The sequence below is a fragment of the Benincasa hispida genome, chromosome 9, assembly GCF_027475165.1.
Source record: "Benincasa hispida cultivar pf3 chromosome 9, pf3_genome.v1.1, whole genome shotgun sequence".
NCBI classification, from domain to species: domain Eukaryota; kingdom Viridiplantae; phylum Streptophyta; class Magnoliopsida; order Cucurbitales; family Cucurbitaceae; genus Benincasa; species Benincasa hispida.
The window spans coordinates 740,382-794,827 of NC_143486.1; the positions used below are offsets into that span (position 1 = coordinate 740,382).

Sequence of the window (54,446 nt, forward strand, 5' to 3'; positions counted from 1 at the left end):
TTTTCTATTATCAATAAAGATGTTATTGATGTTTATTCAATAAAACTATTGTTGAATATGTAAATTGCACTTGTAAAGACTAAATCCAATAAACTAAGATCCATGACTATTATATGAATACTTGAACTTTATGTGATGACATAAAGATGGATCAAGTTTGAGTAAATAGCAAAAATAGTGTATAGTATATGAATAAGATTGGGTGTCTTATTCTGGTAACACTATCGGATGCTGTCCATTCTATAGTTGTTATAATTTGTTGTAAAGTGCTACAAATGAAGTGACCCCGATTCGTTCATGTAGTGACATGAGAAGCAGTGGCGTCCTATGCAATGAGTTTGAATAAGACCGGACCAAGAAATAAGTCACTTTTACTTTATAACGTTGTTTACTATTTAAGACTGACTATTTCAAATTGATGACCTAGATAACTCAACCTTAATCCTGACCTAACTATGAGCTCCGGTTTATTCGGGATTATCCTTAGATTTGCATAGGTGGGGGCTGGCTCAACAACGCCGGCAGCCTCTCATTTCAAGGGTAAGACCGAGTAGATAACTGGGGACATTGAGTGCAAGACAGAATTCACACCTACCCGATGTAGGGATAATAGAAAGGTTGTTCTCTTAAGTACTGAATCCATGTCTTGAACAAGGGGCACCACCATCTCATTGCCCTAAAAGGGATTCGGTTTAGTGATTGGATCCCAAACCAATTGTTCGTTAAAGGATCAGTAGGAATTAAGGAGAAAGATGTAATTTTAGGGGTAAAACAGCATTTGACCCATTCGTTAATACGAACAACCTATGAAGGGTCGACTTACTAATTATAGTTAAATCAAGTGGACAGAAATATATCTACAGTAAGAAGAGTGCAACTACTGAGCTATAGTGGTGTATCTCGGTAATTAACTTATATTGATTAATTTGGTCTAAAGAGTTTAGCCAATTAATCTCAAATCGTTGGAGCTCGTGATCTGTAAGTCTATAAGGTTCCTCTACTAGCTCGTAAATCTTGGATTAGTAAATTGAGTGATTTTGAAATGTTTAAAATCAAAATTAGGGTTTCAATTTGAAGTATTCAAATTTCCATTTAGGGTTTTGAAATTTGAAATGTTCAAATTCAATTTAGGATTTGAAATGTTGTTGAATACTAAGGTCAAGGGGTAGACTCTAAAATTAATTTTTTTAAAAAAAGAATGGTATATAATATATTATTTGAGACAAAATCATCTTTCTTGTTTCCTTGCACATTTTTTTGATAGTTGAAGTTGGATGATTATAAGATATTTGAGCTTACAAAGTTTGGATATTCAAAGTTTAAATTTGAGTTTGATCATGCCAAGAGCAAATAGAATGAGTATAAGTCGTAAGGTGCAATCTAAAAAGTAAGGATAAGAATAAGTTCATGTCATGGTATTTATTTATCTTACGAATTTTTTTGACAACAAATTGAAATGATTTGTTCTATAAAAATAATCAAATGTGCGTAAGTTTGATCTAAACATGAAAAAATATTAAAAATTAAAAAAATATAAGTCAATATTCTAATAATGTGTAGGTTTTATGTTTATAAAATAAAACGGGATTTTTCATAATTTGATGAGACAAATAAGGTTTTTGTCCTTACAAAATATAATGGTTGAAAATAGAGAGTGGAATAGGCGGCATTTCAGTCAGAGTGGAAAGGTTGGGTCAATTTAAATGGACAAGCTCAACTACTACAAGCGCGGATGCATCTTTCCTTTTGAAATCGGGTCAATAACTGTCACGTTTCCTTCTGATTCCGTCGCATTTGCTTTGTAATGGGTGCTATTTATGTTTTTCTATTTAAGACTCATATATTCCTTAGCCCACCTTTGATTTTTCTCTTGCCACTCCATATTTCAATTGTAGAATAATCTTTATTATTATTTTTTTTAATAAGAATTAGATTCTCCTTTTCTAAATTAAAAAAAAAAAAAAAAAAAATTAAGGTATCCAAGATTCAGGAAATTTTGACCTTTTAATATATATTTTAATTCAACATACGATTGAATGTAAATATTCAACTTAAATGGAATGAAGTTTGGATAACTACTTGATTTTTTATTTTAAGCTTTTAAAAATTAAGTTTAAAATCAATCCTTCCACTTATTGATTTCTTTTTTTAGTTATCTATTTGAGTGTTCTAAAAAATCAAGAAGTTTTGAAAATTAAAAAAAAAATAGTTTTAAAAATTTGGGTTTTGTTTTTGTTTTTGTTTTTTTTAAAAAAAAAATTGACTAAAAATCCAAGTTTTGAATAAAAAAAATATGAACTATGATGAAGAAGTTGCAAAAAATGAATTTTTAAAAACCAAATGATTATCAAACGAATCTTAACTAATAAATTACACTTTCATTAAATTTTAAAATTTATTTTAGGTCATATTTATTTATTTCTTTTCTTGAAATTAACATTTTTTTTTAAAATTTTAGTTTTAAACCTTAAGAACAGGTATTTTGATCAACATAACATTCACTGATGACTCGATCTATATTTTCAAAAATCTTTGTGGTTGTAATGTGTTAGCAGTTAGCACCAATACATTAATAAAATCTTTCCAAATCACGGTATTTATTTTGAAGTGGTAAAGGTAAACAATGACACAAGCTGAGCAAACAAATATATATATATATATATATTTGATAGTCCATTAGTCAAAATGAAATGATTATGAAAGTTCATATGTCGGATGTATGTTTGAATAGAAAATGAGATATCTCTTCTTAAGCCACAAAAAATAAGATGTGTGTACGGAGGAAAGATTGGCAAATAAGTTCAATTTAATTTGACCATTTGTCCCTAAGGTTAGATGTCTTCAAACAAAAAATATCCAGGATGGAGTGTTGGAGAATTTCAACATTTTTTAAAATATTACAAATAAATCATCGAAAATATGAAAGAAACTTCTCAGAATAAAGAGAAGAAAAGAAACGACGGTCACGTCATTGACGAGCGTACACACCCTAGCTTCCTGGAAATTACACCACTAGATCTTTTTTTTTTTAATTAATTGAAAACTAAAATTTTGAAAAAAAAAAGTTTAATTATTTATAATTATTCCCTTTCTTGTTAGAAAAGATAAAAAAAAAAAAAACAAAAACAAAAACAAAAAGAAAAGGTGGGGTTTGGTTTCAGAATTCAGACGGTATCATACGGCAAAAGGAAGTCGTCGAAGTAGCTCTACAACTGGAAGCATGCGTCTGACATGTGGCAACCAGATTGAAACTCCGGAGTTCATTGTCTTGCTTTTCACGTGTCCGTACCAATCAGTTCACTCCTGTAAGGTAATATTCTTTTTTTTTTTTTCCCACCCTATCCTTATCCTATGTACGTGTTTCTTTTTATAAAAGAATATAAGGTTAAAAATGGGCCTTTAATATTAATATTGTTGTTTTCAAAATTTATTAGAGAAATATTGTTGTTTTGAAATTTATTAGAGAAATATTGTTGTTTTGGGAGTTCGAGGCTAAAAGTCGAGGGTTGAGGATTCGACTAATGTAAAATTAAGGTTGTCGATGGTTGAAGTTTCGACAAACAAAGAAATACTTTAAGTTGTCGAGGGTTGAAGTTTCGACATACATGGAAATCTCGCTAATTTTTTTATGAGGATCTCGCTCTAGAAGGGAATCCCGCTAATTTTGTATAGTCTTGACATACATAAGTCGAAACTTCAACCCTCGACAAAGAAGATAAGTGGGTGAAGCAGATTGTAAGAGAGAGCAAGATTGAGAGAAAACGAGATTGAAAGCGAGATTGTAGGAGAGAGCGAGATTGTAAGAGAGAACGACTATGACTAATGCTCTTTACACAATCAGGATAAGCTTAGTCTAATTAATCCTATGCAATCATCCCATATCCTCAACATTTCTCATACATGCATTGTTAAAAGGTTTTAAATAATTTAACCATAAGAACTATCATTAATGGATGCTATGTTATCATTAATTAGTACAGTTTGAATTAACTCAAGATATTACATATCTGTAAGGTAAAATGTTCAAACTTCCATCTTTTATATAATTAAATTAAAAACAAAAGTTTAGTTATGCAAGTTACTATGCTCAAGAATGGACTTTCATCTAACATGATTTACATACAAACAAAATAACCAAAATTATGAGAAAACAATGATAAATTTTCTCAGTAGACAACAGCTGAGATAAATTCAATGATCGAATAAAATGATGAAAGATTGATTCTCAAAGATGGGTTTGTATATTACTTCCATTGGAGCTTCCATTCTCAAAGATTGTAGGAGAGAGCAAGATTGAGAGAACAAAATTGTAAGAGAGAGCGAGATTGAAAGAGAGAGCGAGATTGAGAGTATCTTGCTGAACATCTTGCTCTCTCAATCTCGCTCTCTCCTACAATCTCGCTGAACATCTCGCTCTCTCCTATTGTATATTCAAATTTTTTATGTTGTAAAGTTGTACATTATTATTTTAATTAAATTGTACATTATTATTTTAATTAAGCTGTACATTATTCTTTTAATTAACTTGTATATTATTCTTTTAATTAACTTGTACATAACTTTTAATTAACTTGTCTTGTACATTATTCTTCTAATTAAGTTGTACATTATTCTTTTAATTAAGTTGTACATTATTCTTCTAATTAAGTTGTACATTCTTCTTCTTATTAAGTTGTACATTATTCTTTTAATTAAGTTGCACATTATGCTTTTAATTAAGTTGTATATTATTCTTCTAATTGAGAAACAAATATTTTTTTAATTGAGAAATAAATATTTTTTTTTCAGATCATGGCTTTAAACCCAGGACCTGTTGATCCCGATGTTTTGTACGACCAGTCTATTCATCGATCATCTATGTTATGGCGAGATCGTACTACTGGAGAAATATCTTGCAGGCGTCGAGAGGCAGTTCTCCAGTGCACTATCCCGCTTCACCCTCGAATACTACCGCTACTGCGCATATTTGGATTCTATGGGGTTGCTAGATTAGTATTTATTCAGTTGGACTGGCATCTGATCACAACCTTGGTCGAGAGATGGAGGCATGAGACGTATACATTCCATATGTCTGTTGGAGAGTGCACTATCACTATACAAGACATAGAAGTGTTGTTGGGGTTACCTGTAGATGGTGAGCCGATCACCGGAGTGATGTACGATGACTGGTTAGAAGTTTGTCAACTGTACCTCAGTGCAACCCCACCTGCCGACAAGATTAAAGGATCGAGGTTAAGTTTAATATGGTTAGGAACACAATTTTGTCAGCTCACAGATGATGCAGACGAGGAAACCGTCATAAGATATGCGCGAGCATATATACTACAAATGATGGGTGGAAGTTTGTTTTCAGATAAATCAAGCCATTTTGTTCACTTGATGTTCCTATTACTATTAGCTAACCTCCATGATGCAGGGCGGTATTCGTGGGGTGGAGCAACAACTATGCAAAGCATCAAGACTTGAGGTTCGAGAGATAGTTGGACCTCTCATACTTTTGCAACTATGGGCTTGGGAGCGATTTCCAACAATGGCTCCACAATTACATGTTAATGACACTCAGTTAGTTGGACGAGCCTACGGTTCTCGGTATGTTGTTTTAATTCAATTTAATTTTTATATCACTAATCTAGTTAATTTAAATTCTAAATTATTGATTTAAAAATTTAGGTGGAGAGATAGATTTTGTGTGACTAGAACAGCCACACATGTGTCAGCCAGTATAGATACATGTTTGATCTGCTTCAACCTGAACAGGTACATTACACTGAACCTAATTGATTATTTTATACACATTTTTATTGTATTTGTCTTTAATATTCTCTAATATAATATTTTTTGTTTTAAGTTATTTGGGAGCCGTACAAAATTATTATGCATACTTTGCCTAATTTTTGTACGAATGGTCAAAACATATGGTGGACGATGAGTCCTCTCATATGTTTTCACATTGGTGAGTGGCATCTTCCTGACAGGGTGATGAGACAATTCGGTTTTTAGCAGGATGTCCCATCGCCTTGTAATATTGAACCCGTACTGCATGATATTAACCTAAGGACTAGAGATTAATCCAAAAAAGTTGCACATTTGGTAGTGCGATGGCACTATCGTGTAAGGTTTATTGCAGTGGGGGTTTCTCTTGAACAGTTTGACACAAATGTCACTCCAGAATATATTCATTGGTATAATAATATCATAAGGCGCTACATCACTCGTCCGGGAGCAACTGTGGGTCATCTAGTAAATGAATATTATCTAATTATTTTTAATTTAAATTTATTTTAAATATCTAATTGTTTTATAATTCATAGAGATCGAACAACTGTAGACTCCGTGAGGCTGCGAATGATCCGAATCAGGTTCTTGCTATATGTAGTGACAACCAAAGCTATATAGAGGAAATTCATTATATGTACGATATACCTATTGTTCCTCCACCAGCTCCTAGACGTAGAGGACCTGTTTGAGAAGAGGATGAGTTTGATGAGGTTGCACATAATGTAGAAGAGATGCCCCCTATGATGTAGACGCAGAGTCAAACTGATTATGTTAGTCCGATGATGATGATGCCAGCATTTGGTTCAGGGTATTATGACTCAGAGGCTGGCCCTTCGTCTTCATACGTACATGGACATGGCCGGGGTGAGTATAATGAATATTATATTATGAAGTGCCTGCAGAGGTACCAGAGCAACATCAAGAAGAACCCGAGCAACCTCAAGTTCGAAGTCGACAACGACAACCAGCTCGAAATCGACGACCGCCTTGTGGGACACATTGATTTTTGCAATTATTTTTATATAAATGAGATATTTAATTTACATTTTTTTATTTTTATGAGATATTATTTTTTTAATTATTATTTTTATATATTATGAATAGTAATTATTTTGATATAGAATCTTTTAAATGTCACTGACATAAATAATAACATCAGATAGTCTAAATCTAAAAAGTTAGGTAAAAAAAAACTTCAATATTCAAATTTACATATTTTAGATACTAATTTGGGGACATAATAAATCAAATCAACACTCAAAACCTTCACATGCAAGTCTATAAATGAGACTAATTGATATAAAGAACAGAAATTTTAATCACAATAGTGAGATCAATAGTTTAAAAGATTTTACAATAATGATCTTGGATTCCTTTTGTACATTTGGTACCAAGATTTTGATGGAGTTTTTTTTTTTCTTTTTCTTTTTTTTTTAAATTATAAATAATAATAATAATATATTTTTAGAAATTATTTTTATAAAATGGAAAATTTAAAAGAAAAAAAGAAGAAGAAAGAAAGAATAAGGTGGAATGGGGAATTAAATAAAGAAAAAAAGGAAAATTTGTATGGATATCTCACTCTCGCTAACATCTCGCTCTCGTTCTCAGGATCTCGCTCTCGTTCTCAAGATCTTGCTCTCGTTATCAGGATCTTGCTCTCTCTCAAAATCTCGCTCTCTCTCATAATCTCGCTCTCTCTTACTCTTCCCTCTTTCGTTCTCTCCCAATACAAAATTATTTATAACACATTAAATAATTATGAGTGTTATGAGGAAGGTATTTCGTTCTCTCCACATCAAATCACTTGAGATGAAAAAACTACCCTTCATAAAGTTTCCAAAAAAAAATCAGACCAAAAAAGAAAAAACTGGAAACTCCCAAGTTAAGAAGCTTCGTGCCAGATATACACCAATGAATGGGTTAGAAAGAATAACATATTAAGTTGGAAACTCCCAAGTTAAAAAGAAAAAACCTGGAAACTCTCGCTCTCTCTCAATATCTCGCTCTCTCTCTTACTCTTCCTTCTTTCGTTCTCTCCCAATACAAAATTATTTTTAACACATAAAATAATTATGAATGTTATGAGGAAGGTCTCCGGGATGAGTAAGGTCTTTCATTCTCTCCACATCAAATAATTATGAGGAAGGTCTTCAGAATGATAATTAAACAGACTCAATAATAATGTTAGGGTAAGGTCTATGTACAAAAAATACAAAAGAGGAAGGTCGATGGTTCAAAATTCGACCTATGTAGGTCGAATTTTCAACCATCGACTTATTTAAAAAAAATGAAAAACAACAATATTTTTACAAATAGTTTGAAAACAACAATATTTTCCTAAATAGTTTCTAAAAGGACAATATCCTTTTAATTTTCCCAGTAAAATTACTTTTAGGAACTAAATTTTTATAAAAAAAAAAAAACAACAATTTAGTCTCCCAACTTTGTTTTGTAACGATTTAATCTTTATACTTTTAATTTTGAAACAATTTAATCCTTGGACTTTTAATTTTGTAACAATTTAGTCCTTGAACTTTTAATTTTGTAACAATTTAGTTTCTAAACTTTTAATTTTGTAACAATTTAGTCTCTAAACCTTAAAGTGTAGCAATTTAGTTTTTGTATTTTAATATTTGTAACAATGTAGTCCCTATTGTAAAAATTAGATTTAAGATTTAATAAGATTTCTTACATAAATAAACTAATAAACTAATTAGAGACTCAATATTTTTATAAAATACAAAGTCTACATTTAAAATAATAAAAATTGACATCTAATTTTGATAAATTTGTTTACTTCAGGGACTAAATTATTATGAATTTAAAAGTACAAGAACTAATTGTTACACACTAAACTTTAGGGATTAAATTGTTAAAAAATTGAAAGTACAAGGACTAAATCGTTAGAAACTGTTGGATCAATACGACAATCCTAGAGTAGGGTTTAATTAAACTTTTTTTCTAAATTAACCCAATTAAACTAATTAATACACTTTTTATAAATAATAAGAAAAATTCAATTTATGCAACAAATAAGATGACAAAAATGTGATAATTTAGTTCTATCAAATTTTAGCAAATAAATAAGAACAAATTAAAACATACAATAAATTGCTTAAATTAATTGCAAAAATAACAAGGAAAGAGTTAGAGAAGAGGACACCGTAATTTTTATAGTGGTTCGGTCAAACTCGACCTACTCCATTCCCCAAGCGCCTCTTGGGAATTTGAATAAAATATTTCCGACTCTTTCCACGGATTAGAGCCCAACCATTACACCACTACTCTTTTTACGGGTTCAAGAGAAAATCCGATCCTTTCCACGGTTTAGGATCAAACCGTTACAAATGTTGGAATTTTTGAAGAACACAATACAACTCTCACTATAGTGGATTTACAAGTTTAAACACTCAATAAGTTTATCCTCACAATACAATAACATTCTCTTAAGAATAAGATGAAAAGAAAAAAAAAAGGGAACTTAGAGAGAGCAACAATTGAACTTTTTGAGTTTTTGAGGATTATGAAATGTAAAATTTGTTGGTTTAAAATTTGGAGAGGAAAATGATTTATATAGAGATGGAAAAATTTTTAGAAACCACAATTAAATTAATTTAAACCATTGGATTTTGGAAAAGAAAAATCAATGGTGGAGATTTTAAACTAAACTAGTCGTTAGATACAAACAAAATATAATATTAAATTTCTTTTCTTTTGAAATTCATTTTCTTTTTAAAATTAATCTAAAAAATAAAAAACATACCATGTGTCAAAAACTAGCCGTTAGACACAAACATAAAATAATATTAAATTCATTTCCTTTTAATTCATTTTCTTTTTAAATTCATTCTTTTTAAAGTCAATCCAAAAATAAAAAATATATCATGTGTAAAAAACTAACCGTTAGACACAAACATAAAATAATATTAAATTTATTTTCTTTTTAAATTTCTTTTTAATTTCAATTTTTCTTTTTATTTTAAATCAATCAAAAAATCAAAAGTCAATCATATGTTAATCTCTTAATGATCCACCATTCAACCAATATGTTGCCACATGTCTACATACAAATGGTTTGATTATGCCACGTCATCCACCACGGTATTTTCTCGACTTGTTTCGGTCATATCGTCTTCGTTTTAGCTCCGATTTGAGTGATTCAAGAGGTATTGGAATCGTTGTTCCGAGCTCTACGCTATGAACATATTAAAACACTAAGATTTTCAGTATAAAAATTAAGTTTGTTATCATCAAAATATCGATTAATTAATTAATTAAAATTAATTAATTTGAGATTAAGGGTCAAAAAGTCAACCATCTCCCCATTTTTTATGATGAAAAACTATTCAAGAAAAATGGCTTGAAATACATGTAAATCATATGTAGCACGTAATAAAATTCAACATATCACCATAAAGATCATTCTTGAAATTCACTCAAAAAAATAAATTCTCCCCCTAATTAATACAATCAAAATCATAACAAATTTATATCATATTTTTCTTAACTTCTCCCCCTTTGGAATCATAAAAAAGAATAATTAAGAAAAATTTAGAATTACGTAAATATTTCCCTTAAAAACATGAACATAAATTTAGCACAACTCCCCCAAAGAATATTAATACACATGCTTTCCATATCTCTCCCTATCAAAATGCCTTCTAAAAGATTTAACAAGTAAAATTATAAAATCAAGAGGTATCACAACGAATAATATCGAGCTCAAGCCTATTTTTGCAAAAGTTTTCTTAAGCCTATTTTTGCAAAAGTTTTCTTCATTCAAAGGCTTGGTAAAAATATCCGCTAATTGATTATTAGAGCCTACAAATTCAAGAGTAATATTATCATTTTTCACATGCTCTCTAATAAAGTGATGCCTAATATCAATATGCTTAGTCCTAGAATGATGTAGAGAGTTTTTAGTCAAATTAATAGCACTAGTATTATCACAAAATATAGGCACATTATCAAACTTTAATCTAAAATCACAAAGAGTTTGTTTCATCCAAAGAATTTGAGCACAACAACTAGCAACTGTAATATATTTCGCTTCGGTAGTGGATAAAGCAACCAAAATTTTCTTTTTACTAAACCAGGAAACTAAGGAACTATCAAGAAATTGACAAGTCCCACTAGTACTCTTACAGTCAAGTAAACTACCTGCAAAACCCGCATCGAAATATCCTACCAAATTAAATTCAACATTTCTAGGATACCATAAGCCTAAATCAATAGTACCAAGTAAATATTTAAAAATTCTTTTAACGGCATGTAAATGTGATTCCTTAGGACAAAATTGAAATCTAGCACAAAGATATACACTAAACATAATATCGGGTCTACTAGTGGTTAAATAAAGTAAAGATCCAATCATACCTCTATAAGTTTTTATATCCACACACTTACCTTTTTCATCCTTGTCAAGCTTAGGGGATATGCTCATAGGAGTTTTTGCAATTTTACCTTCATTGAATTTAAACCTTTTAAGCAAATCCCTCGTGTATTTTTCTTGACTTATGAAAATAACATCATTGAGTTGTTTGATTTGGAGTCCAAGGAAGAAGCTAAGTTCTCCCATCATACTCATCTCAAATTCACTATGCATACACTTAGAAAATTCTTCACACAAAGATAGATTAATAGAACCAAAAATAATATCATCCACATATATTTGTACTAAAAGCATATCATTTTCCTTAGTCTTAATAAAAAGAGTAGTATCAATTTTACCCATTTTAAATCCATTCTCAAGCAAGAAATTACTAAGTCTATCATACCAAACTCTTGGAGCTTGTTTAAGCCATAAAGAGCCTTTTTTAACTTATAGACATGATTAGGAAAATCAAAACTTTCAGACCCCGGAGGTTGTTCTACATAAACTTCCTCCATGATATAACCATTTAAAAATGCACTTTTCATATCCATTTGATACAAAATGAAATTCTTATAAGAAGCAAAAGCAAGCAACATTCTAATAGCTTATAATCTAGCAACGGGAGCAAAAGTTTCTTCAAAGATGCAATATCTGGAAGTTGACCTTCTGTCTATTTTTTAGCTTGCCCAATTGACATCTGTGAAAATTTTGATGTTTCTTCTCGTAGATTTCTTAAAGTATAATCCCTCTCATGGAGTTCCTTTCAAGTACTTGAGTATTTTGTATACAACTTGCATATTGTCTTCTGTTGGACTGTTCATAAATTGACTTACAAAGCTAACTGCAAAACAGATATCAGGTCTTGTGTGAGTTATGTAAATCAATTTTTCAACTAACCTTTGATACTGATCTTTGTTAACCATTTTGTGATTGTTTTATTTGATTATGTGATTGTTTGTGTCAATTGGAGTATTAGCAGGCTTGCATCCAAGCATTCCAGTTTCTTTAGTAGGTCAAGGACATATTTTCTTTGACAAATGCTCAAGCCTGTTTTTGAGCAGGCCACTTCCATTCCTAGGAAGTATTTAAGGTTGCCTAAGTCTTTTACTTTGAATTCCTTGGCTAAGAGAAGTTTTAGATTTCTTATTTCTTCTTCATGGTCTCCTGTAAGGATAATGTCACCTACATAAACAATGATAATTGCTATTTTACTCGTGCAAGAATTTTTGACGAAGAGAGTATGGTCAGATTGACATTGTGAGTACCCGTTTTCCTTTACCACTCTTGAGAATTTATCAAACCACGTCCTAGGGAATTGTTTTAGGCCATATAGGTATTTTTTGAGTTTACATACCTTATTTATGATTTGAGTAGATTCTACACCAACCGGTATATCCATATACACTTCTTCTTCTAAGTCTCCATTAAGGAAGGCATTCTTTATGTCTAATTGGTGAATAATCCAATCATTATTCACAGCTAAGGGAAAACATGACATGAATATTATTTAATTTTGCCACTAGTGCAAATGTTTCTTGATAGTCAATGCCATAGGACTGGGTGGATCCTTTGGCGACGAGTCTAGCTTTAAACCTATCTATTTCTCCATAGCCTTGTACTTGATGGTGAAGATCCATTTGCATTCTACTGTTTTCTTTCCTGGAGGTAGGTTTGTTATTTCCCATGTGTTGTTCTTTTCCAAGGCCTTTATTTCGTCTAATACAGCTTGCTTCCAATTAATGTCCTTGAGGATTTCATAAACATTGTTCGGAATGTAAACTTGGGATAGTGTAGTTATGAATACTTTAAACTTGGGAGAGAGGTTTTTGTAGGACAGGTAGTTTTGGATGGGATGCATCGTACAGGTTCTTACCCCTTTCCGTTTTGCAATAGGAAAATCAATGTCTTTAGTAAGTGTTTTAGCTGTAGAGTTAGAGACATGATTTTCCTATATTTCAGTTAGGTTTTGATTGAGTACTGGTGCATGTTCAAGGGTGTTCTTCCTTCTAGTATGAACTATAGGATCTTTCCTACTTTTTGGTGGGCCTTGATTGGGAATATCTGTTTCATGTATATAAGGAACATATGAAGCACTCTCTTTAATGAGATATAGTTTTTTGTTTCCTTCATTTTCCAAAAGTTTTTCGTTTTCTATAAGGATGGAAGGTTCAGTGGTGTCTTGCTTTTTGAAGTATGGTTGGGTTTCAAAGAAGGTTATATCCATGGATATATAGAACTTTTTTGTAGTTGGTGAGTAGCATTTGTGTCCCTTTTGGCTTGGAACATAACCGAGAAAGATGCATTTTATTGCCTTAGGATCTAACTTACTCCTATTGGGTCTATGTTCTTGGACAAAAACTGTGCAACCAAATATTTTTAAAGGGACTTGAGAAAATAATATATCATGTGGAAATACTTCCTTAAGTTTTTGTAAGGGAGTTTTGAAGCCTAATATTCGAGAGGGCATTCTATTAATAAGGTAGGTGGCTGTTAGAACCGCTTCTCCCCAAAAAAAGTGGGGGGTGTTAGTTTTTTCTCTCCGCAATTCCATTTTGCTAGGGAGTATTAGGACATGTACTCAAGTGGGCAATACCTTTTTCGTTTAGAAGATTTTTCAAGGAAGTGTTAAAATAATCCTTAGCATTGTGAGTGGGAAGGATTTGGATTTTGGTGTTAAAGAGATTGAGAATCATGGCAAACAGATTCAAGAATATGGAAGTATCTTCAGATTTTTCTTTCATTAAAAACACCCAAGTAAGTCTAGTGTGATCATCGATAAATGAAACAAACCATTTAGCTCCTATTACATTATGAACTCTACTAGGTCCCCAGGGATAAGAGGGTTTGGTTTATATGTGCTTACCGGATATGAGAATCGAGCCAACTTTGCTATTTCACAAGACTCACATTGAAACACCTGAGAGCTTTTTTTGAAAATATCTGGAAACATTCGTTTCAAATATAGAAAATTGGGATGTTCTAAACGATTGTGCCAACATTATTATACTATCATAATTGTCTTTAGAAGCAACAAAAGTAGATGTACTAACATAATTATCTTTAGAGACAACAAAATTAGATGTACTAGATGTACTATCATAATAGTCTTTAGAAATAAAATGAGATTTGCTAAGACCTAACTCCTTGACTTATGGCTTAAGAGCATTTAGTATGTAGAGACCCGAGGTTTCCTTAGCATTGCCAATCATCTTCCCCGAATTAAAATCCTGAAATATGCAGTTATGTGAGTAGAAAATTACACTGCAGTTTTTCATAGATGATAATTTGCTTATGGAAAGAAGATTGCATTTAAGATTTGGGACATGCAAGATATTCTCTAATACTAGATCTTTAGATACAAACACATTGTCAATTCCCATTACTTTAGAATAGGTACCATCGGCAGTCTTTACAGTAATTTGACTGTTACAGTGTGTGTAATTAGTTAAAAGTGAGATGTCACCTGTCATGTGATCTGATGCAGCAGAGTCAATAATCCAAGTACTACAATTTTCTTTGGTTGCATTAAGGGCCCAAAGAAAGTTACCTGATTATGCCATTGTTGCTACGCTGGTTTTTTATGTTTTTTTAGTAGGTTTCGTTTGGCCGAAGAGTTTTTGGAGAAGGTCTAACTGCTCCTTAGTAAACACATTATATTCAGGGTTGACATTATCTTCTGATGATGTACTTGCTTGATAAGCCTTTCCACGTCTGTCTCTTGCACCTTTGTTGGGCTTCCAATCTGGAGGTTTTCCATGAATATCCCAACACACTTCTTTAGTGTGTCTTGGTTTTTTACAGTGTTCACACCATGGTCTTGTTTTCGTTGCCGATTTTCAGTTCCTGTGTAGTTCTGGTTTCGATTGTAACGGTTATCATGAGTATTTGTATGTACCTCATTACCAAGGTTTCGAGCAAGTAAGGCTGATTCTTCAGATTCAGAACTTGCAGTCACTCATATCATTAGTTTTTTCCTACTTCTTCTCTTCTTACTTTTGCAAACACTTCTCTGATGTTAGGTAATGGTTTAATAGCTAAGATTCTACCACATACCTCATTGAGTTCTTTATTAAGGCCAAGTAGGAATTTGAACACTCGTTTCTTTTCAACTATCTTTTTGAATGTAGTTTCATCTGCAGTGCACTCCCACTTATGGCTTTCAAATACATCCAGTTGCTGCCAAAGGCGAGATAGTTGAGTGAAATAGTGAGTGTCTTGCATATCCTCTTGCCATAGCTCATGAATTTTTCCTTCAATTTCAAATGACTTTGCAGTATTTTCTTGGTCAAAATAAATTTCACGGGTTGCTTCCCAAATTTCACTTGCAGTTGAGAAGAGAAAAAATCCTTCACCAATCTCTGTCGTCATGGAGTTGATTAGCCATGATATAACCATATTATTTTCCGTTTTCCATGTCTTGTATCTTTGATCAGTTTGGTTTGGGATAGGATTTTTGCTTGACAGGTAGTTTTCCTTTCCTTTTCCACATATGAACATCATGACTGATTGTGACCAATGTAGATAATTCCTTCCATTTAATTTGTGATTAGTGATTGGAAGAATGATCCCTTCAGTATTGTTAGAATTTTATGGATGCCATAGAAAAATTGTTGATTGGCAAAACAAGAAATTAAGGAAGAAATAGGGGGGGGGGGGGGGGGGAAGAAAAACTTATATATATATATATAAAAAAACACTCCAGACCCGATTTCTGTCAAAAAATCTGTTCCAGACCCGATCCGATTGGGTTAAAAAATACTCCATACCCGACCCGACTAGGTTAAAAAAAACTTACCCACCTAATTAGGTTCAAAAAACGCTTGATCCTCCTTAACACGATTCGACCCACGATATTTATTGACCCGGTTCAGCAATCGATCGCCACTCTGCATCCACGATCAACGGCCACCCACGATCGAAGATGACGCTTACGAGAATTGGCACCCACGATTGACGACTTTTGGTTGATAAACGAGCTTCGTGGTTATCGATCGAAGAATGTGTTTCGGCCGGGAATGCTTCGATTAGTTCGTGATTAATTGTTTAGACGCGATTTGATGCATTTCGGCCGACTGTTCGTGAGAGTCGGAGTACGAATTTTCTTCGGACGTGAAGTTCCAAGGAATCTGATGCACTACTTCAAGGAAATTGGTATGTTTGAGATTTCAATGTTATGTTTTTCTTTTTTAGGGTTTCGGACGTGAAACCTATAGAAAAGACTCAAAGAGATGGCTCTGATACCATGTTGTAATACAGAACTCTTTCTTTTATTTCTTGTGATGATTTTTCAAGAGGGAGCATCCCTTATATATACAACTATGATAGCTAATTATGGAAAAACTTATAATAATAAAAAAATGTACATATGGTAAGAATAAAAATAAACCCAAATTACAAGGAATAAAATCATATGTACAAGGTAGGAGGAGATTTTCCATATTCAACAATAGAACTAATCTCATTCACAAAAAACTGCATTAGATACCCTAACTCAACTCAACTCTGCACTCAAACACAGACTTTCAAACTCAACTCAACTTAACTCTGCACAACAAACACAGACAATAATTACCAACTCAACTCAGCACAACAAACACAAACAATTTAACTCCCCAGATAATTTAACCCTTAAGATAATAATTACCAACTCAACTCTCTACTTTTATCATGCACTAAACACCCCTTAACGAAAGTAAATTATACACGAGTTTGGTACTGGTTCAATATACTCTCTGTGCTTTAAAGCATGTTAAGCTACCCTAACACAAATGAGTGTCTCTTGTGGCACAAGGATTCTTAGCTTCTAGCTAGGTTAGGCGAGAACATCTTGATCGAAAGCTCCCCCCTATCTCGAATAGAATGAATAGTGACATCACAAGTGTATATCATCAGATTGTCCGGTCTCTCTCTGATCAAAGAGCAAATTTTGGAGAGATTCAACCTAGCATCCACACCAAGCTTGAGTACCACTTAGCCTAGCCTCATATTTTGATATTAGTCTAAGGTGTCCCTTTCTTTTGAGTTTAATTGGCAAACTCATCCTACATCATAGTATTTCGTAGCAAATTCAAGTATATTATATCTATTGCAATTTGGACGAATTACTCGAAATATATATATATAAATTATTAAAATTGTCTTCACATAAGTCTAACTGAAATTAAAATCTTAAATAAAGATATATGTTTATAGTAATAGTTATATATTCGAGAACAAGACACGTAAAAAAAGAAACATTAGTCATAGATTCATACCAAATGTCAAAGTCATAAAATAATTTTTTTTTTCCAAATAAAAAAACTGTTATAGATGAATAAGGGCCTTGTTTGGTATAGGATCTGAAAACAAAAATTTGAAAATAAGGGATTAAATAAAAATAAAGTTGTATTTTATGTTTTCATATATGTGCTTAGTAGCAAAATAAAAAAATTGAATTCTAATTTAACAATTGCAAACTAATTATAATTATCCACTAAATATTATATTTAATAAATCTAAAAATATAATTGGGTTGTTTGCCAAAAATAGAATATATTTTTAAAAAATAGAATTGCTGCCAAAAATGTATTTATTAAATTCAGTAAATCTAAAAATATAAAATAGAATCTGGATTGAGAACCAAAAACTCTAATCCAACGATATGGATTATACAACAACGGAAGAAAGAAAGTATGTAGGGAATGATATTTAATGCTTACGTAATAACGTACTATATAGGATACAAATTATGTAGTGTCACCTATAACATTTAAATTTATGTGAATTTATTGAAAGATACATTAAATGTTCTATATAGTCCATGTTTCTTTAATGCTTAAAATGATAATTAATTCTTAAAACTTTCTCTCTTTTTTTTCCCTTTTAATTCTAAATTTAATTCCTAAAACTGCAACATTGCATAGACATTTAAATGAATAAATTAATTTAAAAAAATACATAACAACTTGACTTATCTCATTTTATGTGAAGAGTCAAATAAATTGAGTTTAGTAACCAACAAAGAAACAAATGAAATTTATATCTAGTTGGATGTAATAAGCTATAATATTAATGGCACATTTGATATTAAGTTTGATTTTGAATTATAACAGTAATGAGTATTAGATATTAAATTTGATTTTCAAAAATTAAAACGAGTCTAGTTGAACTAATATATATAGAACGATTAATGATTAAGAAGTTTTTTATTTGAATCTTCTACTTCTATTATATTATATCAAAAAGGTAACTTTTGAATACCAACCAAGAAGAATGATAAGATCAATGGTAAAACATGTCTTTTGAGAGCTCGAGGCATCATCTTTTCAATTTAATGCCTTCAAAATACCAAGAAAATCATCAACACATCCAATAATTGTTGGGGAAAGAGGGGTGACTAAAGTAGCAAAATTAATAATGTTAATCACAATATAATAGTTGGGATAAATAATGGTTTAATTTAAATAATTATCCATTTTGTTGGGTTGAATATTCTTTGTTACATTTTGTGTGTTGACAATATTTGTTTAAGTCTAGTTGATGTCATTAAAATATCTTAACATTTGTCTTACTGGTTTAAGGTTGTCATATAGAAATGTTGTCTCTAAAAATACTTTTCTTATGTGGAATATTCTGTCTATAGTATTTTTATAGATATTTTCCTTCTCCGTGCGCAAGGTTTTTTTGGAAGTGAGGCTGTTAGATATATTTAAATAATAATAAGTTTAATTAAAGTATGGGCTATATATGTGGATTAATAATTTATCACATTGGGTTATTTTATTAGATTGAACCCTATTATGTGATCTAATTAATTAAGACCCTAGATTCCTAATTGAGTATGAACTTAATAGGTAGAAGCCTATTCTTAGTTAATTATGGTTTAATGGGAACCCTAATTGAACTAGTATATAAAGAGATCTTAGGGCTATGGTCCCCAATATACCAAAACAATAAGCATCTTTCTTGAATCCCATGTAGAGAGAGATCCCACTAGGGGCATTCAGAGTTTTGGTTGAAGAAGACCAAAGTCATCCATCATCATCTTGAAGCTATCATCAATTTTGCTAATGGAATCCAGTATGTTATTCTTGACAATTTGACTTGAATGATCCTAGGGTTTATCTATTCAATATAGATATTTATGCTAACAAGTGGTATCAGAGCATGAATTTCTATGTTGAATTATTGGTTTCGTTTTGTTTTCCATTGGGCATGAGATTAAATCCCTCAATTCGATAAAGTTTTTTTTTAAAGAATTTTTAAAAAAAAAAAAGAAAAAGAAACACACTTCACGCCAGTAACCGGCAAAAGCAATCGGCAGCGAGATTTTGTTCGTTTTCTTGCCATAAGTTTTAAATATAGGTCTTGCCGGCGTGAGGGAGTTGGGTCGCTGGTGTAAAGGAGTTGGTATTTGTCCATTTGAAGTTTTGTCAACGATCTCTTTTTGGTTTCGTGGGATTCTATCAATAAAATGGAAAGTTGGTGTTGGCGATCTTCATCAGCAAGATCAATCTTAGCCACTTAAAGTTTATCTTAAATTGTAATCTCCTTTGCCAGAAAATCAATTTGGTAGAATTAAATGTGATTGATAATTTAAGTGTTTTTTTTTTTTTTTTTAAATCTGAGTTTTGAAATGAATAAGTCTATGAATTTAGGTTTAAATTTGATTAATCTGGTTTAAATTTGTTCAACCATGTTGTGGTATTGAATTTAAATTTGATTGATAATGTGGTAAATTTAAATTTAAATTTGATTGATATTTTGGTGAATTTAAATTTAAATGATGATATTTAGCAATTGTATTATGTGTATGAAATTATTAAGTGAATATTGGTAAAGACTATTTGGTGTTCTTCCTCTTTTATTTTTGTACTATAATATTATTATATTATTGTGTCTTATATTTTAGATTAAGTTGGTCAAAATAATACGTTACCAAAGTAGCCTCTGTTATCTAGATTAATTTAATTCTAAAATATAAGATGTACATATTCATGAATTTATACGGATAATTATCGGCCCAAAGGAAGATAATTATTTGGCCAAATTGTGGATATGCATGTGGTAATGAGTATGTGGCAATTATAAGGATTGCTCATGTGGAAAGACTATTTTTTGACAGAGTTAATTGTTTTGATTACTACGTTGAGTGTACTATTTACAGTTGGCGTTTTTGCCCAAAGGCTGGACATCAACGTTGTGTTAGGTATCTTGTTAAAGGGGCCCACCACATGTGCAAAATTATTTTGTTCTGTTTTAATTGTAAGCATATGTTTTGTTGTTTATTGTTTCAGTTGGTCTTAATCAAATATCTGGAAATCTAAGTTCAATCCCTAAGTTTAATGGATCGAACTTTAAGATTTGGAAAGAAAGCCTAAAGATACTTCTTGGGTGTATGGATTTGGACCTTGCATTAAGGACCGATAAACCTACTTCTACTGAGGAACAACTAAATACGGCTAATATAGAGAAGTGAAAACTGTCAAATCGCATGTGTCTGATGATCATTAGGCACTCCATTCCGGAGTCTTTTCGGGGCTCTATTACGGAAAGTGAAAATGCCAATAAGTTTCTTGCTCAAATTGAGAAATATTTTACTAAAAATGAGAAAGGGAAAGCAAATAGTCTTTTGACTTCTTTAGGGCAATGAAAACATAAGGGAGTACATTATGGAAATGTCCAGTCTTGCAGGTAAATTAAAGACACTTGATATCGAGATAAATGAAAATTTACTCGTGCATCTGGTACTTATCTCTCTTCCTACACAATTCACTCAGTTTAAGATAAGCTATAATACTTAGAAGGAATTCCTTGCATCCGTTGGTATATAAAAGCACTTAGTCTTTATTTTGAGGGTTGGTCGTTCTAACGAATGATTTAGAGTACCATTTGTCTTGTGAAACTTTGATCACAAGTGTATTCTTTGTCAATCTTCTTGAGCCGTGAAGATTGTGATGATGTGATGTTTGAGATCGACTCTAAGCTGTTTATGAGCTTCATCAATAGTCTTTACTTGATGGAGAAAGATGGAGAAAGATAAGCTGCAAGTGAGAGGGAGTCTCAGAACTTAAGGGGAACTTAAGTCTTGTTGAGAGGGAGTCTTTGTCTTAGGGGAAGCCTAAGAAGTTCGTCACTGATATCATTACTTAAGGAGAGCCTAAGTATCCGAGAGAGGGAGTCTCTCATCTAAGGGGAGCCTAGGTGTACGATTGAGTGTTGAGCTCTACAAAGGTCATTGTAGTGAAGCTGTCAATATAGATAAGTACTATTTTGACTTTGCTTAACATTTATACTAGTGAAGTTATCTTTCATGGACATACTGCCCCCTCTCAAAATGTAGGTGTTAATCACCGAACTGGATTAATAATTTTTTGTGTTATTTTTTTCTTATTATTTCTATTTGTTAATTGTTCTGTGAATTGTCGTGACATAGTTCGTAACATCCTTTAACCTGCTGCAGATACTTTCATATTATTTTCACTCTCCTTATCAAATTTTACTCCCACTAAACATGCTTAATATAATTTATTGACGAGATGATAATATGCAACATAAAAACATATTTTATTTAATTCATCTAGAAGTATCAAATATTTGAATACAATGTCTAGACAACACATCTACTCTCGCAAGATTATACTCCTTTTTTTAAAAAAAGAAAAGAAAAGAAAAGAAAAGAACTCTCATAAGATTATTAATATTTATGGATATATATTAAAAGAAGAATAGATAACGCATAGATAATATACTTAATTTATACAATCTGACCCATAATTAACAATTATTTTATTTGAAGCATTGACAAATGCAAAATAAACTTATCCTCAATCATATTATGATAACAAACTCATAACTTTATTTAGAAAAAGAGTATATTTCTAAACAGACAAATACATATTACATATATATAATATTTCTTAATACTCAATTATAATAATAGTTAATTAGAAACTCGATTGAGAAAAGCTCCATACACAGGGATAATACTAAAATTAAAATTAGGTTAGTTTGGGAATATTTTCTATAATTTATTAATTTTTAAAATATTGTTCATTAGATAGTGAAATTACAAATTTATATAATAAACCTAACAAATATATATAAATTATATTGTATTTTCTTTAGAACGATTCATATATTTTGGTTTTTGGTTTTTTTTTATAAAATACGACATGAATAGAGAGATTCAAACTCCAAATTTTTTAATTGAAGATATACACTTTCTAATAATTGAGCTAAACTCGCTCAAAAAAAGTAAAATTTTGTTGGTAGGTATATATTGATTTTTCTATTACATAAAATATTTTATTTGAGAATTAAAAGGAATACGTATGATTAATGAGATAGTGACTAAAGTGAACATAACTCTTCGATTTTCCAACTTCACATATTATCAAAAGAAAAAATGATCTCAACACAAAATTAGTCATTAATTAAATAACTTTTCAAAACTTATAAAATTTGAATAAAAAGTTGCTCTATTGTCATTTTTGTCGTATCAATTGCACACCAAATATATGTTTTATAAACATGTAAACAAACATGAAAAATAGTATTTTCATCGATTCTTCAAACAAAATTTAGATAAGATATAAATGGCAACATTTTAGGTAAAAACTATAACACTTATCCGACTTTAAACTCATCTTAGGTGTAGATAAAAAAAAAAATTTGTTAGAAATTACTTTTTCATAAACGATTTTAAAAGTTAAATAAAGAAGGTCAAATTGACTACCCACACTTTTGGAAAGCATGAAATGAAGAATCAAGAAGAAAATCATAAATTGATATGTTTCTTCATTCGTTCAAACTTAGCATGTGAAGTTGAATTATATATATATATATCAATTCAAGTAATTGTTGGGTGTTAGACTGTATCAATTTTTTTTTGTAGCTCACTTCAACTACACAGTAAAAAATATTGAAATTATTAAAGATAATAAATATAAAAAGATATTACATGTGATTAAGTGATGTGTAAAAAGATGAATGTAATTAGATGCACAATTTTTTTTTCTTTCATTATGATTTTATAGTCCCAAATTTTTACTTGAGTTGCTTAATTTTTTTTTATAGTAAGTTGTGCTCAAAATGGTGATGTGACTAAATATTTAAAAAAATTTATATTATGAATTTCATTATAAACTAAACAATATTAAAAAACTTACAATAAGTAAAGATGAAGACTAAAACAACTTTAAAAAATATATGTAATAAGTAAGATTAATCATATAACATCGTGTAATCTATTTAAATGAATTTAACTGAACTAACATAAATTTGGGATCATTTATGGTTCGAATCTCTAATTTTTGTTATTCTATAAAATGATTGGGAAGACAAATCATATAGAATGTGAAATGTGGCTTTGATAATTTTTAATTTTTAATTTTTTTTTTTATCAGATGTGGAGGTGGAATGATAAAATGTAAGATGGAGATGGATAGTACAATAAACCCTTCCAAAGAAATTCATTAATGAAAATGTGTTTTTGTGAAATTTTGTTCTATTTCGGTGGCCGTTACCCATTAATCGAATTTCACCAACTTTTGGTGAATTAATAAAATATATTTTAAGCTACAAGTAACGCAATAACTTTAATTTATTTCCCTATTTTACCCTCCAATCTCGACCTTTTACTTCCTCCCAAAGCATCATTGCAACTTTGCTGAACGAATAAAACAAAGTGGATAAAAAAGGTGATTAAAAAGGATAATTAGGTTAGTGAAAGAATATTTCTGAATTTTTAATTTTTTTTTGTGGGTGAAGATACCAAATGGATAAGCTATAAATTTCATCTATGTATAAACTTTTAAATTATCCCAAGTAATGGCACTATGATAATTTATCTCATAATAATTATTCTCAAGACTGTAAACTTAAAAAATATATAAATTCAAATTATATATATTTACTATTCTTAATAAATTATTTAATATTTTAGATTAATAAATTAAAATCAGATTAAAACATGAACACTTTATAAAGATAAGTCACGTCAAATATATGCATATCCGTTACTATTATAAAATAAAATGATATCTGATAAATCTTTATTTAGTTTTGTACTTTTCTTAACCTGAATATCTAAGTAATGAACTACATAAATCGAAATTGACTTCTATACATTTATTGGGCTACAACATACTTTCAACTTAATTATGATTTTACTTAATATAACCTATCCAATAAATAATGATCCTTCAATTGAGTTATGACTTATCTAATAGTTTTTTTTTGTTTCACCCAATCAAGATACATCCTTCCCAACTTCCTAAAATACAAAGTCTTCAACTATGGGACAATTGAAGTAGATAAAAATGATATGCAATTTAACAATCTTGCCATCTAAGTAATAGAAAACAGTATAACATTTTTAAAATGTAAAGAGATAATTGAAATATTTAGTAAAGTTTTTTTTTTTTAAACAACATAAAATTTATAACATCGGTGTAAAGCCACCAATTTAGATTATCAAAGAGATTCATAATCTAAGTCGGAAATACATGAACCCATAAAACATATTATCTTAGGATGTACACATTTTTAGCTAGTTGACGAGTAACAACATTTTATTATATTTATAATTAAGAGAAATATAAAAGAAACTTATGTTTGATTTGTCAAAATATGAGTTTGGTGGATGATGTCATTAATTTCATTGATGATATTTATATTGACTTAAATGTTATACAATAAAAATAGTTAATATAGATATAATTTTCCATGTTTTATTTTCTTTTTTGGAAAAATTGGGGAGGGGAATAGAATAAAGTAACACTAGAAATAAATGGATGAGCATGAGATTGAGATTGAGATTAAGCAATAATAGTAAGGAAAATTAAATAATAATAATAATAATAATAAGGATAGGGAGGGTGGGGAGAGAGACCAGAAAAATACGTTATCCTGAAGAAAGGATAAAATGGTCATTACAGACAAAGTCTTACCAACGAACACCCGCGTTTCGCTAATCTCTCCCGATTGAACAGAGAGCTTTGATTTTTCCCTAAATATTACTTCCTCAAAATCCTCTCTTTCATCATAAAAACCTCTCTTTCTCTCTTAATTCTTCTTCATTTCTCACCATCTCTCATTTGTGCTCTCTTCACTAACTCGGTGGCCTGACTCGCCGGGTCACGGATCGCAATGACTCGGCGTTGCTCTCACTGCAGCAACAATGGCCATAACTCCCGAACCTGCCCCTCCCGCGGCGGCAGAACTGGCAGTGGTACCCTCGCCGGCGGGGGCGGCGGAGGTGTGAAGCTCTTTGGGGTTAGGCTCACCGACGGCTCTTTCATCAAGAAAAGCGCCAGCATGGGTAACCTCTCTGTACATTACCATAGTTCTTCTTCCGCCGCCGCCTCGCCCAATCCTGACTCCCCTAATTCCGACCCCGTTCATGATACTGATGGCTTTTTGTCCGATGATCCTGCCCATGCATCCTGCTCCGCTAATCGCCGTGGTGAAAGGAAGAAAGGTAACCGATGAACAGTTTCAGAATCGTATCATTATCTTTTGGTCTTTAAATGTTTGTTCCTGAGAGAAATTCGTGTTTGATTTTCCTTGTGATTCGGATAACACTATTTAATTTCGTGATGTCTGTGTTCTGGAGTTTAGTTGATTTGTTCCACAATCGTTTGTTGTCATATATTTGTGATGAATTTCATGGCTGTCTTCTGATAAATGCTTCCCGCTTGGGTGATTTTCTTGTTTCATCAGTTTTTATGCTTTCTTTCGGATTTTTCCTTGACTATTTCTTTCTTTTTTCTTTTGATCGGTTCCGTCATTCTTTCTATTTTTTGTTCGAATTCCGATACCTGAATTTTGTGTCTTATAATCATTGAGATTCTCAATTCCACGACTTGTACTGCTTTCTCTAACGTTCGCGGTTGAACTATTAAGAGTGAGGTCTATGGCCACAAGTTTCGTCGTGGATAATGTGCATGGAGCAGATATGTTTTCGATTGTGTTTCCCTTAATCAATCGTGTCTGAAAGATTATGAACCAGTGCTTTCAAAGTATTCATTGAGAAGTAATGACCTGCTGGCTTTTCCATAAGGGACTTGTTTCTCCTCTAAATGGTTGTGGTTGGACTTAACTACATTTTATTTTGATGGTCACTGTATTGAAAGCTATGGAAGAGGATTAATGCCTTCATTAGATTGGCATTTGATAATAATTGCATTTTAAGTTGACAGGTTGCAGGGGATGGAAACTCTTTTAGGTTTCATTATGTGGTAAATATTGCATTGCATGACATATTTACCAGTTTCACTTCTACTTGAGCAGGATATGTCGAATTACAAACTTGTAGACTTCTGTAGGAAAGAAGTGGGCCATGCAATTACTCTGTAGTATGCGACATGGCTGGGTTGTTGAAGAGTATGTACTTAGTTAGCATTTTTTTTTTTTTTTTTTTTTTGTGGCCAGTGTTTGATTAGCTTAGCTGTGATGTAAGTGTTTGATTAGCTTAGCTGTGATGTAAGAGCCTAAACTTGCCATTATATGGTAAATTATTAATTGTTTTGGAAATAATTGTTCTACTCGTTTGATTGTTGTAGCCTATTATAATTTGGTAGGTACAAGTCTCTGTTTTAGCTTTTATCGTGGAACGTTTGACCCCCTTGATTGTTAACTTTCTTTTCCATGAATCAACATTTGTTGAACTCCCTGAAGGCCAAAGTCAGATGTGTCTTGTTGTTTAGCTACAAGCATTGGAGTTCTAATAATTGGACCAGGTATGATATTGCTGTTGTTTGATAGCTTAAATTTTGTTTTCAGGTGTTCCATGGACAGAGGAGGAGCATCGATTGTTCTTAGTTGGTCTTCAGAAACTGGGGAAAGGAGACTGGCGCGGAATTTCTCGGAATTTTGTTATTACGAGGACTCCAACGCAGGTGGCAAGCCATGCTCAGAAGTATTTCATACGACAGAGTAATGCAACAAGAAGAAAGCGAAGATCAAGCCTTTTTGACATGGTTCCGGAAATGGTTTGTCTTGAACTCTTACATAGATAGTTTATTATTCGTGTCCCTCTGCCCCCCTCAAGCCAATGTTTCAAAATATGGCCGTGCATCTCTGTTGAAATTTGCATGTTAGATTCTATTTAGTTCTTATGTCACGTTCCTATGGTCATGTTATTTGTCTTGTATATTGTAATAGAGAGATTGGTGTCCCTCTTGATATTAATTCATAATGCATATACCCATTGGTGACCATAGAAACGTGTCCCTCTGCTAGCATGGCACAATTTTTACTTCATTAGGTTTTGAGTTTCTTCGTTTCATGTCTCTCAGGCAACTGATCCGCTGCCTGTGCCAGAAGATGACATTTTACATGCTTCTCAGACAAAAGAAACAGCAAACTCAAGTTCACAACCTTCACTAGATCTCTCACTTAACTCAGAGTTCCATATGTTGGAAACTACAGTTGAAGAAAATGGAAAAGAACTTGATGCATCTAAGATGGAAGTTGCTGGTTTCCCACCTGTGATACCGGGTTTCATCCCGGCTTATATGCCTATACCTTTCCCTATTTGGGCACCAAGTTCATTCCCAATGGAAGAAGAAAATGTTGTAGAAATGTGTCATCATGTGGTCCTAAAGCCAATTCCAGTTGTGCCAAAGGAACCAGTCAATGTTGATGAACTAGTTGGCATGTCTCAACTCACTCTGCGAGAGCACGAAAGAGAGCGTAGAGAGCCTTCGCCTCTGTCCTTAAAATTGGTAGGTGAACGCTCAAGACAGTCAGCATTCCATCCAAATGCTCCAGTCACTCGTACAGAGTTAAACAAGGAAGACAGTTATACAATCTAAGCTCTTTGAATCAAGAAGGGAGCAGTCTTCATGCATCATGAGCTTTTCTTGTAAAATTACACCCTTAAATTAGCTTTTTTCTTCTTAGAAAGTCTGTAGTGTGGTTGTTTTTATTGATATAAAGTAGGCTAGTGAGAGTTCTTTAAGTATATTTATTCTTTGTAACTGTAAACAGGTAGATATTGTAATAAATATGTTAATCAGCAGATCCTAACTTGATTTTGTAGATAAGCTTTTGTACCTCTTTTAGGTTTTAATACACCTGTCTAGTGCTATTGCGATCAGCTTCTCATATGCTTATAAGTTAAAGCCAATGAATTGATTGGTAATCCCCTTCTTTTTTGGGTCTTTTTTGTTCCATTGCCTGGCAGGTTGAAACGCAAACGAAGCTGACTCGGTTAAACCAGCTACAACCCTCACCCATTCAACAAAAGCAGGGGAAAGATGGGAACTCTTGCAACCTTGCTGAAATTATTCTTCAATAACCAGAAATGGGATTAGGTTTCATTTGTCTGTTAAATCAATTTTGGATCAACTGTTTTTGTTCACACACACCCTTGTGCTCCGTGTATGAACATCTGGACGTGAATGGATATTGAATTTTGATTGGATACGATATGAATTTTTGAATTTAGAGCATGATTGAAGTAAGGAAGAGTGGAATGAGAGAATTTGATTTGGTACGAATAATGGACCCCGCTGTTTTTTTTTTCTCTGAATAGTAAAAATGGCAAGGAAAGACGGGTGTTTTTCTTTTAACAAAGGATTCAAGTGCTGAAATCTAAACCGTCCAGTTCTTTTCTAGATTGAACTTTTACTATCACATCTCCGATAGTTAAGTCTTTGACAGCTAAGCCCGAAGAACTTTTTATTCAAAATGTTGGGCATAGAGATTCAAACTTTAGGCCTTTGCCACTTTCTTTTAGTTCAACATGTTGGATATAGAGATTCAAACTTCGACATCTTGGCCTGGCTTAGTATTTGAAGGTTGGAAAATTCTTTTTACTACAATTTTTCATCACCTTTTTCCTTTTGAACTCCACGAAACTTGTCATGAGCAACGTTGGAAATTAGACCTAGAGCGACCCTCAAACAAGCACACCATCTGCCGCCACTTGTACTCTATGCTGTTACCTCCTTACATAAAAGAGGCCGCCACTCGAAAGCCAAGTTTTCCTTGGTTTTACACCTGTTGTTTCATCTTTATTTATATTTTTAATTAAGTACTTTGATTTAGTTGATATCTTATTGTTTTCTTCTGAATGTACACTTCCTTTATCAGTTTTTATTCAAGTATGACTGTTCCTAAATTATCTTTCTTCCAATATTGAGTCAGGTTTTACCAAATGAGCAGAAGCCACCCCACATGTAACTGGATCTTGATTCAGAGAAAAATGCTTAATTTTGCAGACGATATGTCGTAATGGGCATTGGATTTTTGGATAGCTTCAGTCTTGAATTGATTCTGATTCTGGTTTCCAACTCTTGGTCGTGCGACGTCGTGGAGATTGCCATGTATGTTCATCCCTTCTTCCACACGTTGCTGCAGCAAATACCCTTCTCCACAGCTAATATCCCTCTTTCTTACCCGTAGCCTATCTTTCTAATTTGTGTCGTTTCAGTTTTATGATGGCTGATTCTGTTGCCTTCCAAAGTCAAGTGCTTAGCTTCTCAGCTGGTCCAGTATTTTGGCTTGTTTGATGGGCACGGAGGAGGTTCTCAGGTACGACTTGAATGCATTTTGGTTTGCATGCAACCTTTTAGGCTCCATAATCATTTGCTTCAAATTTAGTTACTTGTAGGTGTGTTATCTTAAAATTATTAAGTTGGATTGAAACTATCAAAATTTATTAATTTGAAATTATATATTTCGATTATATTATTGTGTTTCCCTCTTTCAATTCTATTCCTTCCCGTTATTTCGGGTGGTTTTTTATTTTTATTTTGAGTTCAACGATATTGATGTCTTAATCTGCGTATCTTTTTTTTCACTGCAAGTTAAAAGTTAAAGGTTGTTCGTGGATTGAGTTTGATGGTATCACCGAAAAAGGACCGAAAAAGGATTAAGTTTTGAAATTTGGTCATTTTCTAAGATTAATGAAATATGGCCAATCAGTTGGCTTGAGGCCCCACCACCAAATCTGGTTTTCCAAAATTACCCTTGAGCTTTAGACTCTCATGATCCATGGAGGGTGTACGTGTACTAAGTCCTCACTCTTAGGTCTTTAAAAAAAATTCTCGAGATATATGTGTGTGGAGATTTTGTTTGCAGATTCTTCTGGTTTTAAAAATTAGGATTTTATCATTTTAATTATTTAAACGATTTTATTTGGTTTAAAGCATTTTTATTTCTATTTAAGTATCAATCCTTTGTTACTATGTCTTATGTTACCTTTATTCAAGACAACATTGAGTAAAAAAAAAACCATCAACAATATTTACAATCTTCTTTTATTTTTGGGTTGATCATATAGTAGGGGAATTACACATAATTTTATTTCCTAAACCGAGGAGTGTGTTCCACAAAGGAGATGTTGCTTCTAGCCAAGTTGAATGGGAGATGATATTGATGAAAGAGATTTGGTGGTTGTAGGAGTAGAGACGAAACGATCTTAGTTGATGAAGATTAAAAAGAAAAAAAAAAAAAAAGGTATGTGTAGACTTTGTATAATCCTGCTAAATTACATTACAAAGAAGATGAGTTATGGAAAATGTTCCGACTTTATAATCAACGATCTTAGTTGATGAAGATTTACATACACCAGAGATAGTAAGCAACCATTAATGTAAATACATATTTCTAGGTAAAATTTACAACAATCAGATGTACAATTCAGGCGCAAATTGGAGCAATCATTGATAAGTATTATTTTCCTTTAATATTGTTTGGAAAATATATCTTTCTCAAAGAAAGATTTAGTAGATTTGTGTACCTATCCAATCTTTTACTTTTAATAGATTTGCAAACTAGTTTGACTTAAATTTTCTAAAAGGTATGTGTTGAAGGGAAACCGATGAAGCTGCTTTTTGGGAATAAATTAGAGAAGAAAATGACGTACCCTTAAAACCAATTTTCTTCATGTAATCCCTCTTGATCATGATCTCTTTAGTTTTCAATTTGAAATTACCAATTAGGCACCACCATTGAAAACCCTCTAGAATTCTCTTTAGGGATTAAGAATTAAGTAAGAGTTGTGGGCTTTGGAAAAGGGAAAAGAGAAAAGAGAAGGATTCCCAGAAAACTTTTCTCTCTTATCCACGAGAAGAAGTTGGAGAGTACACTAAATACCAAACTTCTAGTTGTTTAATTAAATTAAAGTTAATTTTAATTTAATTTAAATAATATATATATAATAACTACTTTATTATATATATATTCAATGTTATATCAAATACAATATAATCTATAGTTTTATTTTCTCTCAACAATACATTGGATTTAATATAAATAATATTTATATAAAATTCAATTATATGAATCACATCCATACAATTAATATTTGAATCATATTCAAATATTTAATTCCTCTCAACTATTTATGGTATTTAATATAAATCATATTTATATTGAATTTAATTATATAAATCTCATCCATATAATAAGTATTTGAATCATATTCAATTTCTTCTCAAAATACTTTATATTATAATGTATCAAATACATTATATTAGTTATATCACATACAATTAATTATATCATATATAATTAATTAATTAATTAATTAATTCCCTCAATTAATTTGAACGATTCAAATTAATCCAAAAAAGAAATTCTTAATTAAAACCTTGTTGAGCAGAGAAAACCTTATAGACTTGTAGATTAGAGGTAATAATTAATTAAACTATTTAATTAAATTACCCAGCTTCCATTAACTGTCGGTCATTCTACTAAAGACCGACAGCTGCACTTTTCACACTACAAATATATTTCTGTATCTATTGGATATAACTAGTCAACAGCGCGATAACCCTTCATAAATTGTAAGTAAGTACAGTTGGGCCAAAAATATCATTTTGCCCTGTAGTTACATCTAACTCCTTAACTTCTTTAGTACCATTGATTTCTTTAATGAACAATAAGTCATAGTTCAACTATGACCGAGTCCCTTTCGAGCCAAGAGAGGGTGTGACCACATTGTTCAAGCCCCGAAATCCAATTTATCTACTAATCCCGACATGTGAATTTTGTCTTGTGTAGCTATGTTCCCAGCTCCCCAATCAAACGGATCCCTAAAATGGTAGGTTGACAATTTGGTCACACTCACCCATATAAATCAAAGGCTTCATGAGCAGGAGTTCACAATTCATTCAGGATCTAGGTCACTTATGGTCAAACGTAAGTCTCTATTACTAACGGTGTTATATAATGAGGCTAATCATTTCATGGTCCGATCTTATACAAACTGTTTGTATAGGATACCTTCGCTCACATGTATATGTAGTTTCACAAGAATAGAATAAAGTACCTAGCCTTATCTATCTACTATAGACCGTTTAGTTATTATTTAAACAAGATCCACCTGTACCTACAATAATATAGGATCTTAGTTTATTAGATTGAGTATATGCTCATAAAATAAAAATTTGTTTATACAATGTTTACAAATTACGAGAATACACGAGATTTAGATACCATTCTCAACATTTGTAGCTCAACTCAATAAAAATAAGGTAACATCCCAAATTTCAAGTAGATTTTACGTTTCTCTGATTTTGATTTTCAAGCGAAATTTAAGAAATTAACTAATTCATATTAAGTTGATAAGAGAAAATGGAATCTAATTGGTGAAAGATTTATCATGGGGTTTGGATTGAGAGATTTTGAAAATTTTGATTGTGGGTCGGTTTAATTGTCTGGATAAAATATTTTGGAATTTAAATTTAAGTTGGAAAAGATTTAAATTGATAAAAGAGATTTGGAGGTTTAAATTTAATTTGGATTATTTTGAGTTTGGATTTATTGTAGTGGTGTAGTCATGGGAAATTGAGAAGGAAAAAGGGAAAATGTAAAAAAAAAAAAAAAAAAAAAAAAAAAAAATATATATATATATATATATATATATATATATATATATATTTGTTTTGTTTATGTTTAGGGTGGTTTTGGGAAAAGAGAGAGAAGAAAAAGTGATAGAATTATTATTATTTTTTTTAAAGGAGTCTCGGTTACTGTGCAAGTCAAAAGAAAAGAGGGTTTCATCTTTGTGTGAGTTCCGACGCCAGACCTTCACCAACGCAGTTTCACACGCGTAGACCACCGGCTGCCGTCCTTGCCTCCTCGCGTCGACGGTCCGAGTCGCACGCACTAGGTCTCTCCTAGCCACCCGTCGCCGCCGTCGGAGCGCCGCGCGTCCGTTGCGTGGGTCACCGCCGCTCAGATCGACGCCTCAAACTCGAGCCAGCCGCCGTTCGTCCGCTTGGTCACGCCTCCACCGTCGGCTGGACATCGCGTCATCGTCCACGTGCTTGTGCCGTCGTTCGCTCGTTAGCCAACGCGCTGAAGACCCAGCCGTTTGTCCGATCACACAACAGCTCGCGCCGGTCATCCGTCCGTCGTCAGCTCCGCCCACTCATCTGCCACTGCCCCTCGCGCCGCCAGGCTTCATGGCCGCTGGTTTCGCTGGAATCTTGAGTTTGGGAAGTTTTTTTTTTGGTGGTTTTGGTAAGTAATTGTTGTTTTGGGATCTTGCTATCTTGTGAATACCCATTTAGTTTTGAGATGAAGTTAACATTATCCATAATGTTCTAGATGCAAGATTGAAGTTTTCGAGAGGCGCTGAAGCAATTTTGGTTTAAGTTACATTTTGGAGTTAATTTAGGAGCCACAATTTCGGTAAAGTTAAATTGGAGACATTCAGATTATTTGATTAATTGGAATTAGATCCCAAAAGTTTTAATTTAAATTTTGAATTTATTATTCTAGGTCTTTTTTTCAAGGTCTTGCTTGGCAAAGAAAAGATAAACTTGTTTGAGTCATTTGGATTTAATCTTAGGTGAGTGATCTTGTTACTTGAATTGTCTATGTAATTTAGTTTTCGTTTGAGGATATAAGGTTGATTGTATTGAATCACATGAGATTAAATAAGTTGTGAGCATGATGAATGTAGTTGCATTTTATGAGCCTATGTTTATGACGTATGTTATATTTATGTTAGTGATAGTTGCACTTACTGCCAGTTAGATGTCCATTAGAGGTGGTGACTTTCTTCGAGATTTCACTAGAGGTTTGTGTTTCCTTCGGATTCACTAGAGGTTTGTGTTTCTTCATTAGAGGTTGTGTTTCCTACAAGATTCCCCAGAGGTGGTTGGTGAGCTCCTTCAGGACTTCACCATAGGTTTGCGTTTTCTTTGGAATTCACCATAGGTTTGTGTTTTCTTTGGATTCAGTAGAGGTTCGTGTTTTCTTTGGGATTCATGGGTAACTCTTAAACTACGGTAGGGTGAATTCGGTTAGTCATTTATGTACGTCCCACTAGAGGATGACATCTAGAGGACATAGAAATCTATGATCGAGCTACTTGTTGGTTTACAGAAACACGAAGAAAACCATTCTAATTCCTCAAATGTGACTTCAAATTAAGCATGTTCATAGGGTATCAAGATGGTTTCATTACATTTTGAAGATCTTTTTTTCAACGAAATACTGCTACAATTTTCTCCTATTCAAGAGCTTTAGATTGAGTTGTGGGATTCAAAACAATCTTGAATTTGGGAATTGAGAGGAGAAAACACACTAGTTCAGCATTGTTGAAGAACACAACAAATACCACTTATTTGCATAGTCTTTTCTACTCAATCAAGAGTGGTTTTATTCAGGCAATTTATGCAACCAGAATGCATGCATGGTTCCAGCTCTTTCTTCAAAATTAAGCTGGAAAATGTGGTGCAAAGATGACTAAGGTGTAAGCTTGAAAATTGGAAAATTCCACCATGGGATTTTTCTCAATTTTCATTTTTTTTTATTTTGAATTTTGATTTTCGAAATCAAATTTTTTCCAATTTTAATTCTTTAATTAAAATTAAAATTTTATTAATTTTACAAAAAAAAAAATCAATAATAATTTTTCTAATAAAATTAATAATTATTAATTTATTAAACAATTTAATTAATTCTATTAATTTAATATCAAATATTAAATTAATTTGTTACCAATTTCATCACCATGAATCCTCATTTATGAAATTAATAGTTATATCATATTTATATATTAATCGATTCTTCAATTACGTTTAATTCCAAAATTAAACGTATAATTATATCACATATAATTACTAATTTTCTTAATTCGAATTTGAATGTTTAAAATTAACTTATCACGCTATTCTAAGGCTAATTTCGTTTGTGAGCTAGTAGGAGGACCTAATGACATACAGATCATGAGTTTCAACGATCTCAAATTAATTGGCTAAATTCTTTACATCGAATTAACTTTCCTTCGTTAACTATCGGGTCACTCCACTAAAATCCAATAGTTGCACTCTTCTCATTGTAGATATATTGTGTCCATTCGATATAACTGTAAATAGTAAGTTAACTATTCATATGTTGTTCGTAAAAACGATTGGGTCGATTATCGAACCGAGTCCTTCTCGGGCCAATGAGATGGCGAGGCCCCTCGTCCAAGACCTGAATTCAACCAGGGAACAATCTCTCTACTATCCTTGAAAGCGGGTAGGAGCGAATTCCATCTTACACCCTACGTCTCCAATTATCTACCCGGTTTTACCTCGGCTTATCGAGGCGTTGTTGAGCTAACTCTCACCCATGAAAATGTAAGGATAATCTCGAATAAGCAGAAGTACATAGCTAACTCAGGATTAATGTTAAGTCACCTAGGTCATCGCTTTGAAATAATTAGTCTTAAACAGTTAACAACGTTATAAAGTAAGAGTGACTTATTTCTTGGTCTGATCTTATGCAAACTTATTGCATAAGATGCCCCCACTTCTCATGTCAATACATGAATGAATTAGGATCACTTCGTTTGTAGCACTTTATAAAAAATTGTAACAACTACAGAGCGGACCATATCCATTACCAAAATAAGACATCCAATCTTACTCGTATACTATAGATCATTTGATTATTTACTTGAACCTGATCCACTCTTATGTCTCCACATAAAGTAGTATTCATGTAATAATCATGTAACTTTTAGTTTATTGGATTTATTTCTAAAAATGAAATAAGCAATTCATATATTCAATAACAACTTTATCGATTTACAGAATGAGTTTATTATTTACAAACCACGAGTTTTAGGACATAAAGCTCAATAAACTCCCACTTGGACTAAAACTCCAGTGGTAACATACATATGAATACATTGAGTTTTTGAGTTTTATAGAGAAATACAATAAACTAGGGCATCACATACTCAAGGTTTGCCTTTAGGTATCACATCCCCATAGTTTGTCTTTAGGTACCACATACCCATCCTTAGGTATCACATAACCATGGGTTTTTCTCCCACTTTCCCTAAGTTATACAACTCGTAGTCCTAGTCTCACTAAGTGATCCTCAAACACTTTAACCGAGAGGATTATTGTAAACATATTAGTATACAGCAGACTTTGATTCAAAACAATATAGGGAATGCATCTTATTTCTACAACTTCTTGTTTCTCGATATTGTCAACAAGACTTGATGACTCGAGTTTCTACTAAACCCAAATTATGGTTAGGCCGTTATACATTCCTCCCACTATATCAAGGTACCCTCAACTCCTTGAGTAAGATGCATCTGACCTATCGAAACAACTTTTGTTACAGTGTCAATTTTAATCAATAACTCTTATTGATATACTTTTTCTCTTATTGAAACTAAATATAATGCATGGTGGTTTCTTGTATGTATACTTTTTCATAATTTTTAGTATTTGTCATCACAAATACTTTTACATGAAAAGTATACTACTTTTGGGTTACCTATACATGGGTATGCTATTTGAACTGTATTCCAATACTTAAGGTTTTGACACTAACACATGTGTCGATCTATTCCAGATTTTTGAACTATGTAAACATCTTTCATATATCATAAACAGCTTTTATGAGCTCTCTATATCTCGTATAGAGTTTTAGAAACAGCTTACAATGGAATGATGTTCAAAACGATTAAGGCAACTAGATATAGAGAATTATCACTAGATTTCATGTTCTATCAAAATAGCCCTGGAAATCATTAATTCTCTGTACTCTCTACTTCGATCTAATTGAAGTGTTTCACTTATTTTACCTAACAAGTTTTATACACCTTAGACCTTTCAAGTGTTATAAACCTACAACTTAGGTAAATATAACTATACTTTAGAATAATTACTGAAACATTCACACCTTTCCTTATGCTTTAACATTCACTAGACAATAAAGATCTGAATGTACAAGCTTTTAAGGGTTCTTTGGTTCTTAAAATTTTGATCATCTTATCTTCAAGATAAGACACACATAAAGTTAAAAGATTTGTCTACTAACTTATTTAGATGACCACTTTTAACCTTTTTAATCTCATTAAAACATGATGTGACAAAAATCTTAATTACCAAAGATAAGTACCAGAATATATCTTTTGCCTTATTGTTCTTCAGCCGTTTTAAATATCTAAATATTTGAAATGACCTTAATCTTGGTTAGTTTTAACATAAGAGTTGCTTAAAGTAGAACAAAAATATATCTTTTGCTAATGAACATTTCATTTACAACAAAAGATTTTATATAACTTGTCCTTTACTAAAGATAAAACAACTTTTATTAGAATAATAAAAGTACAAGGATTCATCTCTTGTCAGCAACTTCAAGATCTCCCACTGGTTTTACTGAGATACTCTCCTATGTTCACAACCTGGAGCATTGTCTCCTTTGCAAGCAGCCCTCAGGAACTAATTTCCTTGTTTTGCCTTTTTCGCTCTTTTCTCTATCAGGTATTATGGGCAGTTTCTCTTTTAGTGCCCAGCCTCGTTACAGTAGTTTGTAGTTTTGGCTTTCCTTTGCAGCCAGTAGAAGTTTTCTTTTTCCCTCTCCCTTTGTTCTTTTTCACTAAAATATTCTTATTCTTAGAAGAAGAAGCAACATCAGGCTTTTTAGAGGACGATATTCTTTTCTCAGCATTGCCAACATTTACCTCCACTTCTTGTCCTTTTGTTCTCAAAATGGACTGCAAAATCTGTAGCTCATTGAGAAGTGTAGTCAGGTTGTATTCTATCTTGTTCATTAACACATTGGTGCGAAATTGCAAGAAACTATTCGGAAGAGATTCTAGAATAAAACTGAGTTGGCTTCTCTCATCTATGACAGCTCCGTTTACCTTTGTCACATTGAAATGGACCATCATGTCTAGCACTGTTCTCTAACAGAGGTCTCTTCTTTCATTCGACAGTTGTAAACATATTTGATAGCATCATGCCTTAGGGAGAAGGACGGCTGCCCAAACATCCCACATAGAGATTCCATAATCTCTTTGGCAGTATACATGATTTCATGTTTCTTAGCCAAAACATCAGATATGCTGGCAAGAATGTAGACATGGGCTTTCTCATTCGCTCTCCTCCATTTTTCGTATGCCTCCCGAACAATTTGGTTTGCATTTGAGCTAGGGATGGAAGGACATTCCTCTGTCAAAATGAACATTAAATCGTCTATCAACAGTATTGTGTTCAAATTTGATTTCCATGTAGGATAATTGTCCCCAGTTAATTTATCCGAGGCTAGCAATTATATCAATGAACTAATCATTTTGAAAATATAAACAAATTCTCTATTAGCGAATTGCTTTAAAATCTAATCAAGTTTTAGCAAAGTAATTATGTACCCAAAATTGATTATTTTTGCAACGATACTATAGTGAGTTAGAATAAGTGCTATCGAAAGACAGTTAAATACTCCTTCACTAAAGCAAGACATTCTTGACTAAATACTATCTCCAGAATAACTCTTATTCCTATAGTCAGTTAGTTACCGTTTTCGGTCAGAAACTACTAACACTTAGTAATTCTGTAAATGTAACCCTCCATTTTCAGATCTCAGAGATTAGTGGCCCCAACGATGTTATCGAATTGGAGAGTCAAAGTTGGTAAATGACCTAAGAAATCCTATCCATTTCTGGAGTTTGAGTTGTTTCGAATCCCATATTACAACCCTCCAAAGGGATAGTCATCGTTAAACGACTAGCAAAGGCAGCCTAAAGCTAACCAGTAGGTGCAACATAGGAATCTCATGGTCCAAACCAACAGAAGAGACCCTAGGACATGTTGACACATATCCTTTACCCACTTACTATGAACTACTTCTCCCATTCACCTTGATCTTGACCCATACAAACACTTTCAGAATGGAGCAATCGAGGTATAATCGGCATGAAGTGTTGTATAGACCTCACGGTGTGAACTTTCTAGGAATGTGAGAGTTGAAATCAATATATCACATATTTGATTTTACAATGAACAACTTTCCCTTATTCACCTTGATCTTGACCCATACAAGCACTTTCCGAATAGAACAATCGAGGTATAATCGACACGAAGCGTTGCATGGACCTCACGGTATGAACTCTTTAGGGAGGTGAGAATTAAAATCACAATATCATGTATTTGATTTTACTGTAAATAACTTTCCCTATTCACCTAGATCTTGATTCATGCAAATACTTTCCGAATGGAGCAGTCAAGGTATAATTGACACGAAGTGAAGCATGAATCTCGATGTGAACTCTTAAGGACGCAAGAGCTAAAAACAACATATCGTATTGTTGGGGTTGATGTCCTAAATTTCGTAGGGTCCTGTACTTTGTATACCTCGTATGAACAAACATTTCAGTGATTAATAATATTTAATATTTTATTCACTTTGTCTATGAAATATATGATATTTTAGTTACATTAACCACAAACTAATACATTAACATCCGTTGTAACTTAAACGTATATGTGTAGACATACAAGTGGTCCATGTTTAAGTGATAACTTAAATGATCTGTAGTATATGGATAAGGTTGGGTACCTTATCTGGTGACACTACGAATATGGCCCGCTTTGTAGATGTTACAAATGTTGTAAAGTGCTACAAATGATCTGATCCTGATCATTCATATATTTGACATGCGGAGATATTTTATATAAAGGAGTTTGTATAAGACCGGACCTTTAGTCTCATTATATAACATCGTTCATAATAAAGACTTTCATTTCACTAGGATGACCATAAGTAACATAACTTTAATCCTGAGTGAGTTGTGAACTCCTGCCTATGAGGACGGTTCTTTGATTTGCATGGGTGAGAGTGGCCAGATCGCCAACTCAACAAGCCTACCATTTTGGGGATATGTCTGATTGGGGAGCTGGAAACTCAGCTACACAAGATGGAATTCACTCGTTCTCCGAAGCAGGGGTAAGTAGATAAATTATTCCCTTAAGGGCTGATTCTAGGTCTTGAACAATATGGCACCGCACCCTCTCCTGGCCCGAGAGGGGTTTAGTCATAGTGGGACTATGATCTGTTGTTCATTAGAGGGATCAATGGTACTTAAGGAGTTAGATGTAACTATAGGGGCAAAACTGTAATTTGGCTCAGCTGTACTTATAAGTGATTTGTGAAGAGTCATCTTATTGTTGGTTGGTTATATCCAATGGACACAGAAATATATCTGTAGTGCGAAGAGTGCAGCTGTCGATCTTTAGTGGAGTACCTGACAGTTAACGGATGGTGGATAATGTGATTAAAGAGTTTAACCAATTATTCACGTATCGTTGGAGCTTCAAGCTGCAGTCCATAAGGTCCCCTTTGTAGCTCAATGGATTTAGTTGAGAATCAATTTTTTGATTAATTTGAAATGTTCAAATTAATAAGAGGGAATTTAATTATATATGATATAATTAAAGTAATTCAATTATATATGATATAATTGATATAATGTATATGATACATTATAGTTTAATTGAAGGAACAAATATTTTAATATGATTCAAATATATTTTCTATGAATAAGATTCATAGTTATTAAATTTATAAATTTGATTTATATTAAATTCCATAAAATAGAGAAAAAGAACTATAATTTATATATTGTATATGATGCAATATTAAAACTATAGGTTATAAATATAATATGATAAGTTGGTTATCATATTTATTTATAATAATTATTTATTTGATAATTAATTCATTTTTCTCTCTAACCAACCTTAATGGGAAGTTAATTTATTTTATGGCAAAATGGGATAAATAAAAATATGATTTTTATTATTTAGAGAGACAAGCATTCACGATTAGAGTTACTACACAATTGCTTGGAGAGCCTATGCGATAGACTCATTTTTCTACACGATCAAGAGACTTATCTATGCGTTAACTTTGTCTTCTAAACAATCGTCTTCCTCCTCCAACTCCAAACTTTCCCTCTAACCAAAATAGCCAAAGCCCACCACTCCTGGGTTCTCACATCGAAAATACCAAGGTCGCCAAGTGATTGTGTCCTCTTTTGGTTCGAGAGCTGCATTGCTGCTTGCTGCTGATCGAGGTAGTTCGTGTTGTTTGACGCGTTCGTAAACGTTCGTGAGATTTACTTGAAGAATAGTTCTTCAAAGATATAATCTCTAAACTCTTGTTTATTTATTCAAAAGCATGCTGTAATTTAGTTTTATGCATAATCTGTTTTGTTGACTGTAAATGTGCGTTCAATCGAAATGGGATTTGGACGATCCGCTTCCGCTCTTAGGTTTTCTATCAACAGAGTTCCTTCACGTATATGTTATTAATCTCCCACTGAAGTGTTCTAACAACATGTCATATACATTAGTAAATTCCAACTAAAGCGCTCTAACAACATATCATATACGTTATTAAACTTTCACGGAAGTGTTCTACTTATTGTTTAGGTATATTTATACTCAGGTTTGTTTCGACTAATTAAACAACCTAAGTTTAGGTGTTTATCCAAGTATAACAATTATATTTGGATTTAACCTATGATGTCTAGGTGATAGACCAATTTTAAAACCTTACACCGCTCATGTGTGCTTATAAAACCGATTAACGCCATTCAATTATTTGGCCATAATCCCTAGGTAGAAGGTGTTATGTAAATCGTCAACATAAATACTTTCAGCCTTAAACAAGATTATATACCGGCTGTTTGTAACCCAATTTTTATAAGATAACGACCTATTTTAACTATTAAAACAAGTGGTTAACCTACGTGAGTATACAACTTATCTTTATTATGGATTTTAAATGTCTAACCCATTTTTATAACAATTTATAAAACTTTAAACATGCTGTATATCCATAACATACATCAGATATCCCATGATTTAATATAACACTTGTATTAAAACATCTGAAACCTTAAACAGGCATACTATATATTATAACACCTTATAACACATTTTCAATGCATGTAACATGCTACCTATGGTAGAATTTTTAATCTATATGACATACTATATGCATATACAAGATTTATTTAATTATAACATACATCACATGCATAAATAATTAAACACAAACTGATATGGTTGTTTAGTTTTGGCATTTTCAAGAAAACAAAAGTCTAGATTATTATAATAATAACCAAAACTAGCTTCAAAACACTTCTGGACCACTTGAGTCACCTTGAATCGGACCCGAACCTCTCGAATCGGACCTTCAATGCTCAAAATTAGGCTGAATTGGGCTTAATCAAGTCGAACTGGACCTCATTGATCCGAACCGATTGGATCGGTCCCCTTGGACCATCGGTTTGGGCTCATGCGTGCATGGGATGAACAACATCACAATGTTGCATCCCAGCGTTGCAACGCCACGACATGTTCTTTACGATTTTGGGCAAAATGCCATCGAGTACCATTGAGTATTCTATATATTTTTCTAATTCCATCGACCATCGAGTAATAAATTAACCGAGTACCATCGAGTAAATACCAAAATACCATCGAGTAATGCTATCGAGCATCGAGTATCGAGTTTCAGCGTCACGACCCTAGGAGAAGCGTCAAACAACGCTTGAAGACAAAGCGCTCACTTCTGCTGCTCGACCTTCTTCACTTTTTTCTTCAATTACAACCTAATTTCAACTCTAATGACTTCAATTGAATTACAGACACTTAAGCACACATTAAAATCCATAAATCTGTTGGGATTAGTGTCCTAATTCTCCCGGAGTCTCATTGTTTGTAATGATACACATTGTTTGATGAATAAAATAATTGTATTTCATTATGACATTTACTCATATCCAATAAACAAAGCTCTTTGGTTATCTTATGTAAACTTAAGCATGTATATGTGATATACAAGTGAATCCTGCCTTAAGTGATAACCTAAATAGGTCTGTAGTATAAGGATTAAAGTGGGATACCTGATCTTGGTGACACTACGGATACGGTCCGCTTTACAGAGGTTTGCAAGTAATATAAACTACTACAGATGGTAGATCCTGATCATTCATGTGGAGATGTACGAGCAGGGGTGTGCTATGTAAAGAGTTTGTATAAGACCGAACCACGAGATGACTAAACTCTGTATATAACGCCGTTGATACTAGAGAATTATATCTCACCTAAACGACCATAGGTGACACGACCTCAATCCTGAGTGTTTTGTGAACTCCTGCCTTTGAGGGCGGTCCTTTGATTAGTATGGGTGAGAGTGGCCAGATTTTCAACTCAACATTGCTACGTTTTTTTGGGACTTGTCTGATCTAGGAGCTGGGAACTCAATCCACAAGATGGAATTCACTCCTTTCCAGAAGCAGAGATAAGTAGAGAGATTGCTCCCTTAAGGGCTGATTCCGGAGCTTGAATATAGTGGCCACAACTTCTCTTTACTCAGTCATAGTAGGACTATGACTTATGTTCTTTAGAGAGATCAGTGGTACTTAAGGAGTTAGATGTAACTGCAGAGGCATAACGGTTATTGGCCGAGCTATACTTCCAAGCGATCTGTGAAAGGTTGTCGCACTTCTAATTGGTTAAGATAGACACATAATATATCTGTGGTAAGGAGAGTTCAGCTATCGGTCTTTAGTAGAGTGTCTGCCAGTTAACGAATGCTTGATCCCGTGACTAAAGAGTTTAATTAGTTATTCATGTATCATTGGAGCTTCGAGCTACAAGTCCATAAGGTCCCCTTGGTAGGTCAATGGATTCAGTTGAGGATAAGTTCTTGGTGTTGATTTGAAATGTTCAAATTGACAAGAGGTAATTCGATTATATATGATATGATCGGTATGATGTATGAGATACATCTAGTGGAAGAGTAATGTAAATGAGATTTACATTAAGTGCCATGGAATAGAAGAAGAACTATGGTTTATATGTTTTATGAGATGAAATATTAAAACTATAGGATATAAATATAGTATGATAAGTTGGTTATCATTTATAATTATAATAATATTAATTATTGGATAATTAAATATTTTTCTTTAATAACAAATTGAGTGGGAGGTTATTGGTGGTTTCATGGTAATCGTGAGATAAAAAGGAAATTGTTTTCCTAATTTTAGTAAGTTTTAAAAATGTGAATTTGATATTTTCTCTCTCGGAAAATAATCTCACAGAGGTTGTCAAGTAAATAAGATTTACTAAGCGACAACTTGGAGTGAACTAAACGATCGTGTAGTGTTTGTAGGTGACAGACACACAGTTAAGCGATGAGTTAAACGATCGCTTAGCTTTTGCTAGACGATCGCTTAACTTTTGCTGAACGATTGGGCATCGACCTATGCGATAGGTTCAGCCTTCTCCCACTTGCTTAATCGTTTACACAATTATTGTTTCCTCCATCGTCTGCCTCAAACCAAGTTCACACAGAGCCCACCCTCTGGATTTTCATACTGAGAATACCAAGGTAGCCTTCTTAGTGGTGTCATACTCAACTCAACACCGTCGAAGTTTTGTGGAGGCTACTCATGCTGTTAGGGTGTTCATGACCTAGGCAATCGCTGAGTTCGAGAGTGCGTGGTGTTCATGTTGTGTAGCAGTCGTGTTGAACGAGCGTTCGAGGTTGCTGTGTTCAAGCGTTCGTGATCAAGGAGCATGGAGATGAGTCTACAAATGTGTGTAGAGTTTCTCTTTGATCGTTTGTAGTTTCATGCTGTAATTTCTATAATGAATGCATAACCATCTGTTTTTGTTTTTTTACTATAATTTATAAAGTTCATACGTGATTGTAATTTGAAATGATCTTTCCTTTGCTCATGAAAATCCTCATGATCGATTTCCTTCAATTGGTATTAGAGACAAGTTGTTCTGATATTCCAAATTATAAGTTTGTTTTGAACTTTATTTTATAGTCTCGGTGGGTTTCTACATTTGTTTTTAATTGTTAAGTGCATTTGTGGTTGGCGTTGATGAATGATTCGGGTTTAATTGCCTTCATTTAAAGCTTTCTTCACTTACAAAATTGTAAGGGCCCCTGGTTTTTGGGCGTAATTAACTTGCAATCGAGACTGTAATTCAAAGAGTTTGATTTAGTCGAGTCGTTCGTGATGATTTTTCGAAGCATGGAGATGCGGTTCTCAACGAAGAAGAAGACCAAACGTTGGTCGTATCGTGTAGCCTAAGGTAAACGATCGTTAGGATTTAACTAAGCGATCGTGTTGATTGTTCTATACCATCGTGTAGTATGTACTAAACGATCGTTTAGCTAATGCTAAGTGATGAGGTAAATCGTTTACTCTATTGCGTAGCATTGGTTTCCCGATCACGTAGGCGCTGGAGGTAGACGATCGTAATGGGAACATGTGGTGCTCATCATTTAGCAAAAGGCGCACGCTAGATGATCATGTAGTTAGCAAGCCTAATCACTTAGTTACTACCTACACGATCGTGCGTATGCGATATGGAGGCGTTAGCTAAGCGATCACTTAGGCGATGGTGCTTTGCGGCATCGTAGTCGTTTATACGATCGCGAAAGGGGGGCATTGTACAGAGCACGCTAAGCGATCGCGTACCTCAAGCTTTATCGCTTAGTAAAAGGTACACAATCGTGTAGTATTTGCTAAACGATCATTTAGCTCTGGAAGCATGGGTAAGCGATAGAACGAAGCATTTGTTTTATCATGTAGACGATCGCGGGGAGTTTAGTACACAATGGTTGGAGATGTGATGCTTCACCTGAGTCGTTCAAGACTGAGTTCACTTGTTTGAACTGGAGACTCCTTGTCTTTGTAATCGTTAGCTTTAATTTTGTGATTTTAAGACAATTTTACCCAGTTCATCAATATTGGTTTATTATACATGTGATGTATGGTGTTTATATGCCAAAACGTTTGACATATAGTTTAAAACTCACCTTAGCTTGTGCAATTATTCATGCATCATGTATTATAAATGTTATAATCGAGCATGAAGAAATTACTTGAAAGCATGTGCATGCATTACGAAATATAAGAGTTATATTTTGCATGCAGAGAGCATTATCATGCATCATCCTTTTATTATAAATGTTATAGTCTAAGGGTGAATGGAAGCATGTTATGCTTGTTTCATTATTGTTTTGTATAAGTCTTATATAAAAGAAGTAGCAATGAATGGACAACGCATTGAGCATGACACTTAGGTTGTTTATAAGCGTTATGAATGCCTTGCATGTGTTAGCTTAGCATTGTTGTTATGGTTTCCGTTTATAAATGTTATAAATGAAATTAGACCTAAAATCAATAAGAAAGAGTTGCATGCGGACTTACGGTGAACTGAAATTTTTAAAAGGGTTTTAAAATTGGATTGAGATAGAGCTAAGTTCAAATGGTTCTAAAGAGTTTAGTAACCTAGATTAATCTTTTAAAATCGGTTTAATAGAATTAAATTGGTTGGCCTAAAAGATTAATTTTCTTTTTTAAATCTATCTATAAGGGACCTTTTTTCTAAGGCGGGTTCTGGTTAGGTTGGGGTTCTTAAGTTGATGGAAACGTAACACCCCTACCTGGGAACCTACCTGGAAAGGTGAATTAGATAGATTTTCAACAAGCATGCAATGTTTGGTCAAAGACTCCGTTAAAGAGTTTAATGGATGATGATTAATAGTTGTTTAACTATCCAAGGTAAAAGTTACTCTTGGAAAAACCTAAAAGTCACTCAGTTAAAATCCTTAACCATGTTCTTTTTAAGTAAGCTAAACCCTAGGTTATAAAATATTCAGTGGGAGGAAGAGATGTATCTGATATGTCTATGATTCTACTCACGTTTCTCCCTGTATGTTCACACTGTGAGATTCATGTTTGGCCTCTGGTGTCCTTGGAGCATCCCCCTTCAGATGGTGTTTACATGAATCAATATCAAGGTGGACGGAAAGAGTGTTTATAGTAAGTGGGTGAAGGGTGTGTATCAACACATTGACCTATGATCTTTGTCATTGTTTCACACCGTGAGATAATTCTGTGCTACCTCATGTCGCCTTTGAGCATACCCATTCGGATGGGTTTTGTGTAGTTGGTCAATATCGAAGTGAACTCTAGAAATGGATAGGGTCGCTTTAGGTTTTGCTCTAATAGGATTTTTTCCCTTCGGATTGGCTTTTTGGGGCGGATCTCTAGGGCCTAAAATGGCGGGTCACACTTACGGGAGATTGTTAAGTAAATTAATGATCTCTTGTCCAAATCAATGATGGCTAGTTGTTATAGGAGTAAAAGTTGTTATGGTATTAATGACTGGTTGAGAACTTCTCAATTCAGAGGAGGGATAACTGACCTCCCTTCGGCGACTTTTTTCCTAAATCTTTGAAGCGTCATTGCGAAACTAGATATCACATGGGGTTCATATTAGTTGCTAAAACCTTATTGGATGTTGTTTTGTTTTACAACGGGTATTTGCTTAAAACCTAACGTAGGTCAATGTGTTTTTCTTTTCAGAAACTCGTTAGTATTTCTGTTTAGTGCTTTTAATATGACTGACTACATACAGTGGAAAGAATCATGTGAAACGTATTTCGTGGCAAACGACTTAGTATTTTTCATGGTTGAGGAGTGTCCTCAAGTCCCAACCCTTGATGCACCGCGAAGTGTTCACAATGCTTATGAGGTGTGGATGAAGGCTAATTCGTTGACCCGAATTTACATTTTGGCTAACATATCTGATATTTTGGCCAAAAGGGTTGAACACATGATCATTGCACGCGAGATTATGGACTCGTTGCAAGATTTGTTTGAACATCAATTCTTACTTTTCGAGCATAAAGGGATGGATGACAAAACCAGTAGTGTTAGTTGTTCTGACACTGATCTCACTACTCTTCAAAAGAGGAGACAAGACAGTAAATCCAATTTATTGGTCTTTGAGACGTTTTTGGTAAAGAATGATGATTCTGTCTGGATCCTTGATTTGGATGCTACCAATCATGTCAGTTCCTCTTACCAAGGATTCAGTTCCTGGAAATCATTGCCACAGGGAGAGATGACTCTACGAGTCGGTACTGATGAGGTTGTTTCAGTTGTTGCTGTAGGTAGGTTGAAGTTATTTGTTGACAAGAAACGTTATCTGTTACTAGATAATGTTTTTGTAGTTCCTCATATTAAGAGGAACTTAATCTCGGTTTCTTGTCTCATTAAACAAAGCTATATCGTCTCCTTTTCTGAGAATAAATTGTTTATTTTCAAGAATGAAATGGAGATTGGTTATGGTTCAATGGAAAGTAACTTATATGTACAAAGGTCATTAGTTATAAAAGCCTTGTTTAACATTGAAATATTTAGTACGATAACAATAGCTAAAAGACCAAATATTTTTCCTAAGGAAAATGCCAATCTTTGGCATCTGAGATTAGGTCACATCAACCTCAATAAGATTGAGAAGTTGGTGGAAAGTGGACTTGTAAAGAGTTTAGAAGAAAACTCCTTGTTGGTATGTGAATCATGCCTCGAAGGCAAAATGACCAAACGACCTTTTACTGGAAAAGGTTAAAGAGCCAAGGAAGCCTTGGAGCTTATACATTCAGACCTCTGTGGTTCGATGAATGTTAGAGCTCGAGGTGGGTATCAATATTTCATCTCTTTCATAGATGATTATTCAAGGTTTGGGTATCTCTACCTAATGCAATGTAAATCTAAAGCCCTTGATAAGTTCAAGGAGTATGAGATTGAAGTTGAAAACTTGTTAGGTAAGAAGATAATAACATTACGATTTGATCGTGGTGGAGAGTATATGGACCTTAAATTCTAGAACTATATGATAGAACATGAGAGTGCGTCCCAACTCTCGGTCCCTGGTACACCTCAACAAAATGATGTATCAGAAAGGAGAAACAGAACCTTGTTGGACATGGTTTGGTCTATGAGGAGTTATGCTCATCTTCCAAACTCGTTTTGGGGTTTTGCAGTGGAGAATGCATGTTATATCCTGAACAAAGTTTCCTCGAAAAGTATTTCTGAAACACTTTTTGAGTTATGGAGAGACCATAAAGGTAGTTTACGCCTCTTCAGGATTTGGGGCTGTCCAGCACATGTGCTAGTAACTAACCCAAAGAAGTTGGAACCGCATTTGAAGGTTTGCTCTTTGTAGGCTATCCCAAGGAAACGAGAAGTGGATACTTCTATGATCCGAGTGAGAACAAAGTGTTTGTTTCCACAAATGCTATCTTCTTGGAAGAAGACCACATGAGGGATCGTAAGCTACGAAGTAGGCTCATTTTACATTAGATCTTTAGTGAGATTGAGGCTGCTAAGGGTTTAACAAAAGTTGTTGAATAGGCCGACAAATCAATAAAAGTTGTTAAGGTTAGAACATTTAATCAACCAGCTCAAGAGTTGAGACTGCCTCGACATAGTGGGAGGGTTATGAACCCATCGGATCGCTACATGGGTTTGATGAAGCTCAAAACATCATTTCGAATGATGGGATCGAGGATCCGTTGTATTTTAAGAAAGCAATGAAAATTTTTGACAAAGATGAATGGGTTAAGGCCATGAATAAGGAAATGGAGTCTATGTACTTCAATAGCGTCTGGGAGCTTGTTGATCCACCTGATGGGGTAAGACCTATTGAGTGTAACTGGATCTATAAGCGAAAGAGAGGTGTAGATGGAAAGGTGCAAACCTTTAAGGCTAGACTCATGACAAAGGATTATACCCAGGTCGAGGAAGTTGACTATGATGAAACTTTCTCACCTGTTGTCATGCTCAAGTCTATTCGGATTGTTCTGTCCATAGCCACATTTTTATGATTATGAAATATGGAAAATGGACGTCAAGACTGCCTTTCTTAATGGTATTCTTGAGGAGACCATCTATATGACTCAACCAGAGAGGTTCGTAGTTCCAGATCAAGAGCAAAGAGTTTGCAGGCTTAGGTCCATTTATGGGCTGAAACAAGCATCTAGATCTTGGAATATCCAATTTGACACTGAAACTGCTGTCAAGTCGTTTGGCTTTGATCAGAATGTTAATGAGCCTTGTGTATACAAGAAGATCATCAACAACTTAGTAGCTTTCCTGGTATTGTATGTGGATGATATCCTACTCATTGGAAACGATGTAGGGTATCTGATTGATATTAAGAAATGGCTAGTTACCCAGTTCCAAATGAATGATTTAGGTGAGGCACAATTCGTTCTAGGGATCCAGATCATTCGGGATCGTAAGAACAAATGGTTAACCCTGTCTCAAGCATCGTACATTGATCAAATGTTGATTAGGTACAGGATGCAGGATTCCAAGAGGGGTTTGTTACCCTTCAGGCATGGAATCATTTTGTCTAAGGATCAATGTCCTATGACACCTCAAGAGGTGAAGGAGATGAGAAGGATTCCCTATGCTTCTATTGTAGGAAGCTTAATGTATGCAATGTTGTGTACCAAACTCGATATTTGCTATGCAGTAGGGATTGTCAGTCAGTATCAGTCGAATCCAGGATTTGATCACTGGATGACGATCAAGATGATCCTCAAGTATCTTCGGAGAACGAGGGACTACATGCTCGTGTATGGAGATAAGGATCTAATCTTTACAGGATACACAGACTCTAACTTTTAGACCGATAGTGATTCTCGCAAATCAACATTGGGGTCAATGTACACTCTGAATGGAGAGGCTAGTGTGGCGAAGCATCAAGCAAGGATGCATTGTGGACTCCAGTATGGAAGCCGAATACGTAGCCGCTTGTGAAGCAGCTAAGAAGGCTGTTTGGCTGAGGAAATTCCTTTCAGATTTGGAAGTTGTTCCAAATATGGATTTTCTTATCACTCTTTATTGTAATAACAGTGTGGTTGTGACAAATTCGAAGGAGCCTCGGAGTCATCGTCGGGATAAGCACATCGAACGAAAATATCACTTGATCAGGGAAATTGTACATCACGGTGATGTGATAGTCACGAAGATCGCATCGGAGCACAACGTTGCTGATCCCTTTACAAAGGCCCTTACGGCTAAAGTGTTCGAGAGTCACCTGAAGAGTCTGGGTCTGCGGGACATGCGGCATCTTGTCTAGGGCAAGTGGGAGATGATATTGAGGTATGCCCTAGTTTATTGTATATTGTACATATTTTTTTATTATATCGTACATTAATCTCCTGAGTCATTAGGATAAGTAGAAGATTTTTGGGATTGGTGTCCTAATTCTCTCGGAGTCTCGTTGTTTGTAATGATACACATTATTTTATGAATAAAATAATTGTTATTTAATTCTGGCATTTACTCATATCCAATAAACAAAGCTCCTTGGTTATCTTATGTAAACTTAAGCATGTATATGTGATATACAAGTAGATCATGCCTTAAGTAATAACCTAAATAGGTCTGTAGTATAAGAATTAAGGAGGGATACCTGATCTTGGTGACACTAAGATATGGCCCGCTTTATAGAGGATTGCAAGTATTATAAACTACTACATATGGTTGATCCTGACTATTCATGTGGAGCGTGCGAGTGGGGGTGTTCTATACAAAAAGTTTGTATAAGACCGGACCACGAGATGACTAGACTTTGTATATAACGTCGTTGATACTATAGACTTACATCTTACCTAAACGACCATATGTGACACGACCTCAATCCTGCGTGTTTTGGGAACTCTTGCCTTTGAGGGCAGTCCTTTGATTAGTATGAATGAGAGTGGCCAGATTGTTAACTCAACATGCCTACGTTTTTTGGGGACTTGTCTGATCTGGGAGCTGGAAACTCAATCCACAAGATGGAATTCACTCCTTTCCCGAAACAGGGATAAATAGAGAGATTGCTCCCTTAAGGGTTGATTCTGGGGTTTGAACATAGTGGCCACAACTTCTCTTTGGAAGAGGGGACTCAATCATAAAGTATTAGAGGGATCGGTGGTACTTAAGGAGTTAGATGTAACTACAGGGGCATAACGATTATTGGCCGAGCTATACTTACGAGCGATCTGTGAAAGGTGGTCGCACTTCTGATTGGTTAAGATGGACACATAATATATCTATGGTAAGGAGAGTTCAGCTGTTGGTCTTTAGTGGAGTGCCTGCCAGTTAACGGATGGTGGATCTTGTGACTAAAGAGTTTAGTCAGTTATTCACGTACTGTTCAGGAAAAATTAGAGGGACACAATAATTACGTTGGAGGTCATGCGTTCAAATAGAAAGTATGCGTTAATCTAGTATGCAATGATCATGCGTTCCTATCACAAGTTTTCTTGCCTTCTCGTCAAGTATAACGAGAATGCAAGTTTCTTGGGTAATCCAAGGTCAAACACAAGGACTTGTCACTCAATAATGCTTGTAAAGTAATGCGTTTGAGGCGATAAATAGAAGTAAAAAGAAGAAGTTAATGGGTTAAACACTACTCCTACTTTTAACTAAACAGATTGAGCAATGGAAGACTTGCGATGAGAATTGGTAGATATGCAATAACTATTAACGCATATTAATGTTTATTATCTTAAATCGCTCGAGTAATCCCAACTCGTCACACGAACGCATCGCACACCTCTCGGTGGTCAGCCGTATTACTATATCTCTATAGTGCATGGTTACGTCGAGCATAAGATCGTGCCTATCTCTAGGAACAATGAATACTTTGTTTTAATGTGTTCCATCTCTTACCTTCTCAGGCAGTTAGATGCGACTAATTAACTTATAGACAAACATTGCAACAACCCATCGACAAACGTTGCTACAGCCTTTCACCAAGCAAAGAGGATTACCTCACTATACTCGCACAACGCACACCTCTCGGTGGGTTTCTACATGCGTCCTATCTCTAGGCTACACGATTTAGTATGCGATCGTCTTTAATAAATAAACAATGAAGGTAAACGATGATAAAGGTAAAGACGATGAAGAAGATGGTATTGAAGGAATCAAACTGTGCATTGATTACAAAATGTCTTAATATCTTAAGGTAAAATATAATATAATACAGAGATCAGAGAAGAAATGAAAGACTATGCGTCAAGGCTGCTGGTGGTGCCATGGATGGATGATGGAGACGTCTCTCTCAAGTTCTATCTCCAGCGAAAGCTCCGATCGTCACTCGGAATGGGTTGTGGAGGTGAAGAATCCTCACAGAAAATCTGGCTCATGCTCTCATCTGTGATCGCAAACCTCTGCTTTAAGGCAAAAGTTCGGATGTCTTGAAATGAAGGTTCAAAGGGCTATTTATAGAGTTTAAACACCAACAGCAATCATGATTGTGTTATGTCTCACTGTTGCCTTTGTCACTGTATGGGCAATGTTAACATTATCTTATCTTATTGATACTCCCAAGGTATGCGTTTGAGCTTGATTCAACTGAAGTATCAACGCATTCCACCAATTTGGCGATCGCCCTTCTATTTATGGTTATCACTCCGTGGCTGCAATCTTTAGGTGATGAACGCATTCGATTGATTTCCGTAACTTCCATTCGATGGACGCATTTGGTTGATCACCGCAATCTCCAAGTGGTGAACTTATTCGGTTGATTACCGCAACATCCATGCGATGGACATATGCGATCACCACATGCATTCGTTTATGCGATAGCTCGGTTTCACCGAATGCGATTGTCTTTGCGGTTGCCTGGCTTCAGCGCATGCATTTGATTTTGCGATTACTTGTTTCCAGTGCATGCGTTTGATTCCTACGATAGCTACAAAAAAAATAGATACTTTGGCACGGAATAACGCATAATATTGAGGTTAATGAGAATTTAGGTGCTGATTGACGCAAAATTCAAATTTTCACAAATTCTAAGTATTATCACCGCATTTTCTACTTGTTAGCCCTCATAATTCTAAATAAAATGCTTATAATAACTGACATTTCTGCCAGTTATCACGTACCATTGGAGCTTCGAGCTACAGGTCTATAAGGTCCCCTTGGAAGGTCAATGGATTCAATTGAGGATCAGTTCTTGGTGTTGATTTGAAATGTTCAAATTGACCAAAAGTAATTCGATTATATATGATATGTTCGGTATGTGTATGAGATATATCTAGTGGAGGAGTAATGTAAATGAGATTTACATTAAGTGCCATGGAATAGAAAAAGACCTATGGTTTATATGTTTCATGAGATGAAATATTAAAACTATAGGTTATAAGTATAGTATGATAAGTT

General features: G+C 33.7%; 1 protein-coding gene and 2 long non-coding RNA genes across 4 annotated transcripts; all 3 read left to right on the forward strand.

Annotated features, from left to right (window-relative positions):
* The first annotated feature begins 5,231 nt into the window (after nt 1-5,231).
* On the forward strand, nt 5,232-6,885 carry LOC150033565 (uncharacterized). Its single transcript, XR_016532547.1, has 3 exons — nt 5,232-5,589; nt 5,671-5,757; nt 6,312-6,885. It is a non-coding gene; the product is annotated as an uncharacterized LOC150033565 (long non-coding RNA).
* An 18,127-nt stretch (nt 6,886-25,012) lies between these two features.
* Nucleotides 25,013-28,185, forward strand: LOC120085667 (Homeodomain-like superfamily protein). The gene is made up of 3 exons (XM_039041797.2): nt 25,013-25,616; nt 26,921-27,129; nt 27,436-28,185. The coding sequence occupies exons 1-3, from the start codon at nt 25,286-25,288 to the stop codon at nt 27,952-27,954; spliced, it is 1,059 nt and encodes a 352-aa protein (XP_038897725.1). The 5' UTR covers nt 25,013-25,285; the 3' UTR covers nt 27,955-28,185.
* A 762-nt stretch (nt 28,186-28,947) lies between these two features.
* LOC120085668 (uncharacterized) lies at nt 28,948-34,077 on the forward strand. Of its 2 annotated transcripts, XR_016532277.1 has the most exons (4): nt 28,948-29,134; nt 29,291-29,469; nt 29,577-29,677; nt 33,112-34,077. It is a non-coding gene; the product is annotated as an uncharacterized LOC120085668 (long non-coding RNA). The 2 variants fall into 2 exon arrangements; XR_016532275.1 differs by having other exon boundaries at nt 28,948-29,469.
* The last annotated feature ends 20,369 nt before the right edge of the window (nt 34,078-54,446 follow it).

Bases quoted from the DNA above. Each gene is read 5' to 3' on its own strand.
- LOC120085667 (XM_039041797.2), top strand. From the start codon at position 25,286: ATGACTCGGCGTTGCTCTCACTGCAGCAACAATGGCCATAACTCCCGA. The intron at 25,617-26,920 runs GTAACCGATGAA...TTTTGTTTTCAG, and splicing joins CCGTGGTGAAAGGAAGAAAG to GTGTTCCATGGACAGAGGAG. The intron at 27,130-27,435 runs GTTTGTCTTGAA...CATGTCTCTCAG, and splicing joins TTGACATGGTTCCGGAAATG to GCAACTGATCCGCTGCCTGT.